Consider the following 72,089-nt stretch of genomic DNA (forward strand, 5'->3'; position numbering starts at 1 on the left):
ATCTGGCTTCGGGCCAGCCTGTAAAGCACTTTCTTAGTGATTGATATCGGTGGGTCCAGCACACTGTGGGTAGTACCACCTCTGAACTCATGGTCCTGGATTCCATAAGAAAGCAGGCTGAGCAAGCCAAGCCATATGGACAGTTTGTGTGAGATGCTCATACATATGCAGGTGCATACACGTGTGTAGAGTGCATGCACAAGTGTGTAAATGTGTGGGTAAGCCAGAGCATAACAAGTGTCCTTCCTCATACCTTTTTTGCCTTACATGGAGTTCTCCATAACCAGGAACTACCTGAGTAGTCTAGACTAGATGACAGGTTTCAGGGATGCAGCTGTCTATCCAAGATGGCTATGTACAGCTTTTTCCATGGAATCTGACAACTAAACTCAGGGTCTCATATTTGCCAGGTTAACACCTTAACATTTAATCAACTATTTTAAGTAAAATATTTTTAATTGAGTAATCCTTTTACTTAGGTAAGGTTCCCTGCTAGTTTCATTTGTCATTGATACATTTATTCTCTGTAAGAATATAAATATCTGTTATTTCAATCAGTAGAATTGCTTGCTGTCAGCAATTTAGTATTCAAAGAACATGAATAAATCCAGTGTCTGATCTATTATTAAATGGTTAGAACTGGTGGTCTTCAGTTCATTATAAAATTGCCGAGTATTCCAAATAGCTGAAAATTCACTGCCAGATAAATAAACATATTGTAATCCAGTATTATCAGCTGCCATTTGTTTAAACAGTTTCTAGGTCCTCAACATTCCTGTGTCAGAAATCAGACAGAACAATAAAATATAATTCATACTAAAACTATATTAGCTGGGGAAACAGAAGTCATCTCAAGGATGCGATCTTCTGTTCTAGAGAGTGGATTCCTCATCATGGTATTGCAAAAGTTTCAACAGTGAAAACACTAAAATATGTCGGAAAAGCTTGGTGAGTTTAATGAGCAAGAGTTGGCACTGTGCCCTGCAGTGCTTAGCTTAGCCAGGAGGTACATTCTGAGATGTGTGCTGGAAGCCATGGAAGATGATATCAGCACACACTGCCTCCGCCATGTTTTTTTTACTTTATTTTTCCTGTAAAAAGGACATCTTTCCTGGCAAAAGAAACCATTGTGTCAAAGTTGGCAAAATGACAATGTAATGACAATCAAAAGTGATAAAACCTATATGTTTTTATTCTTAAAAGAAGAGCACATAATTCCAGTTGAAGTATGTAAGATAATGTGTAGAACTATAAACTACTGTTATTGGCACATATGCTTTTGTTTTTCATTTAATTTTTCACCTATTACCTGACATAACCTAGAATCTCCTGAGAAGACAGGTTCAGTGAGGTGTTTCCTAGATTAGACTGGTCTCTGTGTATGTCTGTGACATGACAATCTCTCTCAATTGTAAATTAAAGTGGAAGGTTGCAGAATGCAAATATAACCATTTTAAGTAAAGTCCTTGAACAGTGCAATACTAGGAAAATCTGGCCAAAGCAGGCAGGATGGGCACTTTTTCCTGTTTTTGACTCTGAGCTTGATATCTCAAGCTCCCGTTTCTCTGATTTACCTTCAATGGTGACTGGAACCAAGAACTACAAGCTGAAATAAATTTTCTCCTAAAGTTGTATTTATTCAAAGTTTCATCGCAGCACCAAAAGCAAAACAGAAACAACACATCACATCTTTCTACAACATCATGAAGACTTTAAATATTGTTTGAATGGCTGTACTTATGGTTCCCACTATCTTGAATACATTAGATATGAAGGTACCACATTCCAACACTCTTGGTGGCACAGAGCTCCTTCTTTGAGCACTCAATAACCAATGCAGCAGGATCGGGAGTTCAAAGGTCAGCCTAGATGACAGAGAAAGACTCTCTATTGCTAAAAATATATATTTCAATTAAAATAGAATCCCCAGTGACCAAGTACATACAGTCTACTATGTCTTTGTTGTTTTGACTGAGTGAAAGCATAGATAAATAAATAAGACATGAGTTTAGAACATTATTCAGATCCATATAATTTTGCTGAAAATGAATGCATTTTTCTTTTCTTCTTCTCTTATATATACCCAATCCTAGTTTCTCCTACTTCTACTCACTCCTACCATTTCCTCCCTCCACTTCCCTATCCTCTAAATCCACTCCTCAGCTAGAGAGAGAAAGAGAGAGAGAGAGAGAGAGAGAGAGAGACAGAGAGACAGAGAGACAGAGAGACAGAGAGACAGAGAGACAGAGAGAGACCAATAAAATTACATACATCCTCATACTAACTAACTCTGGGCGAGGCAACCCAGATGGAGGAAAAGGATTTCATGAGTTTCCCATTCCCACTCTCAGGAGTCCCATACTAACACCAAGCTACACACTCATAGGCAGAGGATCTAACTCAGACGTATACAGGGTTGTTTCAGTCTTAAAACATATATTAAAGGTCCATCTGTCAATGGCAAATGTTTGCTGCTCTGACCTGGTGCTGATTGACTAAAGTAGTCAAGTTATACACAAAATATAATGGGGATCTGGAGAAGAACCATTCAATCTAAATAAAATATAAACTTTTGCAAAGACTGCAAGATTTACATAGGACTACTGCAGGTCTTGCCAAAGTAGAAGGTTTCCAAGAAAACACTTGTTTCACAGCATATTTGTGTCTGTGATGATTCCTTCCTGGTGCCTCCTCACCTGGTAAAATAAAAGTCAACTATTTTAAACAATGAATCATATTCAACAAAATTAGTAAAATTTCTTCTTCCCCAGTTCTGATTATATTTTCTACCTTTCTACTTCTCATTAACGATTCTCACTGCCTTAGAGTAGCTTAGAGTGCATCAAGTGTGGCTAAAGAGTGTCCAGTCTTCAACTCTATGACTCTATGACATCTTCCCCCAAAACCCACAAAATGTTTTGGGATTATAATTAGGTGTCACTTTCTCTCTGCTGTGTAAAACTATAAAGTTTCTTACATTTCTAATCTACTTGTTATGTAATCAGTTTACAATATGAATCAATTTATCATGTTTCATATTCATTTTAACTTTTTCAAATCTGTCTCTTTTGTATGTGTGAATGTTTGCGTGAGTGTTAGTAAGCATATGTGTGTGATGTGAGTGTGTGTGTATTTGTGTGTGTGAAAGTGTGTGTATGAGTATGTGTGTTTGTATGTATGTGAATTTTTTCTGAGTGTGTGTGTATAAATGTGATATGTGTGAGAATATGGGAGTGTGTGTGTGTATGTGTATGTGTGTGTATGAGTACATATGTATGTGTGTATGTGAGTGTGTTTTCATGTGTGTCTTTGGACTCACACACCATAGCACACCTGTTGACACCCAAAACAACATTGTGTCAGACCTCATCTTCCACCATGTGACCCAGTCTCTCCTGCTTTTGTTTGTTCCATATGTTTGGTCAGTTGGCTGGTGATTTTGGGAGTTTATCCTGTCTTCCCCTGCTATCTCACTAGAGAAATGCTGGAATTACAAAGCAAGTTATTGTGTCATGCTAGCTTTATGTGGTTCCTGATGTTCAAATTAAAGTCTTGATATTTACAAATCAAGGGCTTTTACCCAATAGACTATCTCCTGTCCCTTACAAATTTTCAATTTATGAGATTTTTAGAAAATGGATTTCATCTGTCAACTTAAATTATGTTAAAAGGGTAGATTTTATGTTAATTGCTTATACCATAAACAAACAAATTCAGTATTCAAAAAGTAAAGAATCATATGTGGTTAATTGCTAACAGTTTAGACAATTTAGATTTAGACAAATTACTTTAGACTCTTTGTCTTGTCATTTAGCTTTATTCTGTATATAATGAGTTATAAAACTGGTGGTTGGGGAGGAAGAACACACTTATATAAGAAGGGAAGGGGAATGGGATAGGGGGCTTATGGCCAGGAAACCAGGAAAGGGAATAACACTTGAAATGCAAATAAAAACATCCAATAAAAATATTTATTTTCAATGTTAACTTAAGGATTAGCTATTAGAATGTTAAATGGTCCCACTGCACTTAAAATACAATGAATACTCATTCAAGTGCTGCTGGTGTTTCTGACTCTGCTGATCATGAAATCTTTATTCAGTTTTAGAAGGCCTTTCCTATAGTTTTAGGCAATGAAGAATAGCAAGCTCTGTGATGTCATTAACCCACACTTTACAAAATTACTCCCTGCTCCAATTGGTTCAGCTAATGGTTCAACCCAATCCTTTAAGGAAAATATGCCATATTTCAAATATATATTTTACATTTGAAAAGAATGCTTTGATAAGAAAAGAAGGAAGCTAAGTATTGGGAAATTGATTTGAGTGACATTTGCATACTAAAAACAATTCAAAAACTAATTTCTGTGTTGACTGATTATTCATGACTCCATGGACAACATAGCTTTCTTAGTCTACTATATGCCTACAATAGGAAAGAATGTCCAGTTCTCATTCCCAAAGTATTAATTATAAAAATAACTCATATTTCTTACAAAATGACTCATGTCACCTAGAAATGCAAGTTTCTTCACAGAAAGAAGCATGTCCATCACTGCCATCCTCAAAGAGTCTTGAAGACTCAAATTAGTCCACAATTTATATCAAATAGCCTTCTGTGTGTACATGTGTGTATATACAAAGTATACATTATTACGTTACACATGTATGTACACCTCTATATTTTTTCATTTCATTTCTGTCATATTTTAATAGAATGAAACGGAAAATGCTTATTACAGTCATAATAAAAATGCCAAAAAGTAAATTCATTTGATAGAAATATAAAGAGATTTTGTCCTAAAAATATTAGTAAGTGTTGATCCTTGAATCCATTCCTCCTTTCTACTTGTTCATTTACACACAGAAACACAAGAAAATTCCCAGTTTTAGATTGTTTTTTAAATAGGTCTTTTTGCTGATAATCTCGAAATTAATAAGATAGTTAAGCACAAATGCAGCCCCCCTCTCTCCCTTCACTCCTTCCCTCCCTTTCCCTTTCTTCCCCACAACAATAATTTCTATTTAGTTGTACATTAGTGTCCTGTTCACAGTATGTACTTAATGTGAATTTGTTTAATGGTTTAATGAATTGACCCAAACTTCTGATCACAGCTGATAAGACCAATATACATAGATTTAACCCTTCAATGTTAAAAATCAAGCTTTAACTTGACAACTTTCACTGTAACCATCATTTGAGTTCATTGCTGGGTAGCCACTCGGTACTGATCATAATGAAAACAAAAGAGTAGAAAATGAAAGAATAATTCTGTGAACTATTCCTGATTCTTCACTTTGCTTTATGTTAACTGTTCTTGTTATTAAAAATACACTTAACAAAAACACATTGTCTGTCTTTGAAAACAAGACATATTCTCTAGCATCTCATTTCTCCTTTCTGTGGCAATTCACTGTTCCTCTGTGGAATCTGTTTTCTCTCACCTCTAAAGTCTAGGCCAGCTTGAAAGTTCATTCCTGGACCAGTTTCAGTCACCTGCTAAGCAAAGTAAGAGACATCCTAATTGAACTCAAAGAGAAATTATACTTTGAACAAACTGAAGTGTTTAATGCAATTTTCAACTGGTAAAGCAGACTGTTAACCAGATCATCAACCACCATTTCCTACCATTTAGAGCTTCATAGCTGGGCCACATTCCCCCTATCTGTATAGGAATAGATTTCAACCCATGATATGTAAGCAGAATTGTTGTGTTTGGTTATAGGATGAATGGCTTCAGACAACTTGTCTTAGGTGGTAGTTCATGCTTGTTTTCCTTTGGGATTACTGAGATGCAGGAACTGGAGCAGAAACAGACCAAAGTTGATATAGTCACATGTTATGAAGGTGGGTATCTTCCATGCTGGTTGAAGATCCTCTTGTAGTCAGGGTATCTTGTTTTGAACCTTTAATTGGAGAGAAATAAGGGGCTACTTTATTAAGCAATTGAAACTTTGGAGTGTGTCTTTCACTAGAATTGTGTTAAAATGTCTATGGACCATGACAACAGACTATTCTTTCTTTAGTGTGAATGTTGGCAAGGCAAAGGTAATCATGAAGGAGAAAAATCTGCTACAAAAAGCCAGGTGCCTTGTTGCTTCTTAGTCTAAAGAATACAGATGTTCTGGCATAAATAGGAGAATCAGGAGACTCAGCCAATTAACACTCACAAAGAGAAAACAGGAAGCAAGAGTGTGCACCTGACACTGAAAAGCTGGAGAAACACTCACTGCAGCTGTCACTGAACTGAAGGCAAAGCAATGTGATTCTGTGCAAGCGATATATAATTCTGTAGAACAGCAATTAGAATCATGAGTCCTTGAATAAGTGAATGAGGCTTGATGGTGTTTACTAGAGCTTAAATTGCTGGGGTAGTGATAGAAAAAGAAGCCCTGCAAAGCACTTTAGAATCATCACTCTGCAAACATTAATAGCAGACTAAGCCCAGGGAACTGGGTAAAATATAGGAGAAGTAAGAATGAAAATGCTAACAACCTGCATTTGTGGGGGTTCTCCTTTTAGGTTGCCCCATTACCTGTTTCCAAAGTAACCACAGCTTTACAGATAGAACCCATTTATTGTCAAAATGCTTAATGAATTTGGTATGTATATAGAGAGTGCACATTTCACTAGAGTATTTTATACTAAGTCAATTGTTCAAGAAGTACATCCTAACAACACTAATATGCAGAAGTAATTTACTGAGCATTTGTTACTACAAGAGAAAAACAGTTATAAGATACATCACAGAACTCCATTCTGTTGCCCATTAGTACCCAAAGCTCTCCCAAAAAAAGATCTGATGCACTCCAAGGTCATCGTATAGAATTTATCAAGTGCTTTTTTTTTTTAAATTTTCTCCTCCGTTTACATTGTAAACAAGGAAATGTGATTATAGCAGGAGCCATTCCTTGTACAGCTTCAGTTATTTCATCTCCATCAGCCAATCTCTACATTTAATTTTGCTCTCTGAAAATTATTTTAAATAGCTAACATGATATATTTACTCCTTTTACTACTATTGTGCAGCCCAATCTCAGCAGCATGTTTATTGACCATGCCAAACTCATTTGATAGCATATTTCGTTAAAATTCAGTAGTTGCTTTGTGTTATTACAGTGACAGGCTTAGTCTTTTGGTCAACAAATTTGAACTTAGAAAACTTGATGTGAATATTTTTAGCTTGCCCTACAGTGTACATGGGCAATTCTAAAGATTCTACTAAATATAATTAACTTAAATCTCATCAATTGTGAATAGATTTAGTCAGATATGTAAATCTGCCTATATGATAGAGATGGCAAGTGGAAATAGTACACCTCAGGTTAGCAAAAATGATCAATTCCACAGGAATACAAGTCAGAGTCTTTACGTAATCAGGTGTCAAGCTGTGTAATTAAGTGGCTGGTTTTAGCTGTCATTGATATATGAGGAGTGGACTCAAAATTATGCAGCTGGAAGTGTGAAGGGATATTCTTAATGAGAACATCCAGACTGACAAATTAAAGGCAGTTTGATGGAAGCTGGCTATTGTCTGTGAAATATTTTCTGTGATAATGTCATAAATCCTCATACACATTCTTTAAAGCAGGGGGCAGCCTGGAACGATGGAAATGGACAATGTAGGAAAGAAGGAGGGATTTCAAGGATCATGGTGGAACTCTTCTGCTGTGATTTGAAGGAACTTAGTGTCTAACTTAAATCACAACGCTCTGCATTCAGTTCTCTTTGATGGTCATTTCCTACTAAGTGTCTTCCCAGGCAAGGAAGGAAGCAGCTATTACTCTCTATGCTGGCACCAACAGATAAAGCAGCTGAATTTCGATGAATAATCTAGTGAGTAACATCATGTTGTCTCAGATATGGGACATAAAATAAATAATAAAAATAAGATAGAAAATATGCACTCATGGTAGGGGATTCAGAAGAAAGCACATCACACTATTAAAAGGAAACGTCTTGCTTGAGAATCTCTAGAATGCCAGAGCTTTGACCACACTCAATAAACCTGGGTGTGGTGGCACAAGCCTATAATCATGGTACTTGAGAGGCAAGAAGATCAAAGGTCACCTTTAACTATGTCATGAGCTTGAAACTAGCCTTGTTTTTATGAGGCTGTATCTCAAGAAAAGTATAAAACAAGACTGCAGTCATTGATACCATGAAGAAGACATACTATTTTAATGGTAGCAACATGAGTCTAATAAAAATGACTGATTATAATTTTTCTAGGAACTTCTACATTGCTGTGATGAACTCACTTGTCCATTTGACTATATTGGCACTATCTTTCTACCCAAAATTAAACTTCAGGCTGATTAGATGACAAGAAGAGGACCCTTCTTAGTTCTTGTGTTCTTAACTAAAGACAGGTATCTTGAGTTAGCCACTAAAAGAAAACATATAAATTTATAGGACTTAAAGTATAAAGAGCTAAATTGGCTCTTGTATCTCATAAAATTTTGATTGCTTTTTCATTTCTATATGTTATGTTGTTTTTATATGCTTTTAGATGTCAAGAAAGCAAATACTGTGCTTTGATGGCTATCTAAAACGGCAACCAGTTATATCTTAAATTGCTAACTGGTCAAAGTGAATTTGTGGCATTATTTAAAAAATATGCCATGGATAAATTGGTATTTATCCTACAAATGCAAGTTGCAGATATTTTGATAGAAAGTTTTAATGTTAAAATTAAAACTGTCAAGTGAGTCAGTGGTATGATCAAAAAACTAAGCTGCGTGAAGATAATCAGCAGAGTTCATTAGCTGAAATAAAACATGTTAGTTAAGAAGTTATAGTCCGAATCAGTGGTTCTGGTAGTAAGGGTTTGGGGACTATGTGTAAATTTCACAGGAAAATGAAAATATACAACTCTGAGAGCCAAATGTCACATTACAGTCTGTGAATGGATTTAAAATTATTGGCACACACTTTCTCAACAGTTCCTGTTCAGGGTCTCAAGCAGGATATCTCATACACAGGGATTTTGTCTAGATCTGATACTCATGGAACTACCTTGAAATGGTTATTAGACACCTGGGAGGCATATTAAATCTGATTAATATGAAGAAAATGTCAACATTCACTGTAAAAATATACTGTAGAATGGGAGCAAGAAAGAAAAGATTTTTTCAAGCAGAAGGCAGAGTAATGTGCTTGAGGAATTTAGTGAGAGTTTGTTTGTTGTGGGTGAGTGGTGTGATAATACAAATTCTATGTTTGGAGAATCACAGAACATAGGAATTTATTGAAACTACAAAAAAAGAATAGGAATGGTAAAAAGAGAAACCAAATGCAAAGTGCAAAATTAAATCCGTAGAGGAGCTGTGAGTTCAGCCATTAAATAAACAGTAAGAAATAAAGAATAGGAACAAAAACACAGAATGCAAGGGGTGGAGGGATGGCTCAGTGGATATGAGCATGACTGCTCTTCCAATAGATCCATGTTTGGTTTCCAGAACCTACATTGGCCAGCACTCAAGCTCCTGCAATTCCAGATCCAGGGAAGCTGAGTTATTCTTGTATACTAGGACACTTGAATACCTGTGGCTGACATTCACATAGACAAATACTCAGGTTAATAAAAATAAAATGAAATCTAAAAACTAGCAAACTCAGAAAGCAGAAAATTAAAAGTTTGCCACATGACAAATGGTGCCAGAGATGCCAAATTTTGGGTTATCTTAAAAAAGAAGAATTTTAATAAAGTAAATGAGAGAGCCTTACTTATCAGGAGTGTTCCCATCAAGATACTTATGGGTAAAACTATAAACAAATAAGTACAGATACTCTTTCAGCTTATTGACATAATGATGTTTTTAGTTAAAATATTTGTACAGATATAAACATACCAGTGAGAAACAGGAAACATTCTTCAAAAGAAGTGAAAAAAATTGAAATGGAGCAGAAAAAGTTGATGAAGCCAGATGTTCCAGAAGTGAGGAAAAAGGAGGGGCTTGCAGTCAATGGGACTTGGTTAAGTTAGAAGAGAATTGGTACCCTCCATGACTAGTATAAAAGAAATTAGAACTATACACTTAAAAACTTTATAACCAAATGTATAAGGAAAATCACATGCGTCAGATACCATTCAGACTTAAAAATAAAATATAAGATGACAGCTGCCAAAGCTGACGGCTTCACAGAAATGGAAGAAGACAGACTCTGAGCTCCCCTGGCACAGTATTCTGATTACCACAAAGAAAAGTGGGCACGATTCTGTTAAACAATTTTTCATTTGCTTCCAGGTCCTTGGCGCACAGAGACTTGGACAATAGGGATACATTCTGAATTCCATTTTGTTTTCCTTTTGCCTGAGAAGACACCATCTCTTTTTTCTCAGCAAGTGTCCATCTTTGTTGGTCTCCAGCTACATCTCCACTTCCATGACCCCTGTGCAAGAAAGGATTCATGGCTTATGTGTGCTATCTTTTAGGAAAAAAGTCTGCATAACAAAACTATATGCTTCATCTTATTGCCTCTTTAGATAATAATATCAGCAGTAACAATTGATAAAATGTCCAGAGAGTTTACTGTGTCCCAAGCATGTTTCAAAGTACGTGATTTCTAGTCAACATGCATACCTCAACATTCTGTGAGCTTTTGCTAACTGCTGTCAGTTACACGTTGACAGATCGAAGCACAGATTGTAGAAGATACCATAGAAATTAGTGGTGAAGGCAAGGTGTACACTTGCAGAGGAGGAGTTTTGAGTTCACAATTTTAGACATTCTCTTATCCCGTTATCCTCAATTTCTTGAAGAAAAGCATCTATTTTCACTGCTAAAATTAATTTTCTACAAAATACCTTAGTCACTATCTTTCAATGGATGTTCCTTGGAGGTGACTCCAAATGAAACATCTACAATGCTTATTAAAAGTGCAGAACTAAGAGCTGGGTAGATGGTGCAGTGATTAAAAATACTCTCTTTGCTCAGGTGGACCAGAATTCAGTTCCCAGCAACCACATCAAGCAGCTCATATCCACAGAGTGTGTGCCTCTGTGGGTATGTGCGTACATGGTGCATAAATATATACATACAGAGAGAAGGCAGGGTGAAATGAGGGAGAGAGAGTAGAAAAAAGAGAAACAGGAGAGAGGAGAGAGAGAGAGAGAGAGAGAGAGAGAGAGAGAGAGAGAGAGAGAGACACTCTGAACTTTTCTTATACAGATACAGACTGATGGATCTGCATGTTTCCAATGAACTGAGAATACTATTCAAGAAAAAAAAACCGTGCAAGTTTCTCCATTCAAGTCAAGCATTATTATTGCCTATGAAATAAAAGAGCAAATAATTAGACTGAATGATTACACTCCAAAGCAGCCATTGGTGTTCAGGTTATGTATTGAGAGTGCATGCATGTAGAAAACTTATTAACATTGTGATTATATTGTCATTTTCCACTCTAATCTTATAAAGAAGATTTAGTATCTTTATGCTATAAGATGTTGCAGAATCCTTATGAGTACATAGGTAATGCTAATCTCCCAAGCTGAATCAGGTGTTGATGTAGCCTAAGTGTCAGATTCTTGAATATATATAAAATATGCCTTATTATTACTCTACAAAAACATTTTAGCTTTTAGTTTTAGCCACTCAGAATCCTTACAATCCTTTGATTCCATTACAGCTTCAACTTCTATTTTTATCACACAATTATTTGAATTCTTATTCTTGTATCTTGGTCAAAGTAGAATGTGTGAGTTTAAAATCCCCAGTTCTGTTACAAATACCTTAGATGATTAAATAAAAAGTGGGTATTTTGGTTTCTGCATTCATCTATTAACCAGATTAATTAATCTGCTTTCATTAATTAATAAATGACTTGTGACTTTGGGCATCTGAAATCAGTCACTCAATGGCAGGATTTGCACGGCAGAGAAAAATTTTCTGCTTGTGGCCAAAGATCAGAGGGATTTGAAGCTAAGAAATAATAGGTTTATGCTTTATCAAAACGATCTTCCTTGCTGTTGGTCTTGTCTTAGATGCCTATGCTGACATTTGAATAATCCCAAATTGATATCTCCATCCTAAACTTATCCTATTCCATTAGCCTGATGAGCTATATTGCCCTTCCTAATTCTCCATACTAACTATTCTTCCTTAGCTCCCTCTGCTGGGTTCCACTTTAATAATAAGTAGCAGTTAACGTCCCTCTCTTCTACCCAGCATCATACTCACTGTTCCTGGGAAGAGCTTTCCTGCCAAGTTCTCTTCTCCTCAGACCTTTATGATTGCTAACATTGATTGGGTAGGTACTCTGGTATTAGTTGGTTTAGCCCATTAATGAGTTTATGGTTATGTTTGATAAACAACAAAGATGGTAAATCATAGTGAAGAATGCAAAGTCTGATGACAATGTTTGAGTTTATATATATAGGTTTAGTTCTGTATCTGCTGTGCACACACAAGGCATTCATTGGTCCCTTGTTATGTCATTTTCTACTTTTGTACAGTGAGAAATGTGGGAATTTTTTTCAAAGTAGTCATAGGATTACCAACAAGTTTATATAACACACTATCCACACTTAGAATAGGTTATCTGTTTCTTCAAATATGCTTGCTATCTGCAGGATGAGGCACTAGGTTATGACAATGAAGGGAATGACATTACTGCTGATAACTTGGGGGAATCAAGAACATGGAGATACATAAATAACATAAAATACCAATCAGTGGAAGAAACGTGTAAGCTAAAGTTAAAATGCAGACAAACAGTGACTGGGATGCAGAGGTGCTGAGGCAGAAAGCTGGAGGATAATTCAGTCATTCAGAAGAGGAAGAAACTACGAACAGTGGGGAGCAGCAAGGAGGCTATCCTGCACGATTCAGGATGTTTTATCTTTCTTTCTTCTGTGGTTTCTTTTTCCCAAAACAGAAACCACTCCCCATGCAAGGGGAAATGCATACATGAATATCCTATTAAAGATGCAACTTCAATGCTTGTAAGTAACATGCTAACAACAATAAGCACATACGAGAGAACAGAATTTAATTTTTGTTGAAAACATTATTTTTATAGACTGATCAAATAGTTATCAAAAAGAGCCCCACAGCTATTTAATAAGCATGCTGATGCAGTAAAGTCCTTGAGTGAGAAGAGAATGCTTGCTCACATTTTCCATGGAAAGTGATTCAATTTTTAATGCCGCTTTTTGTACTGCAGAGATTCTGCTTGCTGCATCACACAAGCACAGGATCACTGCAATTACCATCGCAAGGACTCACTCCAGTCTCTAATACTGGACTCTGTTGAGAGAATAGAATTTTGTGTGTCTACAGATAATTTTCCAGGATGGGAAATATACTAAGAACTTTCAAAGAAAACTATCTATAAAGACTACATTTTAAAATGAGCCAGATAAGAAATATTGTAATTATCTTCCTTGTTTCTAAAGATATGAGCAGACTTTTCCTCACCTGAAGCATTGAATGGATGAGGTAGCAAACTTACGTCAATGCAGACTGGTGGAGAGCGGCAGGATTCAAGTTCTCTTTCTCAGAGGTTGCATGGGTTTGTTTGGAGTCCCATCTAAAAAAGAAAAAAAATGTCCTTTGATTATAGTGAAAATTTGCAGGAAGGCAGGGAAGAAAGAAACATTGTAATTCAATCACAATCTCAAAAATAAGCAGACCACCACCATCACCACCACTGTCAACATCACCACTACCATCACCACCACCACTAATAACAACCAGGATACTAATGTGTGACTTCTGGATCCTAAACACTTAGTTCTGGGATCATCCTTCACTCACATCATTTTCCAGTGACAGAAATCATGTTTCTGATTATCTAGGAGGCAAAAATCGGACTCCTATTCAGTAACACCCTGTAGAAAACCAGAACAAAATGGTCAGAGGGGCATTCATTAAAACTGATCCCTTGAGAGTGCCTTATTCAGAGCTAAGAAAGGATCTTTTCTTTATATTATAAAAATTGAAAATCAGTGAGAACAAGGAAATGCTTTCAGGACAAGGAACAAATATGAAGTAAATTTGTGGTTGTAGCTGATTCATTAAAATTTTTTTTTCTGGAATTCTTAAGTTCCTTGTAAAGACCTTGATTCTGGATTTCCTCTGTGCCATGTTTTTTCCTCTGTTTAAGTGACAAACCTTCTGTCTGTTGCATGTTGATTTAAAGATGCAACTTACCAAATAAAATCACATTGCAATGCTTATTGAAATCAAAGTGTGTCTGCTTATCACCCAAGTAAAATAAAGAATAGAACTACAGACTTGAAAAAAAGGATTTTACACAATGCCAACAGAACTTCAATTGCAAAACCTTTACATAAAACAAGCCACTTAGAAAACAATTACATAATCTGCAACTTATCCACAGTGCTCCAAATGCAGATGCCTGCATTTTTATTTCAATAAACATTGCATTGTGGTTTTATTTGGTAAATGGCATCAGAAAGCAATACCTAGGAAGACTTGTGAGAAGGAACTAAACCTGCTCAGACCTGTCTGCTCTCAGGCATTCTTTCCCATTGGTTAGAAAACAGCCCACTGTGACAAGTAACATTTTCTGTAGAAATGTGTATAGCATTTTGTGCAATTCAGTTTTGCTGGAATGTGAAAGCAATAAATTTAAAGCAGCTGCCACGGGTCCTGTGATTATGTAAAATTGTACTTTTAAAACTGTTCTTTTGCAGGATTGCCGCACTATCCTCACAATGCCTTCTAAGCACTAGTTTGAGTTATAGTACAAGGAGTCACACTAATGAGAAGTTTAAAAAGTTAACAACGCATGGGATACACTCACGTGAACATACACATTCATGTATTTGTACATAGTGTGCATGTTTACAGTAGGAGGGGATCTTATCCTTTAAAAATTTAAGAACGTAGGAGCTAGGGAGAGAGCTCAGTGACTACAGCACCTGTTATGGGGTCTGCCAGCAATTCCAGCATTCTGTCAGATGGAGACAAGAGGACCCCAGAGCAGGCTGGGAGCCGCTCTAGCTTTATCCACACATTCTGGGTTTTAGGGGTGAGACATTACCTCAATGTGATGGGATTAAGGAAAATTCCCTACACTGATATTATTTCTCAGTCACCCGAACACATCTGCATCCACATATGTGCAAACATGCATATACACACAAATACACCATATATACATATGTTTGAAAATTAAAAAATAGTAAAATATTTTATTTAAAAAGTTTCACAATTTCTGTTAAACTTCCCTTCAAATCGACATTATCAAATCATTTTATGAGATTGTGATTTGAGATAAAGACACATTTAGTAACATGAAGAACTGTCGACAGTGTATAGGAGAAAGCCATGATTATGTTGCTGTGAGGATAATGTCTTGTATGATTTCCTCTTTCATAAATACTTGAATTTATTTTAGATCAAAATTTTTTCTATGCTAAGGCCTTTTTTGATTATCTAGTCTCTTTTTCTTAAAGACCAAAAGGTAAGGTGGCTTATATATACATGATGACTAATTATCATGAGATGCCAGTGTTTTGGGTCTACATGTAGTATTTCCTGTAAAAGTAGCAAAGCCACTTTTAGGTCACGTTGCTAGTTCTGAATTTTACTTTTAATTATCTGTATATATGCAAGTGGGCATGCATGAATGTGAGCAGATGCCTGCCCAGCTCAGAAAATGGCTGTGGACTTCCTGGAGCTGGAGGTAAAGATGTTTGTAAATGGATTTGTGGGTGCTGAGAACCACAAAATGCCCTCTAGGAGAACAGAGAGTGCTCTTGAGTACTGTGCCAGCTTCTACACCTCAAACTTTAACTTCGTTCAAACACTCTACTATGCCACCATGATCTACCTGGGTATATGGCATAAGTAATTAATTTTAAAATCAGGTACTTTTTAATAAATAATGCTAACAAAGGCCTAATAATAACTGTAAAATTTCTCCACTCTCTTTCTTTTATGTAATCAAATTCTATCAGAAAACAAACTAAGAAAAATAAAAAATTGAAAGGTAAAAAATAATCTCTATATCTCTATTGAATGTTTTTCCTGAGTGACCGCAAAGAATCTTTTATAGGGGGCATACCCGTATAAGGGAGGGGAAGGGGAGGGAACGAGGGCTTATGGACAGGAAAACTGGAAGGGGAATAATGTTAGAAATGTAAGTAAAGAAGTATATCTATTAAAAAATAGTAAAGTAAAAAAAGATAAACAAAGTAGAAAAAAACAAAAACAAAAACAAAAAACAAAAAAATGAGAGTCTAGTCGAGTCCTGAAGTGAGCCTTGGGAATTCACATATATTACGAGATTCTAGTAATAGCCTGATATTGAGAAGTCGAGCTTGGGATAATTGTGGGCTAAAATTACAGATATGAATGCTTTGTGAAAATAAGTACTGATATTTATGAAACTACTGTTATGCTGGACATCCATTATTATGATGCATGAAACCTGAAAAGAGAAAATGTCATTGTTCTTTTTTACCCACAGTGAAAATTAAGGCTCACAAGTGAGATAGAGTACACCAAGAAAGCAAAACTTACAAACGCACAGAGATCGAATGTACACTGAGGTTTGTCTAACTAAGAGCCTGTGAATAGTGTACCCAGTAATCCCATTCTGGAAAGAATACTTTCTTCTGCATGACCTTGACCTAAGGCCTATAATTCATGAAGTTCAAGTTTAAGCAAAAGAGAACAAATTAAGCAATTAATTTTGCAAGTAATTGTATAATTACCATACTCCACTTCCTGAGACCATTACTTAGATCAAGATGTTCTACAATATTATAAAAAATAGAAGTATTGGATTAATCCTTAGAAAAGAAAGAGATGAAAAGAGGTGAAGAGAAAGGAAGGAAATGCAACAGGATAAGAGAGGAGAGTAGAAAAAAAGAAATAAAGCCTCTGAAACTCCACGGCTTTGAGCTGAGTTCATAATAGTCAGCAAGAATTGACCAGTCTATAGGCAGTGAAAGGGCAGCCAGAGAGACCTATCTAGGTGAATGAATATCTACAAAGAAACAGAAAAAGGGCAAAAATGTCCTTCAGTTCGAGACTCTAAGTAGAGTTAGCAGGAAGATACTAACCAGGTCATAGGAAGTTATAAAGGCCATACAAACAGCTAACTTCATACAGCTGTGCCCAATGAAGGTTTAAGTAGAAATAAAGTAAGCACAAGTTTATATTTTCAAAGAAAGCTTTTCATTTTCACCATAATAGAGAGGAGGATAAGAAGAGACAGTTTATAAAAACCCATTAGGATGTAACTGAAGCAGATGGTACCAGTGATTTTTGAGATGAAATAATAACATCCAATTGCTTTGGTGATAATCCAGATAGCTCCATAGTGCTTTTCACAGCCATGCTTAATGACAACTGAAATTGTCTCATAATTTACAATGGGAAGGGGTTCTTTGGTATCTGTACTATGGTGTTGGACATAACTCATTACTATCACTTTTGTTTTGTGTGTGTTTTTATTATTATTTACATTTCAAGTGATGTCCCCTTTCCCAGGTACCTCCCCATTAAACCCTTACCCCATCCTCCCAACTCCCCTCTGCTTTGCCTCTATGAAGGTGCTCCTTCACCCTGTCACCCACTCCTGCCTTACTGTACTATTTAAGAAAATATAACTTGAATCTGATACTGCTATGTCAATGAGTATAAATTATCTGATTTCTGTAATTCAAAGACCTGAAAGTACATTAACATTTGCATTCTTTTCTTAATACTGAGGAAGAATAGAATAAAAACCTATTATAGTATGACTGATGAGTATACATTTCTTGAGGTAAGAAATCTAAAAGAGATTATGGAACTTTGTTCTTCTAATACTCAGTGTAGATTTGATTCCTCCAACCTTTCTTGCCTCTAGAAAACCTACATCGCACAGCTCTTGGCCCATTCCTCCTAATACTCTGTTCCCTCATTACATCATCATAAGCATTTCTGTCTGACTTTCCTTTTCATTCTTCTCTTCTAGTGATGTTGTTATTACCATAGGTTTGAACCACATTATCCAGGAAAAACTATATTTCCTAAAACCTTGAGTGCAATCACAGTTACAATGCTATTTTCCCTTCCAGTGCAATATATTTCCAGGGGTTAAAATTTCCTCCTCTCTGTGGGAGCAGAAACATATGTATGATATTTAAGCATTATGGAAAATATATTTTCTATAAATCTTAAAATATAAAACATGTATCTATAGACAACCAGAGTTATTCCGATTACATTAGCACATGACATTGAATTAAAATGATATATGCCAAACTCATATTTTATAAGGCTAAAATGAATTTTAAAATATCCACAATTAAGTTCAATAAAGAACGTGTTGACACAACAAGGTATGCAGAAGCTATAATGGGCCATGAGTACCTCAGATGCTTTGTTCAGTTTCATTTTGACTTTTGAATTGAGAGAAAAGTTTCTTTCCTTTCCCTTGGTGTTATTAAAAAGTAATTAAAGTAAATAATCTTTATAAATTTTAATTTATAAAAAGAATGGTTGTTTAAAATTTTTAGCTGTTTTCAGAAATGGATTTCTGCCCTGGTTAAGAGAACAGTGCCACCAGGTTTTATGTCTGATTTTACTTTGTACAAGCTTAAAAATTAGTGAACATGGTTTTTTTAAATATACAACATTTTTCTTTACTCATGATAATATCACATATGTATTCCATAAAGTATGATTTTATGCATACAATTGTTTTATACCTTTCACACCACCACATCACCCTCCCAAATTCAAGTCTTCTAAGTCCTCATACATGTGACTTGTAGGAGAACAGGAATATTCTAGTGATATTGTTGCCATGAGATGTTGTGTGAATTTAATGAATATAGCCACAATTTAAGAGCATCAATGTTTCTATTTTTCTTAACATAATTGCCTCTTTCTAGCTTTTGTAGTAAAATCCCAAACCCTCAAAAGCCATTGTAATTTAAAAAGCAACCTCTGCAAATCAAATCAAATAAAGCATGCAAACAAGGTGTGAATAAATACAAGGAAAAGCTTAATTAACTATGACAAGTAAAATGTAATCCTGTCTCAGTACCCATGTGATGAGGTCAGTTATGACTGGCATCCAGAGACCTCACCTATCTGTAACAAATGAGGCTTGTGTCAAAGTGTTCTTGCATTTCTGACTTCAATCGTTGTTGTTTCACACACCTATTGTGATATTACTGGCCAATTTCCTATTATATAACCATAACTCAGTGTATTTGCTTGCTAAATTTTCAATACCTCTCAAATATTTTTGTTGTAAATTAAGATGAAGGATCTTTTCAATTCATGAATTGTAATATACAGGATAATATCCAGAATAGCTAAACTTCAATCTGCTGAAGGAGAGATAGCAGTCAAGTATGCTTGATATTGCCAAAAAAAAATTCACAAGGGATATTCAGATTATAACTATTTAGTGATTTATGAGAATATCTACAACTTTATGTGTTTGCTGACATAATTTTACACAGTTTCAACATTTTCTCTGGGACAATAAATGATACCAACAATTTTTATTTTCATTTCTTTAAAACCAATCATGATAAAAGCATTTTTATTTGTTGATCTATTGCATATAACAGGTCTGTATTTACCTTTGAGACCAAGATGTAGGTCAGCTTTTCCTCTTCATGGTAATTGAAGAATTAAGCTATATCCACAATATTACCCAAATGACATTGAAAAAAACTTTAAACTCCATCAAGTCTACATTCTATATAAAGTAGCAGTTACGAAACCAGGAAGAGTAGGCTGTGTGAGGAGTGTAAAGTGGCAGACGAGTGCTAAGAAGAGGTGATTGTTCTCCTCTCATGTTAGAGCATCCCCTTTCTGTTTCTTATGCACTATGGCTTTGGGTACCACACAAAGAGACTTTTCCTTCTGAGAGGGGGCTCTTGCTACAGCATCATCTTGTCATTTAATCCTGTGGGAACTCTTTGATTTTGTTTGTGTTTTTGGAACAAGGAGGGTTTATTATAATCAGGGTAGATTATAAGACAAAATAATCTGTATAATAAAAATAAGAGAATGAACAAACAACAGAAATGTTCCTTTGATTTAGTTGGAGGATATCTTTATTTGCTCCTAATTTTTATCTTCTCCATCTGTTCTAAGTAGTTTATCCTGTTTGATCTTTTTTATTTTTATTTTTTATTTATTTATTTTTTTGGTTAGAAAACACAATGTTTTTATGGTAATTTGTACATGACATTATTGGACATTTAGTTATGTAACTTTTAGTATTACCATATTTTACTTTTAAATAATATTTCAACACATTTCAGCAGGACTGATTGACCTATCAGTACTCTCTAAATTAGCATGCCATTGCCGAAACTGTGACAGCCCCAGGATGCTTTATTCTCCTTTAACCACCTCATTTCTTCTGTGCTACTATTTTCTCAGACTTTAATTATGAAATCATTCTAAATTAGTAACACAATGCATTTAGAATGTTCAAAAAAGATAAAGAGGGTGGTTTATAATCATGACCATATACTTGTAGTGCACATTCTTAGTGGTAACCACATGCATTCTAGTGGAGGAATGATGGCTACTTACCACATCCTCACAAGATGGAAAGGGATGATAAGCTCTGAATATTTAAATGACTACCAGTTCAAGCCATAAAGCCTTTCCTGTCACCAAACAATAACCTTATCACCTCCCTTCCTCTCAGTTTTGAAGACATTTTATTTGACGCCAATGTGTTTTCTGTCATTTCTTCAATAATGCACATAAAGTTTTAAATGTTTTTGAAAGTAATATTTCACTCTTCCATTTCATGAGTTCTTGTATTTTTCTCTGTCTTTTGCTTTTGGGACATTGATTTTTGCGAGTTCCACCATTTTAAAATCTGTCAGTTCCAAAACACTGGATAGCAGACTATGCAGCCATGCTGAGTTTAGAAATTTTAATTATCTTTCTTTTAAAAAAAAAAAGAAACCACACTCCATTCCTGTCTCCATCTGAGCTAAAAACTGGGGCTCTCCCATATCCCTCTGACCCAAAACCTGCCTGCAGAGAACTGGTCTGCCAGAAGTGCTCACACTCCCAAGTCCACAGGTGGAAGCCCACATTCACTCCACTAATTGTCTAAGGAAAGACCTGCCAGGAGCGCATGGGACATGCGAGCTGCAGGGCAGAGGCCTAGGATAGGACCCTTCAGGTCTCCATCTGTGTCCAGACCTACAGGCTTACCCGCTCACAGGCTCACAGAACCACAAAAGGGACAAGCTCTAGTCAGCAACAGCAAGAGCAACTAAGATCAGAGATAATCAGATAGTGGGATGCCAGCAGAAAAACGTAAGCAACAGAAATCAATACAACTTGTCATCTTCAGAACCCAGTTTTCCCACCACAGCAAATACTGGATATGCTAATATACGAGAAAAGCAAGATTTGGATTTAAAACCACATCTCATGATGATGATAGAGGGATTTAAAAAGGATATAAATAACTCTCTTAAAGAAATACAGGTCAACAGAGGTAAACAAGTAGAAGCTCTTAAAGAGGAAGCACAAAAAATTCTTTAAAGAGTTACAGGAAAACACAACCAAACAGATGAAAAAAATTGAAAAAAAAATCCAGGACCTAAAAATGGAATTAGAAACAATAAAAAATCACGAGAGCAGACAACCCTGGAGATAGAAAACCTAGGAAAGAGATCAGGAGTCATAGATAAAAGTATCACCAATAAAATACAAGAGATTGAAGGGAGAATCTCAGGGGTAAAAAATACCATAAAAAACATTGACAAAATAATGAAAGAAAATGAAAAAAGAAAAAAGCTCCTAACACAAAAGATCCAGGAAATCCAGAACACAATAAAAAGACCCAACCTAAAGATAATAGGTATATAAGAGAATGACGACTCCCAACTTAAAGGACCCGTAAATATCTTCAACAAAATTATAGAAGAAAACTTCCCTTACCTAAAGAAGGAGATGTCCATAAACATACAAGAAGCCTACAAAACTCTAAACAGATTGGACCAGAAAAGAAATTCCTCCCATGACATAATACTCAAAACACCAAATGCACAAAGCAAATAAAGAATATTAAAACCAGTAAGGAAAAAAAATGTCAAGTAACATATAAAGGCAGAACTATCAGAATTACACCAGACCCAGGCTACTATATCCAGCAAAACTCTCAATTACCATAGATGGAGAAACCAAGATATTCCATGACAGAAGCAAATTTACACAATATTTTGTACAAATCCAGCCCTATGAAAAAAAAAGATAGAAAACTCTATCTACTTTTATATCCACAAGAATGAAAACTACATGCTAGAAAAAACAGGAAACTAATCTTCTTGTAACAAACCCAAAAGAAGATAGCCACACACACATAATTAAACCTCTAACAACAAAAATAACAGAATACAACAATCACTATTCCTTAATACCATCAATTGCATCAATGGATTCAATCCCCCAATAAAAAGACATAGACTAACAGACTAGATATGTAAACAGATCCCAGCATTTTGCTGCATAGAGAAAACACACTTCAGTGACAAACACAGAAGTATCTAAAGTAAAAGTCTGGAAAATTTTTCCAACTAAATAGTCCCAAGAAACAGCTGGTATAACCATTCTCATATCAAATAAAATCAACTTTCAACTGAAAGTTACCAAAAAAAGATAAGGAAGGATACTTCATACACATCAAAGGAAAAATATACCAAGATGAACTATGCTCCAAATGAAAGGACACCTACATTTATTAAAAAAAGCTTTCCTAAAGCTCAAAACACACATTGGACCTCACATAATAATAGTGGGAGACTTCAATACCTCACTCTCATCAATGGACAGATCATGGAAACAGAAACTAAACAGAGACACAATGAAACTGACAAAAGTTATGAACCAAATGGATTTCAAAGATATCTGTAGAACATTTCTTCTTAAAATAAAAGACTGTATCTCCTTCTCAGCCCCTTATGGAACCATCTCCAAAATTGAGCTTATAATTGGTCACAAAACACGTCTCAACAGATTCAAGAAGATAGAAATAATCTCATGCATCCTATCAGATCACTATGGACTAAGGTTGGTCTTCAATAACAACGAAAACAAAAAGCCCACATACAGATGGAAGTTGAACAGCGATCTACTCAATGACAACTTGATCAAGGAAGAAATAAAAGAATTAAGGACGTTTTAGAATTTAATGAAAATGAAGGTACAACAAACAGACTTTTGGGATACAATGAAAACAGTGCTAAGAGGAAAACTCATAGCTCTGAATTCTACCAAAAATAATCTGAGGAGAGGATACACAAAGAGTTTGACACCGCACCTGAAAACTTTAGAACAAAAAGAAACAAATACAACCAAGAGGAGTAAACAGTAGGAAATAATAAAACTCAGGGCTGAAATCAACCAATTAGAAACAAAATGAAGTATACAAAGAATCATCAAAATCGGGAGCTGATTCTTTGAGAAAATCAACAAGATAGGTAAACCTTGAGCCAGACTAACCCAAGGGCACTGAGTAAGTATTCAAATGAACAAAATCACAAATGAAAAGGGAGACATAACAATAGAAATTGAGGAAATTCAAAAAATCATAAGATCCTACTATGAAAGCCTGTATTCAACGAGTAAATATGGAGGAAATAGATAATTTTCTAGACAGGTACCATGTACCGAAGTTAAATCAGAATCAGATAAACTATCAGTCCAAAACTCCTAAAAACATAGAAGCAGTCATTAAAAGTCTCCCAATGAAAAAATGCCCAGGACCAGATGGGTCTAGTGCAGAATTCTATAATACCTTCAAAGAAGACATAATACCAATGTTCTGCAAACTATTCTACAAAATAGAAACAGAAGCAACACTACCCAATCATTCATTGAAGCCAAAATTATGCCTATAGCTAAACCACACAAAGATTCTACAAAGAAAGAGAATTTAAGACTAATCTTGCTTATGAATTTCAATGCAAAAATACTCAATAAAATTCTTGCAAACTGAATCCAACAACACAACAAAGTGATCTTTCACACTGAACAAGTAGGCTTCATCCCAAGGATGCAATGATGGTTCAACATGCAGAAATCCATCAATGTAATCCACTATATAAACAAACTGAAAGAAAAATCTGCATGATCATCTCATTAGATGCTGAGAAAGCATTTGACAAAATTCAAGATGTTAAACATCTTGAAAAGTCAAGGAATTCAAGGCCTATATATAAATATAGTAAAAGCAATATATACAGCAAACCAGTATCCAACATAAAACAAAATGGAAAGAAACGTTGAAGCAATCCCACTGAAATCTGGGACAAGGATGCTCACTCATTCCCTTCCTGTTCACTATATTCCTAGCCACAGCAATTAGACAACCAAACGAGGTCAAAGGGATACGAATCAGAAAATAAGAAGTAAAAATATCAGTATTTTCAGATGATATGATAGTGTTCTTAAATGACCACACAAATTTCACTAAAGAACTCCTATACCTAATGAATAACTTCAGCAAAGTGATTGGATATGAAATTAACACAAATAATTTAGTAGTCTTCCTCTACTCAAAGAATACACAGGCTGAGAAAGAAATTATGGAAATGAAACCCTTCACAATAACCACAAATAATTAAAAAAAAAGAATTCTGTGATTCTAACCAAGCAAGTGAAAGATCCGTATGACAAGAACTTCAAGTCTCTGAAGCACTCGAGGAAGATTTCAGAAAATGGAAAGATCTCCCATGTCCATGGATTGGCAGGATTAATGTTGTAAGAAATGACCATCTTGCCAAAAGCAATTTACATATTCAATTTAATTCAATCCCCATAAAAATTCTAACTCAATTCTTCATTGACTTAGAAAGAGCAAATTGCAAAATAATTTGGAATAATTATAATAATAAGAAACAGAATAACTAAACCACTCTCAACAACAAAAGAACTTCTGGGGGAGTCACCATCCCTGACCTCAAGCTGTATTACAGAGCAATTGTGATAAAAACTACATGGTATTGGTACAGAGGCAGGCAGGTAGATCAATGGAATACAATTGAATACAAAGAAATAAACCATGCATCTATGATCACTTAATCTTTAACAAAGGAGCTAAAACTATCCAATGGAAAAAAGACAACAAATATTCTCAACAAATATTGCTGGTTCAATTGTAGATCAGCATGTGGAAGAATGCAAATTGACCCATTCTTTTCTACTTGTACAAAGCTAAAGTCCAAATGCATCAAAGAGCTCCACATAAAATAAGATACACTCAAACTAATAGAAGAGAAAGTGGGAAAGAGCCTCGAACACATAGGCACAGGGGAACATTTCCTAAACATAACACCAATGGCTTATGCTCTAAGAACACACATGATATGCACTCACTGATCAGTGGATATTTGCTCAAAACCTGGGAATACCTATGAAAAAATTTGTGGGTCATATGAAGTTCAAGAAGAAAGAAGACGAAAATGTGCATACTTCCTTCCTACTTAGAAGGGAGAACAAAATGCTCCCTGAGGAAATACAAGGACAAAGAGTAGAGCAAGAACTGAAGAAAAGGTAATGCAGAGACTGTCCCTACCTGGGGATCCATCCCATACATAGCCAACAAACTTAGTCACTCTTGCTGATGCCAAGAAGTGCTTGCTGGCAAGAGCCAGATATGGATGTCTTCTGAGAGGCTTTTCCAGAGCCTTATTGATACAGATGAGGATGCTTGCAGGTAACCATTGGAATGCACACAGGGACCCCTGTGGAGGAGTTAGAGGAAGGACTGAAGGAGCTGAAGGGGTTTGCAACCCCTTAGAAAGATCTATCATATCAATCAACCAAACCCCACAAGAACTCCCAGGGACTAAACTACCAACCACTGAGTACACATTAGGGACCAATTTCTCCAAATGCATATGTAGATGCATTGTCCAGCATCAAGAGGAGAAAAATGCCTTGGTTCAGTGAAGGCTCCTTTCCCCAATATAGAAAAATTCTAGGGCTTTGAGGAGTGAGTGAATGGGTGGAATTGGGAGCATCCTCATAGGAGCAGGGGAAAAGGGGTTTGGGATATGGGAGATTGGGGAAAGCGGATAACATTTGACATGTAAATACATAAAACATCCAAGAAAAATAAAATTTAAAAAGGTTATAAATAAAAGCATATAGAAACATACTTGCTTATTTTATGTAGAATATATACAAATGAAGGTCAGAGGGTAGCTTGCTGGAATTGATTCTCAGGTTGTCCTGCTTTGTGGCAAGCACCTTTATCTTTGAACCAACTCTCCTTACCTGCCACCAGCTTACTTTTAAAGAAATATACAAGCTAATGCTTTGCCTTAAATACTACAAGTGATTTACAGACTTAAAATTTTTTTCTCTTATCAACAAGTACACAAAATGTTGTCAAAAATCATAAAACCATAAAAATGAAATTCCTTGTGTAAATATAGAAATATCAACTGGGCCATAACAATCTGAGTTTATAATTACTGTGGTATTAGTTCCTTAAAATTATATTTAATACTTTATTTCTTTATTAATGTTGGCAGTTGGCAATCTTTATCTTTACATTCAGGATGAATTTTTAGTTTGTAACTAATAACTACAAGCATTAAATAACATTTAAATAACCAGTCTCTGAGAGCTGAGACATTCAACCAAACTGCATATATTTTCCTAAGTTGCATTTTCAAAAGATTTGTCTAGCAGATAGAAACTTCTTTGATTACTGTAGTGTATGCAAAATGAATAGACACATAGATGTGTGGAGAGCCGCAATAACATTCGCCACCACAAGATGGCTCTGGCTTCCACTGCGCCCCACGTGGAAAGCCGGGATAGCTTTCGCCATTGAAAGATGGCACTGGCCTCCGCCGCGCCAGCCGACTTCCTTTCAGGAAGTTAACTGTGTGTGCATGTGCAAGAGTGCCTTCGTGCCAGGTCTTTGCCCACTCCTGGGCATGCCTAATGAGATCATGGGTAAGCGACCAATCAGGTGTGGATGTACCGCGCTAGGGTGTATATAAGCCGCGCCATGCTGGCACCCTGGCACCCTCTCTTTAAGATTCAATAAACATTTTGGCTACAGAAGGATTCCTGTGTCCCCGCGTGTTCTTGCTGGCGAGACGATAGCGCGGGACATAGATGGACTAATTACACTTACTACTTATTCAGTGGGATTTCCTCTCTTAACTCTGGTAAGTGAACAATAATTTGAAGACCTTTCAAAACTTTGTAACATAGTTCCTAGAAAGAGTAAAGAGTAGTTATCTGGATAATGATGGTGCCTGACAATTTTCAGACAAAAACTTCTAAAGATTTTATAGAAATAAGAAAAATAAATTTGTAAGATCATCTTTAATGGAATTTATTTCTTTTACTGGAGAAATACTTAATAGTTTATTAAATATCAGACATTGGCAATCCATATGAATGAATAGAGAAGGCCATTTTCCTTGTGGAAATAATAAACTTAAGGCAAATACAGATGTAAGTAATCAAAATCAAGTAAGATTAACCCATGATGATGAAATTATTCAGTAACAATCACAGAGAAGCCTTACTTTGTTGTAGCTGACAGTTGGACTGAAGGGTTGGGGAAGGGGCTAAAGTCACTCAGGACCATAGAAAGCTCAATGCAGTGCTATGAAAAACAGCCTAAGCCAGTCAGCCCTGTGACACACTTAGAAGAAATTCTATGTTTTACAAACCGCTCAAAATGTAATATTTCCCTGATAGCAATTTTCTTGAAATGGGACTCCAAGCATAAGATTAGGATGTATAAGGTGTAATTGTTGTTGAGATGAGGTTTGATTGTTTATTTTAACACAATATAAAATTGGCTGCAAAGGGAGCCTAATACTTCAATGTGCTTAGTGAATTTCATACCTGCTGAGTTTAGTACCTGGTATGTTCAGACGCGGTGGACTTTTGACATTTCCTTTATGCTGGAAAGAACTTTATCCCTACAATGCTGCAGAGGAAAAAAATAGCCCTACATCATTCTGCGTTTTTTTTTTGTATTACAGCAAAAGTACAAACTTTATCTTATAAAAAAAAATAAAATTAGGGGGGCTGGAGAGATGGCTCAGCAGTTAAAAGCACCGACTGCTCTTCCAGAGGTCCTGAGTTCAATTCCCAGCAACCACATGGTGGCTCACAACCATCTGAAAAGAGATCCGATGCCCTCTTCTGGTGTATCTGAAGATAGGTACAGTGTACTTATATATAATAAGTGAATAAATCTTTTTAAAAAATAAAATTAGTGGTGAGGCCTTGCTCTCCAGTTTCTGAATTAAATCTGATTGCAACCATAAAATATGAGAGTATTATATCAACTTAGTTTTATCCACTTGAGATTCACTGGTTGGTCAGATTCAGAAAATAACAGTGAAGAAAACCTCAGAGTAAATTTAAACATCCTGTAGTTTGAGTGTGAAATGTGCTTATATGCTTATGTATTTGAACATGGCCACAGTTGGTCTGGAGATTATGGAACTTTTACAAGATAGCACCATTTTGTAGGGGGCAGCTTTGCAGTTTTAAAGCCTGACCCTACTTGTTGTTCTCTCTTGGCCTATTGCTTATAGATGAAGCTTAAGGTAGCTTCAGCTCCTACCTCTATACCTACCTCACCATGTTGAACTATGGTCTTCTGGAACTTCAAATCAGAGTAAACTATTTCTCCCTTAGGTGGCTGTTATCTGGTGGTGTTTTTTTTTTCCCAGAGCACCAGAAAAGAAACTACTAGTATGGGTACAATCTTATCTAAGAATAGATTATTTATATGTAATATAAATAGCACAGTCTACTCATGTGAAAATAATTACTGCCCAGCTGTCCTGAGGTGCTTGCGTCTCCCAAGCTCTATTTTCCAGCCAATACTCTGCTGGCTTCGACCAGGTCTAGTGTACCAGGAACAGTCCGACACCTTCCCTTCCCTGCTGCCCTGAACTATGTGCGGTCTCCCAAGCTGCATTGTGTGACTCCCAGTCTGCCAACCTTCACCAGGCCTGCTACATCAGGAACGTCCAGATTTAACCTGTTCTTGTTCCCAGTCCTCTTTCTGTCCTGCCCTCTGGGATACAGCCTGCTGCTCTGATATATGGACAGCATTCTGATTCCCATTGTCCATCCCAAGGCTCCCTACTGGAGGACTGTTACACTAGGAAGATCAAAGTTATCCAGCTTCATCCCAATACCTGCTTTAACAAAATCATCCAGGGACAACCAGATGCCTCAAGTTCATTAAACAATTCAGTCATCAAGAGCCAGGGAAAGCTGCCACCTTCAGAGCAAAGCTATCCTACTACAGAAAGCCCTGGATATTCTAACAAAATCAAAGCATAAAAAATGAGTTTAAAACCAATCTTATAAAAATGATAGATGCCTTATAAAGGATAGGAATGAATTTTTCAAACAAATATAGGAAAATACAATTAAACAAGTGAAGGAAATGAATAAAGCTGTACAAGACCTGAAAATGGAGGTAGAAGCAATAAAGAAAACAGATATAGTGAATCCTAGAGATAGAATACCTAGGGAAGAGAACAAGAACAACAGATGTAAGCATTGACAACACAATACAAGAGACACAAGAAAGAATCTCAGGCATAGAAGATATGGTAGAAGAAGTTGAAATATAAATCAAATACAATGTTACATCTAAAATATTCCTCACACAAAACATACAGAAAGTAAGGGATACTATGAAAAGACCCAATACAAAATTATAGAAATAAAAGAATGTGAAGTGTCCCAGCTCTGAAGACCAGAAGATATTTTCAACAAATCACAGAAGAAACTGTTTCCAACCTAAAAACAGAGATACCTATAAACAAACGAATGAACAAAAGCTTACAGAACCCCAATTAGATTAGACGAGTAAAGAAAATTCTCCTGTCATATAATAATCAAAACTCTAAATCTATGAAACAAAGAAAGAAGATTAAAACTTGCAAGAGAAAAACCCAAGTAATATACAAAGGCAGACCTATCAGAACTATACCAACTTCTCACCAGAGACTCTATAAGCCATAAGGGCCTGGACAAATACCTTGCAGCTTCTAAGAAAACCACAAATGCCAACAGACTACTATGTGCAGTAAAACCTGTATAAAAATACATGGAAAATTAAGGTATTTCAATACAAAGCTAAATTTAAACATCTATGGACAAATACAACCATATGGAAAATACTAAAAGGAAAACTCCAAAGCAAAGAGTGTAGATATACCGGAGAAAACACTGGAAATAAGTAATTCCTCCCAGCTAAAACAAAACAAGGGACACATACAAACACACACACATGCACACACACACACACACACACATGCACACACACACACACACACACACACACAAATCAGCAACCTCAAAATTACAAGAATTAACAACTGGTCATTAAGATCTCTCAATATCAATAGACTCAAATCACATTAAAAAAGATGAAGGCTAACAGGATCCATCATTTTATTGCACCTCAGTAATAAAGGCAGATATTACCTCAGAGAAAAGGACTATAAAAATGTTTTTCAACAAATAACCCAAGAATCTACATTGAGTAGCCATTCTAATATTTAATAAAAAGACTTTCAACAAAATTAATCAAAAGTGATGGAGAAATTATCTTCCTACTCATCAAAGAAAAATGCCACCAAGATGTTTAATTCTGAACAACTATTCATTAAATACAGAGGCATACACATTCATAAATTATATACTATTAAAGCTTAAATCTCGCATCAAAGTCTACACATTAATAGCAGGATACTTCAACACCTCACTTTTACCAATGGACAGGTCATCAAGACAAAAAAACAAAAGAGAGAAATAATGAAACCTGCAGATTTTATGAATCAAAAGGACCTAATAGATAACTACAGAAAATTGCACCCCAATCCAAAAGAGTATACCTTCTCGGCACTTCATAGAACCTTCTCCAAAATTGACCATATAGTCAGAATATAGTCAGTCACAAAGCAAGCATCAACAGATTGAAGAAAATAGAAATAACCCCTTGTACCTTAACCAACTACCATGGATTAAAGCTGAACTTCAATAACAATGGAAACAACAGAAAGCCTACATACTCGGGGAAACTGAACAAATCTCTACTCAATGATCACTTGGTAAGGGATGAAATAAAGAATGAGAGTATAGACTACATAGAATTCAATATAAATGAAGACACAACGTACCCAAATATCTGGAACATAAAGAAAGCAGTGCTAAGTGGAAAGGTCATAGAGTTATGTGCCTTCATAAAGATTTTGGAGTGTTCTCATACTAGCAATATAAAAGTACACCTAAAGGATCTATTTTAAAAAAGAAGAGAAGCAAATACACCCAGGAGGAATGAACAGTGGGAAATAATCAAACTCAGGGTTGAAATCAATAACTTAGAAACAAGGAGAACAATACAAAAAATCGATGAAAGCAAGAACTGATTCTTTGAGGAAAAAACAAGGTAAACAAATCCTTAGCCAAATTAACAAAAAGGCTATATACAATATCCCAATTAACAAAAATCAGAAACAAAAAGTCACAAACCAACAGACACTGAGAAAGTCCAAAATCAAAAACCTGTACTTTACAAAACTGTCAAATCTAACTGATATGAATAGTTTTCTAGATAGGTACAACTTAGCATTGTTAAATAAAGATCCAATAAGCAGTTTAAACAATCCTATAACCCCTAAGGAAGTAGAGGTAGCCATTGAAAGGGTCTCAACCGCCCCCCCAAAAAAAATCTGAGAACACATAATCATACCAAACTTTCAAGGAAGAGGTAATACCATCACTCCTCAAATTATTCTACAAAACAGAAACAGAAAGAACATTGTGGAATTCAATACATCAGGCCACAGTCACTCTGATACCTAAAAAACACAAAGTCTCAACAGAGAAAGAGAATTTCAGGTCAACTTCGCTTAAGAACATAGATACAAAATTAGCCAATAAAATCCTGACAAAAATGAATCCAAGAACACATCAATAACATCATCCCCAATGATCAAGTAGGTTTCATCCCAAGGATGCAGGAATAGTTCAATATATAAAAATAAATCAATATAACTCACCATATAAACAAACTGAAAGAAAAAAAGTGTGATCATCTTATTAGATGCTGAAAAAGGCTTGGAAAAATCCAATACTCCTTCATGTTAAAAGTCTTGGAGAGATCAGAGAAAAAAGTGTATACCTAAACATAAAATGACATACAACAAGTCAATAGCCAACATCAAATTAAATGGAGAGAAACTTAAACAATTCCACTAAAATCAGGGACCAGGCAAGGTTACCCAACTTAAATTTTCTCTTTATAATGTAAAGGTCAATATAATATATATTCATTTTCCTTCTTGATTTGTAATATACTGAAATCATAAGACATGTGTTAGTGAGGATATTGAACAAAGGGAACATACTCCATTGCTGGTAGGATGTGAACTAGTAAAATCACTTTGGAAATCAATTTGGAAATCTCTCAGAGAATTGGTAATTGTTTTAACCTAACACCAAACTGCATCACTTCTGGGCACAAACCCAAATGACGTCCCACTGTACCACAAGGACACTCACTCAATCATGTTCAGAGCAGCTTTATTTATAAGAGCCAGAAACTGGAAACAACCTAGATGTCCCTCAACCAAAGAATGAATTGTAGTATGAATATTTTAAATAAATCCTGTCACTGGGTTCCTTCCTGCCTTAGACCATTTATGTTCCCAGAGGAATGACACATATATACAGCCTGTATATTTTGATATGCCTTAAACAGCACAATAGTTGTACAACTGCCTAGCCTCCATGCTGCTAGAATCTACCTCCAACCAATAACTCTGAGTTACTACTAACCAATTTCTATTTTCCTTCTTGTCAGCTTTTAACTTCAATTAGTCAGCCCTTTGGGCCATGTTTTCTTGGTCCAAAGCCCAAGGTGCTCTCTACCCCATAATGGTCTGCCCTTCACAATCCTAAGGCATGGCATTTCTCCTGCTTCCTTGTGGTCCCAAGCTCAAAACCTTAAATCCTGCTTCTCTTTTTCTTCTCCCCAGCTATTGGCCAGCATCTTTATTTAGCAATCAGAATTAACTGGGTTTAGGGTCCCAGAATCTACATGGAGACCCTCTAGTGCAAACAATTATTGGGGATCAAAATTGACATTAGAACACAAACAGCTATACTTCCCCCTTTTGTTCAATTAAAAAGACTCTTTACTCTTAGATATATATTGAACCATTATAATAATTATGTAAATTGTGAACTGATGATATCCAATCCATCATTTTGACTATTTAGATAAAATATTCTATCATCTATCCTAACTTACAGAGTTTTCAATTATGTCCATCAATTATGTTTGATTTTAAGTTGCATTACCATCTGAAAACCATCCTTTCAAATCTAGAACATCTTCAATGCTAAACAACTTACGTCAAATTATGAGACTATCCCTATTCTTCAACCCCATCAGAGACTTGAGAAGAAATAAAATATTACCTGAATATCCAAAAAGAATAAAAGTGTAGTGTCCAAAACTTATACAATTTGCAGACAGCTGATAGTGTGGACAGTCCTCAACATTCCTTATAACACTGAAATATCTGTCTTCAGCATTCTGGCCCAGAAACATCTGACAGACCTTAAGTGAATCAGGAATTATGAAGGAGTAGCTCACTCTGTCTTGGCAGAACTTAGCCAATGACTATCCTGCATCTGTTTGTCCCTTCCAGAAAGCATTTTGTCTTCAATAAAATCAGGGAATTTCTTGCCCACTTGCTAGTTTGTCAAAACTGGAGCAACTCCACGTGCTGGTGGTATGTATATGGATTAGATCACCAGATGGGACAGGTTCTGAATGGCCATTCCTTCAGTATCTGCTCCAAACTTTGTCTCCATATCTACTTCTATGAATATTTTTGTTCCCAATTTTAAGAAGGACTGAAGCATCTGCACTTTGGTTGCACTTCTTCTTGGGCTTCATGTTGGATTGCATCTTGGGTAATTTGAGCTTCTGGGCTAATATCCACTTATCAGTGAGTGCATACCATGTGTGTTTTGTGTGTGTGTGTGTGTGTGTGTGTGTGTGTGTGTGTGTGTGTGTGAAATAGAGAGAGAGAGAGAGAGAGAGAGAGAGAGAGAGAGAGAGAGAGATTGAGTTACCTCATTACCTCATGCAGGATATTTTCTAGTTCAATCCATTTGCCTATGAATTTCACAAACTCATTCTTTTTAATAGCTGAGTAGTACTCCGTTGTGTAGATATACCATGTTTTCTCTATCCATTCCTGTGCTGAGGGCATATGGGTTCTTTTCACCTTCTGACTATTATAAATAAGGCTGTTATGAACATAGTGGAGCATGTGTCTATATTGGATGTTGAAGCAACTTTTGAGTATATCCTGAGGAGTGGTACAGCGAGCTCCTCAGGTAGGGCAATATCCAAATTTTCTGAGGAACCTCCAGACTGATTTCCAGAGTGGTTGTACCAGTCTGAAATCCCACCAACAATGGAGGAGTATTCCTCTTTCTCCAGATTCTCCCCAGCATCTGTTGTCATCTGGCTTTTTGATCTTAGCCATTCTGACTGCTGTGAGGTGGAAGCTCAGGGTTGTTTTTATTTGCATTTCCCTGATGACTAAGGATGTTGAACATTGCTTTAGGTGCTTCTCAGCCATTTGAGATTCCTCAGCTGAGAATTCTTTGTATAGCTCTTAACCCCATTTTAATAGCGTTATTTGGACCTTCGGAGTCCAACTTCTTGAGTTCTTTGTATACACTGGATACTAGTTCTCTATTGGATGGAGAATTGGTAAACATCGTTCCAAATTTATTGCCATTTTGTCCTAACAACAGTGTCCTTTCCCTTACAGAAGTTTTGCAGTTTTATGAGGTCCTATTTGTCGATTCTTGATCTTAGAGCATCAGCCATTGGTGTTCTGTTTAAGAAATTTTCCCCAGTGCCTATGTGTTCAAGGCTCTTTCACAATTTTCCTTCTATTAGTTTAAGTGTATCTGGCTTGATGTGAAGGGTCTTGATCCACTTTAAGCTTTGTACAGGGTGAAGAAAATAGGTTGATTTGCATTTTTGTACATACTGACCTCCAGTTGAACCAGCAGCATTTGTTTAAAATGCTATCTTTTTTCCAATGGGTGGTTTTAGATCCTTTGTCAAAGATCAAGTGACCATAAGTGTGTGGGTTCATTTCTGAGTCTTCAATTCTACTCCTCTGACCTCTCAGCCTACCTCTACACCAATACCAAACTGTCTTTACCACTATTGATCTGTAATACAGCTTGAGGTCAGGGATAGTGATAACCCCAGAAGAATTTTTATTTTCGAGAATGTGAATTTAACAAAGCAAGTGAAAGATCTGTATGATAAGAACTTCAAGTGTCGAAAAAAAGAAATTGAGGAAGATCTCAGATGATGGAAAGATCTCCCATGCTCATGGAATGGCAGGATTATTATAGTAAAAATGGCTATTTTTCCAAAAATGATCTACAGATTAAATGCAATCCACATCAAAATTCCAAGCCAATTCTTCATAGAGTTAGACAGAACAATTTGCAAATTCATCTGGAATAACAAAAAACCCAAGAGAGCTAAAACTATCCTCAACAATAAAAGGACTTCGAGGGAATCACTATCCCTGAACTCAAGCAGTATTACAGAGAAATAGTGATAAAAACTGCATGGTATTGGTACAGAGACAGACAGATAGACCAATGGAACAGAATTGAAGACCCAGAAATGAATCCACACACCCATGGTCACTTGATTTTTGACAAAGGAGCCAAAACCATCCAATGGAAAAAAGATAGCATTTTCAGCAAATGGTGCTGGTTCAACTGGAGGTCAGCATGTACAAGAATGCAGATCGATCCATGCTTATCATCCTGTACAAAGCTTAAGTCCAAGTGGATCAAGGACCTCCACATCAAACAAGATACACACAAACTAATAGAAGAAAAAGTGGGGAAGAATCTCAAACACATGGGCACTGGAGAAAATTTCCTGAACAAAACACCAATGGCTTATGCTCTAAGATCAAGAATCGACAAAAGGGATCTCATAAAACTATAAAGCTTCTGTAAGGCAAAGGACACTGTGGTTAGGACAAAACGGCAACCAACAGATTGGGAAAAGATCTTTACCAATCCTACAACAGATAGAGGCCTTATATCCAAAATATACAAAGAACTCAAGAAGTTAGACCACAGGGAGACAAATAACCCTATTAAAAATGGGGTTCAATGCAAAACAAAGAATTCACAGCTCAGGTATGTTTAATGGCTGAGAAGCACCTAAAGAAATGTTCAACATCTTTAGTCATAAGGGAAATGCAAATCAAAACACCCCTGAGATTCCACCTCACACCAGTCAGAATGGCTAAAATCAAAAACTTCGGAGATAGCAGATGCTCGCGAGGATGTGGAGAAAGAATCCTCCACTGTTGGTTGGATTGCAGACTGGTACAACCATTCTGGAAATCATTCTGGAAGTTCCTCAGAAAATTGGGCATTGAACTACCTGAAGACCCAGCTATACCCAAAACATGCCCCAACATACAACAAAGACACATGCTCCACTATGTTCATAGCAGCCTTATTTACAGAAGCTCAAAAGAACCCAAATGCCCTTCAAAAAAGGAATGGATACAGAAAATGTGTTTCATCTACACAATGGAATATTACTCAGCTATCAAAAACAATGACTTTATGAAATTCATAGGCAAATGGATGGAACTGGAAAATATCATCCTGAGTAAGGACCCAATCACAGAAAAACACACATGATATGCCTTCACTGATAAGTGGCTATTAGCCCAAATGCTTGAATTACCCTAGATGCCCAGAACACATGAAACTCAAGAAGGATGACCAAAATGTGGATGCTTCACTTCTTCTGCTTTACTTCTTCTTTAAAAAGGAACAAGAATACCCTCAGGAGGGGATAGTGAGGCAAGGTTTAGAAGAGAGACTGAAGGAACACCCATTCAGAGCCTGCCCCACATGGGGCCCATACATATACAGCCACCTAACTAGATAAGATGGATGAAGCAAAGAAGTGCACGTTGACAGGAACCGGATGTAGGTCTCTCCTGAGAGACACAGCTAGAATACAGCAAATATATAGGCGAAAGCCAGCAGAAAACCACTGAACTGGGAATGGGACCCTCGTTGCAGGAATCAGAAAAGGACTGAAAGAACTGAAGGGACTTGAGACCCCATATGAACAACAATGCCAACCAACCAGAGCTTCCAGGGACTAAGCCACTACCCAAAGACGATACATGGACTGACCCTGGGCTCCAAATTCATAGGTAACAATGAATAGCATAGTAAGAGCACCAGTGGAAGGGGAAGCCCTTGGTCCTGCCAAGGCTGGACCCCCAATGAACTTGGGGGGAGGGCAGTAATGGGGGAAGGATGGGGAGGGGAACCCCCATATAGAAGGGGAGTGGGAGGGTTAGGGGGGTTTTGGCCTGGAAACTGGTAAGGGGAATAACATTTGAAATGTAAATAAGAAATACCCAATTTAATAAAAATGGAAAAAAACTATTCTCAACAATTAGTCTTTTATTATTTAATAGATTGTGAAGGCACATTTCTATGTAAAAATAACAAAATTCAGTTTAAATTTTGTATCAATATGTAAAAGTTTATATCAAGGAAAACCTTAAACCTCTATCAATATATAAATTCTGCACCACTGTAAGAAAATATAATTTAAATTCTTCATCAAAATATAAATAAGTTTACTAATGCTAGACAGTACCTATAATATGCTTTAAGAGTAAGTTTAATAATCCATTCCCATATATCTAATTTTTCATATTACTCTATAAGCATTTTTCCTTTCAACTCTTTTCCTGTTACCTAAGAGAAAAGGGTAGAAAAGCAGAAAGAAAAGAGAAATATGAGAGTCTATGCTCTTATTTAATTTCCAACTTACCATTCCTGAAACTAGTTCAGACTTAAAAATTCTAGCCAAAACTTCAGCTAAATATAGCCAATAAATCTTGCAGATTACGAAATCCTTAAAATTCAATAGGTAAAGAAAATGTGGTTCATTTATGCAATTGAATGTACACATAGTGTTTCAGCTATAAAAAAAATCAAAGACATCATGAAATTTTTAGGCAAACTGATGAAACTAGAAAATATCCTAAGTAAGGTAATCCAGGAAGGAGTCCAGTCGTAGACATCAACCTACACACAAACCCTTCAACATAAAATTTGTCTTGTCTGCCTGGTACAGAGATACAGATGGAGCAGAGACTGAGTGACCAGTCAACCAATGACTGACCCAAGTTTTGACCTATCCCATGTAAGAGAGCCAACCCTTAACAATATTAATGATACTCTGTTATGCTTGCAGACAGAAGCCTAACATAACTGTCACCTGAGAAGTTTCATCCAGCTGCAAATGGAAACAGATGCAGATACCCAGAATCAAATATCAGTTTAAGCTCTAGGAATCTTATGGAGGAGTAGAGGATAGAATTTAGTAAACCAGAGGTGTCAAAGATAGCACAGGAAGACACCATGAGTCAACTAACCCTGGCCCAAGAGCGCAGAGTCTGAACCAATAACCTAGTAGCATGCAGGGGCATGACCTGGACTCCTTACACATTTGGAGTGGATATGTAGTTTGGTATTTATGTGCATCCCGTAACTATTGGAGTGGAGGTTGTCTCTGACTCTGTTACCTGCCATCAGGTCCTCTTCCCTTAGCTGGACTGTCTGGTTGGGCCTCAGTGGGAAGACGTATTTAGTTCTTCTGAGACTTTATGTCCCAGGGCAGGGTGTTGCCCAAGGCGGGCTTCCATCTTTGAGGAAATGGGAAGGGTTTGTTAGGATAGGACTGGCAGAACAAGGGGAGCATGATCTGGATGTAAATTGCATAAACAAATTGATTTGAAAAATAATTATGAATAAAAATGTTACTGCCTACTCTTTTCCCTACAAGTCCATATCTGTCCAAGTTGTCTATCCCTTTGTCTCTCAGGTGTAAACTTGTTTTCCTGAATAATGTCTTTACACTTGAAAAACACTTAAGTCCAGAGGTAACATTCCCTCTACAGTCATATTCTCCATGTTGAACAGGTATATTATGATACACACCTGAGTGTGCTTTCATCGTTCTGGCTCTCGCATGCATTCATTCTTTCTCTCTTACTTTTAGTAGTCTCTAGCATCCACTCAATTTTATGTTTTGTTTAATTTTTCATTTTAATAAATTTTGTTTGGTGAGAATACAGTGTATAACTGATTTCACTTGTCTTCTTTCACTCTGTACTATCCAGTTAAAATTGCTTTGTTGTTTTGCTTTAACTTGATTATTTATTTCCTTGTATGATGATAATAGTACCCAATTTACTTATGCTCTTATTAAAGTTCTTTGCAAGTCAGTAATTATAAAGTAATGTGCCTTTGGTAGTTAAGTGCAGGTGTTTTCATGGGCATCCATCTTTAATTTTTTTAATCAAATGTCACTAGGAATGAATGCTATTTCATAGCACAATATATGCTTACCTTTTATAAACTGGGTAATGACTTGTTACCTGCTTCCAAAAGATGGGTAGATGACAAGTGCAGCTTTCTCCATATCATGAGAAAAAGTTAACATTTAATTCAATTAAGGGTGTACTGTACATCTGTTAGAATGCACAGCATGTGAACTCTGACTGCCTACAACAATGCTAACACTAAATCCTAAACACTAAACTCTACTCTGACATGAAGACCAAGGGCTCTCTTACATTATTAGTATAACCACTTTGAAAGAGTTTGATGACATCTTACAGAATTGAAACACTTTATGTTAACTACTTCTGCCCTCAATAAACAGAAGAGACAGAAAGATGTATCATTATTCAAAAACTTTAGATTTTGTTTCAATATACTTATTTTTCCCTAATTTGTTCAATACTTTCAAATTCTGTTTAAAGTGAAATGTCACCCCCATTTTTGGAAACATTCCATAGAAGAAAGGAGATATCAGATATATGGTGAAGTTTTACTACATTTCAGTGTAATGTTCAAAGAATATACAGTTTATTTATTTTCACTAGAAAATACTAAAAGTATGGTTCATAGAATTACAAACCATGATGCAGTACATGTTTGGGGTACTTGAATTTGTACAGTGTCAGCTACTGGACATTTATTAAAAATGTTCTCCCATTAAAATGAATTTACTGTAACCATTATTTCCATTTATTAATGTTTGGCCATTTTTAGGATAGAGAAGTTGAGAATATGTCTGATCTTGGCGTTTAATATGAATTTCCCTACATTGTAGGTGTTACTAGTAATATCAAGACTAGTGCTTTACATATTGAACCTAATTGCTTACCAAATCTCACCAGAGGTGCAGAATATAAATTTGCATTAACAGTTTTATATGCTATAGTTTTCTGTAAAACTCAACGTATTTAATAACCACCTTGCCTCTGCCTCTTTCTGGACTCACAATCTTTTATTCCTTTGTCTCAGCTTCCCGGAGACCCTATTACAGTTATATCAGTGGCCTAAACACAGAAACATTGATCTTCCACTCTCTTCTCTTCCCCCTTTCCTGAATAACATCTCTTCAAACATAATGCCATCTTCTATTTCATTTTCAGAACTACTCACTTGTTTATGTGTGCTCTGATGAATAAAGTCATCTAAAACCGGTGAGAGGTACAGTCCATCACATCTGGGAAGGCATGGCGTCAGGCGCATGCGTACGTTGTGTCGCACTGCATTTGGAGTCAGGAGGCAGAGAGGGATGGATGCCTGGTGGTGCCTCCATCATTTTTATTAAGCCCGAGAACCCAGCTGGCTCTTGGAGTGGTGCTGCCTAGAGGGAAGGTGCTTTTCCCACCTCACTTAACCACTTCTGGATAATCCCTCCCAGACATGCCCAGAGGCTGGTCTCCTAGGTGATTCTGTGTTTCCCACTGGGCATTATGAGGGGGACATTTGAATTAGTTTAGCTCACAAAAAAGGAGCTCTCACAGCTGCTAGAGCAGTGGAATCCTGTCTTGTGGTAAGGAAAGGGCAGGATTCTCTGGAGACAATACCCTACTAGGCAAGTCAAATACAGGTAACCTTGAATGGTCCCTGGTTCCTACGAACCTATGGAGACCGTCCCTCTTTACGTCCGTCTGGATAACTGATCCAGGATAACTTTACACCTGTCAGACCTCTTTTAACATTGCTGTCCCAGAGACATTGTGTCTATTGTTACCACTTGCTAATTATTTGGGTTTTATGATTCTGTGTTTCTCTTTACCAACTGGAGTGTAGGATAGACTCCACTCAGGGGCAAGAAACAGCAGGAGCTGGGGGAGGATGTTTTTTTAAATCCTTGGACAACCAGGTGCTCACTGAAAACCACTAGGAGTTGAGAGGGGTGTTGTCTGAGATGATCATGGGTTGGGGAAATCCAGCTTAGTTCAGGGTGAGAGTCAAGATTGTGAAGAAGTCTTCTGTTGGAAACTTAGGGATGGATTGCTATGACAAAGGCTTGTGGTCCTTGGTGAAGGAGACAGTCCTTGCTTATCCAAACTGTTTATTCATGGTGGAAAAGGAAGCATATGAGATTAAATATTGAGAGATTAAATACCTTTCACAGAAAGGGAAGCTTATTCGCTAAACCCTGGGGTCCATCTAGATATCTCATTAGCATGGAGAACTCTGTTTCTCTGCTACATGACCATCTATCTTGGGCCTCTCAGTGGGGTGTCATGGTCACATGTTCCAGGACAGGAATCTGGTCAGGAGCAGATTTAAATACTTTCTGTTCTCAATTACGAGAATTGCTGGGGTTCCTTAATCTGTTTGACCTTACCAATTCTTCTGTCTAATGACACAGTTCCACACTGTCTTTTCTTTCTTCTATCTGACAGCAATATAGTGGGTTTAACCAATAGGCTACTAGTTATGTCTCATATATGACAGAACCATGCCATCTTTCTGAAAGCATGCCATCTTTTTGTAAGCTGGTCCTGTGTACTGTTTGTTTGATTGGTTATTTATCTCATTTTTCTAGCTCTTTCAGTATGAATACTACATCTCTCACCTTTATATATTGAGGAAATACCTGATTTGTTCATGATCTTTAACTAGAAATTGTCCTTAGAGCCTGTGGCTTAAACAGAGTCACAAACTACAATGGTGTAATGTTTATCTCCCTCTTGTGATTTAGCAGTTCACTTCTGGTAGTTTATTATCTTCTCTTTACTATTATCTTGACTTACGCTGCTTTGCACCCTGGATTGCGCACCACCCAACTGTACTCACACTTGGGTGTTGGGGATGAGGTAACATGTAATGAATGAGTCAGACATAAGGAGCAGGCAAGAATGCTGTAGCAAGCTCTTGAGCTCATTTACTAATTCTTGGGGAGCACCTTTTATATCCTTCACTCATGTTCCATTGGTCCGAAGCATGTGTGTCTTCCTAGGAGTAGTTCTAGTTGTCTTCAATACTAATCTTTAGGCTCTCAGGCAGTTTTCAATTAGATTCTCATGTGGAAGTTGCCTCTGTGGCTGCTTTACCCCTGACATTTATGTAGAGATGGCCACTGCTTTTTCAGTCTGTCCGGTCATTCCTCCTACAGTTTTCAATTACCATTTCTGCATACTCACCCTCAAGTCATCCTTTATTCTGCTGTAATATGGCTTTACCTTTCTACTCCACTGAAATTAGCAGTAAAAATTCTAAGCAAATGTTTATCTTGTTAAACATCCCTTTTGCTCAATATCAGGTTTTTTGTTGTTGGTTTTTTTTGTTTGTTTGTTTTTTGGGATTTTTTGTTTTTTTGTTTTTTGTTTTGTTTTGTTTTGTCAGTACTTGGATCTATGTAAGCACTATAACACTGACTTACACCCAGACCTTTGCTTTTAAAAATAGAACTTTACTATTATTGTTCATAGTGACCTGAAATATGCTATGTAACATTAGATGTTCTCAAGCTCAAGACTATTCTGATTTTATCTCCAGATTGCTAAGCACAGTTACCACTATGCTTACGGAATCTCCTTTAAGACACTTAACTACCAATATTTTTGCAGATATTACAGATATAACATGGTTCAAGTCACCATGACATTTTCCTCAACTACTTTAGCACCTACTGACATATTCATTTCCAATGAAACCTTTTTTCATCAGCCTTTAATTCAACAGATTAATCTAGGGTGATATGAAAAATATAGATCACATAATTATTATGCATTAAGTCCTTCTCCTCTTTAGGTTGCCCTTCTTGGTTTCCCACCAGCTTCTGTTTCAGATATTAGTTTAGCTGTTCCTCTGTTATAAATGCTTATAGCTACTATTCATTCCATTGACTTTTGTAATCTTATTTTTACTGGCTTTTATATATTTGCATTTGTTCTATTTGCCAATCATTTCATTTTCTTCTTATCTTCTGTCATTTCTTATACTTAAGGTCTCAAGCATTACCAGCCAGCATCTCCTTTTGATTTCTGTATAGATTATTTTCTTAACTTAATAATTTTTGTGTCCTACTTGTCTGTCTCTCCCCTCTGTATCATTAGAGCATAGATTAAATGTTTGTGCTGAAAGTACTCAGAACATACTTGCTGACATAGTAAATAAATGGAAGTTGCTACAGAGGTAAATACAATTTATGATCCTCCATTTGTATTAAAAGAAAGGAATTGGAATTCATTGTCTGAGAAGTTCTTCCCAGTTCTGTGAGGTGAGAATTATGAATTCTTTAAAAGCCCAGGTATATGAATTTGGTTTTGTTTTAATCCTAGGTTTTCAATCAGAGGCTGCTACACAGAAGGTGATTAGGATTTGCCTGGTATACTAGCAGTGGCATGATTTTTGCCAACTGCTAATAGTGTAATTTTGGGCACTCTGGATGGAATGTAAATGGAAGAGCCCAGAGAGGACTTGTGTCAGCTTCTGTTCCCTCTGCTTGTGTCCTGGCTTGCCTGATTATTCCTGGTTGCTGTGGTTTGTCAAGGTATTATGAGCAAAGAGACCAGAAGAAAATTAGATATTCTGACGATGAAGTTCTGACCTGCCCCTTGGAACCCTAATCATCAGGAAGTAGCCTAAAGAGGTCTATACCCCATATCCTCTCTAACTGTCTTACTCTCATACCTAGTGTTGGAATGTTGGAAGAGACTGGACTGAAACAAAGGTTGGGGTTGGGGGTAGAGGTTTAAGAACCTGATATACCTAATGTGTGGGTTCAGATACCAACTTAGAGAACCTAACCTAATTCTGAACTCAAGGCTGGTATCTAGAGGTAGGGTTACATGTTACTACCCCAACAATACCTGAGGAATGCTCCAGTTTCTAGGCTAGCCCCACCAAGTCCTGTGTCTTCAAGATAATCTCCCTCTAACAAATCTAGTGTTTCCAGGTTAACCCCTAATGAGCCCCTCTCTACCTAAAATCCACCAATTAGGAAGAAGTCAGAAGTTTAGAGTTTGGCTTCCAGCACCAGCCAGTTATTCTAAAGGCCACAATAGGGTATAAATTAGATGCTTGCCAGGCTATAAACAATCACCCCTTGCTTGCTTCTTTCTATAAAACACTGCTTTGGTAAATATTGAGGGCTTTTCCTCCATCAGGCACTGTCCTGTAGGGTGGTGGTGAGGTAAACCTGAGCTACCTCAAATGAAGACCCTGGTGTGATTGCATCGATCAGTTCCTGACTGGTCTTTTAGAGTTCACAAACACTTCTTTCATACTACAAACCCAATGAAATAGCTAAAAAATATCCTAACACATCTGTACCTTGCTGTTCTGATCAAATTCATCCTTGATCTTGTGCATTTTTATACAATATAGCATGTAAAACTCAAATCAAACTGTTCTGGCTTAAATTTAACTATTTAAATAACATTGAGACTGATTTAATGAAGCACTAGCTCTCTAAAAAATATATCACTACACAGAAAATAAGAAGAAGAAATAGGGATTTGAAAGTGTTTGCATTTATTTTAGTTACATTTGTATCTTTATATATTAAACCAAATATTTTCTAAATGCTCATAAATAATATTTAAGTACATGACTTAAAAATTACTCCAACATATTCGTAGATGAATAAGTTTGATAAAAACAAAATATTGAGAACAGTGGAAAAGTATACTTCATTAAAAAGTAAAATGTGGAGCTTTCTATTTCAAGAAATTTGTGAAATTAATTTATCTGATGAATGATATTCTGAATTTAAAATTAAAAGGTTTTATTGGGAAAAATGTTTTAATTTTAAAAATGAATTGTAGTTCACCCAACATTCAACCTCAACCAACTCTACCTCCATTTTCTTATCAGAACTCTGATTTCTTATTTATCTTTCCTCCTCCATGAACCTGGTTGCTTCCCAGTAGGTGGGTTGCATTCTTTGACAGCATGACTTCACATTTTAAGCTATTCCTGGGATAGTCCAGCACCAGGAAAAGAGCAATGGATAGTGTCAGTAGTTTTCTTTTCTTTTTTTTTTTATTAACTTGAGTATTTCTTATATACATTTCGAATGTTATTCCCTTTCCCGGTTTCCGGGCAAACATCCCCCTCCCCCCTCCCCTTCCTTATGGGTGTTCCCCTCCCAACCCTCCCCCCATTGCCGCCCTCCCCCCATAGACTAGTTCACTGGGGGTTCAGTCTTAGCAGGACCCAGGGCTTCCCCTTCCACTGGTGCTCTTACTAGGATATTCATTGCTACCTATGGGGTCAGAGTCCAGGGTCAGTCCATGTATAGTCTTTAGGTAGTGGCTTAGTCCCGGGAAGCTCTGGTTGCTTGGCATTGTTGTACTTTTGGGGTCTCGAGCCCCTTAAAGCTCTTCCAGTTCTTTCTCTGATTCCTTCAATAGGAGACCTATTCTCAGTTCAGTGGTTTGCTGCTGGCATTCGCCTCTGTATTTGCTGTATTCTGGCTGTGTCTCTCAGGAGCGATCTACATCCGGCTCCTGTCGGTCTGCACTTCTTTGCTTCATCCATCTTGTCTAATTGGGTGGCTGTATATGTATGGGCCAAATGTGGGGCAGGCTCTGAATGGGTGTTCCTTCAGTCTCTGTTTTAATCTTTGCCTCTCCCTTCCCTGCCAAGGGTATTCTTTTTCCTCATTTAAAGAAGGAGTGAAGCATTCACATTTTGATCATCCGTCTTGAGTTTCGTTTGTTCTAGGGATCTAGGGTAATTCAAGCATTTGGGCTAATAGCCACTTATCAATGAGTGCATACCATGTATGTCTTTCTGTGATTGGGTTAGCTCACTCAGGATGGTATTTTCCAGTTCCAACCATTTGCCTACGAATTTCATAAAGTCGTTGTTTTTGATAGCTGAGTAATATTCCATTGTGTAGATGTACCACATTTTCTGTATCCATTCCTCTGTTGAAGGGCATCTGGGTTCTTTCCATTTTCTGGATATTATAAATAAGGCTGCGATGAACATAGTGGAGCACGTGTCTCTTTTATATGTTGAGGCATCTTTTGGGTATATGCCCAAGAGAGGTATAGCTGGATCCTCAGGCAGTTCAATGTCCAATTTTCTGAGGAACCTCCAGACTGATTTCCAGAATGGTTTTACCAGTCTGCAATCCCACCAACAATGGAGGAGTGTTCCTCTTTCTCCACGTCCTCGCCAGCATCTGCTGTCACCTGAGTTTTTGATCTTAGCCAATCGCACTGGTGTGAGGTGAAATCTCAGGGTTGTTTTGATTTGCATTTCCCTTATGACTAAAGATGTTGAACATTTCTTTAGGTGTTTCTCAGCCATTCGGCATTCCTCAGCTGTGAATTCTTTGTTTAGCTCTGAACCCCATTTTTTAATAGGGTTATTTGTTTCCCTGCAGTCTAACTTATTGAGTTCTTTGTATATTTTGGATATAAGGCCTCTATCTGTTGTAGGATTGGTAAAGATCTTGTCCCAATCTGTTGGTTGCCGTTTTGTCCTAACCACAGTGTCCTTTGCCTTACAGAAGCTTTGCAGTTTTATGAGATCCCATTTGTCGATTCTTGATCTTAGAGCATAAGCCATTGGTGTTTTGTTCAGGAAATTTTTTCCAGTGCCCATGTGTTCCAGATGCTTCCCTAGTTTTTCTTCTATTAGTTTGAGTGTGTCTGGTTGGATGTGGAGGTCCTTGATCCACTTGGACTTAAGCTTTGTACAGGGTGATAAGCATGGATCGATCTGCATTCTTCTACATGTTGCCCTCCAGTTGAACCAGCACCATTTGCTGGAAATGCTATCTTTTTTCCATTGGATGGTTTTGGCTCCTTTGTCAAAAATCAAGTGACCATAGGTGTGTGGGTTCATTTCTGGGTCTTCAATTCTATTCCATTGGTCTATCTGTCTGTCTCTGTACCAATACCATGCAGTTTTTATCACTATTGCTCTGTAATACTGCTTGAGGTCAGGGATAGTGATTCCCCCTGAAGTCCTTTTATTGTTGAGGATAGCTTTAGCTATCCTGAGTTTTTTGTTATTCCAGATGAATTTGCAAATTGTTCTGTCTAACTCTTTGAAGAATTGGATTGGTATTTTGATGGGGATTGCATTGAATCTGTAGATTGCTTTTGGTAAAATGGCCATTTTTACTATATTAATCCTGCCAATCCATGAGCATGGGAGATCTTTCCATCTTCTGAGGTCTTCTTCAATTTCTTTCCTCAGTGTCTTGAAGTTCTTATTGTACAGATCTTTTACTTGCTTGGTTAAAGTCACACCGAGGTACTTTATATTATTTGGGTCTATTATGAAGGGTGTCGTTTCCCTAATTTCTCTCTCGGCTTGTTTCTCTTTTGTATAGAGGAAGGCAACTGATTTATTTGAGTTAATTTTATACCCAGCCACTTTGCTGAAGTTGTTTATCAGCTTTAGTAGTTCACTGGTGGAACTTTTGGGATCACTTAAATATACCCTCATGTCATCTGCAAATAGTGATATTTTGACCACTTCTTTTCCGATCTGTATCCCTTTGATCTCCTTTTGTTGTCTGATTGCTCTGGCTAGAACTTCAAGAACTATATTGAATAAGTAGGGAGAGAGTGGGCAGCCTTGTCTAGTCCCTGATCTTATGGGGATTGCTTCAAGTTTCTCTCCATTTAGTTTAATGTTAGCAACTGGTTTGCTGTATATGGCTTTTACTATGTTTAGGTATGGGCCTTGAATTCCTATTCTTTCCAGGACTTTTATCATGAAGGGGTGTTGAATTTTGTCAAATGCTTTCTCAGCATCTAATGAAATGATCATGTGGTTCTGTTCTTTCAGTTTGTTTATATAATGGATCACGTTGATGGTTTTCCATATATTAAACCGTCCCTGCATGCCTGGGATGAAGCCTACTTGATCATGATGGATGATTGTTTTGATGTGCTCTTGAATTTGGTTTGCCAGAATTTTATTGAGTATTTTTGCGTCGATATTCATAAGGGAAATTGGTCTGAAGTTCTCTTTCTTTGTTGTGTCTTTGTGTGGTTTAGGTATAAGAGTAATTGTGGCTTCGAAGAAGGAATTCGGTAGGGCTCCATCTGTTTCAATTTTGTGGAATAGTTTGGATAATATTGGTATGAGGTCTTCTATGAAGGTTTGATAGAATTCTGCACTAAACCCGTCTGGACCTGGGCTCTTTTTGGTTGGGAGACCTTCAATGACTGCTTCTATTTCCTTAGGAGTTATGGGGTTTTTTAACTGGTTTATCTGTTCCTGATTTAACTTCGATACCTGGTATCTGTCTAGGAAAAGGTCCATTTCCTGAAGATTTTCAAATTTTGTTGAATATAGGTTTTTATAGTAAGATCTGATGATTTTTTGAATTTCCTCTGAATCTGTAGTTATGTCTCCCTTTTCATTTCTGATTTTGTTAATTTGGACGCACTCTCTGTGTCCTCTCGTTAGTCTGGCTAAGGGTTTATCTATCTTGTTGATTTTCTCAAAGAACCAACTTTTGTTTCTGTTGATTCTTTCTATGGTCCTTTTTGTTTCTACTTGGTTGATTTCAGCTCTGAGTTTGATTATTTCCTGCCTTCTACTCCTCCTGGGTGTATTTGCTTCTTTTGCTTCTAGAGCTTTTAGGTGTGCTGTCAAGCTGCTGACATATGTTCTTTCCTGTTTCTTTCTGCAGGCACTCAGCGCTATGAATTTTCCTCTTAGCACAGCTTTCATTGTGTCCCATAAGTTTGGGTATGTTGTACCTTCATTTTCATTAAATTCTAAAAGGTCTTTAATTTCTTTCTTTATTTCTTCCTTGACCAGGTTATCATTGAGTAGAGCATTGTTCAATTTCCACGTATATGTGGGCATTCTTCCCTTATTGTTATTGAAGACACGTTTTAGGCCGTGGTGGTCCGATAGCACGCATGGGATTATTTCTATCTTTCTGTACCTGTTGAGGCCCGTTTTTTGACCAATTATATGGTCAATTTTGGAGAAAGTACCATGAGGAGCTGAGAAGAAGGTATATCCTTTTGCTTTAGGATAGAATGTTCTATAAATATCCGTTAAGTCCATTTGGCTCATGACTTCTCTTAGTCTGTCGACATCACTGTTTAATTTCTGTTTCCATGATCTGTCCATTGATGAGAGTGGGGTGTTGAAATCTCCCACTATTATTGTGTGAGGTGCAATGTGTGTTTTGAGCTTTAGTAAGGTTTCTTTTACGTATGTAGGTGCCCTTGTATTTGGGGAATAGATATTTAGGATTGAGAGTTCATCTTGGTGGATTTTTCCTTTGATGAATATGAAGTGTCCTTCCTTATCTTTTTTGATGACTTTTAGTTGAAAATTGATTTTATTTGATATTAGAATGGCTACTCCAGCTTGTTTCTTCTGACCATTTGCTTGGAAAGTTGTTTTCCAGCCTTTCACTCTGAGGTAGTGTCTGTCTTTGTCTCTGAGGTGTGTTTCCTGTAGGCAGCAGAATGCAGGGTCCTCGTTGCGTATCCAGTTTGTTAATCTATGTCTTTTTATTGGGGAGTTGAGGCCATTGATATTGAGAGATATTAAGGAATAGTGATTATTGCTTCCCGTTATATTCATATTTGGATGTGAGGTTATGTTTGTGTGCTTTCATTCTCTTTGTTTTGTTGCCAAGACGATTAGTTTCTTGCTTCTTCTAGGGTATAGCTTGCCTCCTTATGTTGGGCTTTACCATTTATTATCCTTTGTAGTGCTGGATTTGTAGAAAGATATTGTGTAAATTTGGTTTTGTCATGGAATATCTTGGTTTCTCCATCAATGTTAATTGAGAGTTTTGCTGGATACAGTAACCTGGGCTGGCATTTGTGTTCTCTTGGGGTCTGTATGACATCAGTCCAGGATCTTCCTGCCTTCATAGTTTCTGGCGAGAAGTCTGGTGTGATTCTGATAGGTCTGCCTTTATATGTTACTTGACCTTTTTCCCTTACTGCTTTTAATATTCTTTCTTTATTTTGTGCGTTTGGTGTTTTGACAATTATGTGACGGGAGGTGTTTCTTTTCTGGTCCAATCTATTTGGAGTTCTGTAGGCTTCTTGTATGTCTATGGGTATCTCTTTTTTTAGGTTAGGGAAGTTTTCTTCTATGATTTTGTTGAAGATATTTACTGGTCCTTTGAGCTGGGAGTCTTCAATCTCTTCTATACCTATTATCCTTAGGTTTGATCTTCTCATTGAGTCCTGGATTTCCTGTATGTTTTGGACCAGTAGCTTTTTCCGCTTTACATTATCTTTGACAGTTGAGTCAATGATTTCTATGGAATCTTCTGCTCCTGAGATTCTCTCTTCCATCTCTTGTATTCTGTTGGTGAAGCTTGTATCTACAGCTCCTTGTCTCTTCTTTTGGTTTTCTATATCCAGGGTTGTTTCCATGTGTTCTTTCTTGATTGCTTCTATTTCCATTTTTAATTCCTTCAACTGTTTGATTGTGTTTTCCTGGAATTCTTTCATGGATTTTTGCGATTCCTCTCTCTAGGCTTCTACTTGTTTATTAATGTTTTCCTGTGTTTCCCTAAGTGTGTTCATGTCTTTCTTGAAGTCCTCCAGCATCATGATCAAATATGATTTTGAAACTAGATCTTGCTTTTCTGGTGTGTTTGGATATTCCGTGTTTGTTTTGGTGGGAGAATTGGGCTCCGATTATGGCATGTAGTCTTGGTTTCTGTTGCTTGGGTTCCTGCGCTTGACTCTCGCCATCAGATTATCCCTAGTGTTACTTTGTTCTGCTATTTCTGACAGTGGCTAGACTGTCCTATAAGCCTGTGTGTCAGGAGTGCTGTAGACCTGTTTTCCTCTCTTTCAGTCAGTTATGGGGACAGTGTGTTCTGCTTTCGGGCGGGTAGTTTTTCCTCTCTACAGGTCTTCAGCTGTTCCTGTGGGCCTGTGTCTTGAGTTCACCAGGCAGCTTTCTTGCAGCAGAAAATTTGGTCTTACCTGTGGTCCCGAGGCTCAGGTTCGCTCGTGGGGTGCTGCCCAGGGGCTCTCTGCAGCGGCAGCAACCAGGAAGACCTTTGCCGCCCCTTCCGGGAGCTTCAGTGCACCAGGGTTCCAGATGGTCTTTGGCTTTTTCCTCTGGCGTCTGAGATGTGTGTGCAGGGAGCAGTCTCTTCTGGTTTCCCAGGCTTGTCTGCCTCTCTGAAGGTTTAGCTCTCCCTCCCATGGGATTTGGGTGCAGAGAACTGTTTATCCGGTCTGTTTCTTTCAGGTTCTGGAGGTGTCTCAGGCAGGTGTCCTGCCGCTCCTGGGCACTCCCCCACGGGAGCCCAGAGGCCTTATACAGTTTCCTCTTGGGCCAGGGATGTGGGCAGGGGTGAGCAGTGTTGGTGGTCTCTTCTGCTCTGCAGCCTCAGGAGTGCCCACCTGACCAGGCGGTTGGGTCTCTCTCTCATCGGGTCTGGGAGCAGAGAGCTGCTGCGGGCCGGGATCCGCGGGTGTCGTGTCAGTAGTTTTCAAGGGCACAACTTGGTTTTGTGAAGGCAAAAGTTGCTGATTTTTAGTAATGTTTACCTTCTTATACTGTTTGATATTCTAAAACCAAAAGGCACTAGCTTTTGGTAATTAATTCCTACTGTCCAGCAACAGAAAATAATGTAGAGGAACTAGCTTACTGGGTTTTTCTTTAGTGCATTTGAGTACACTGTAGCTGTCTTCAGATATAACAGAGGAAGCCTTTGAAATCTATTACATATGGTTGTGAGCCATGTAGTTGTTGGTAAGTGAGTTCAAAACCTCTGGAAGAGCAGTCAGTGCTCTTATCTGGTGAGCCACCTCTCTATCCCCCTCGTATGTATGTTTATAGGTGTGTATGTATGCATGTATGTATGTATGTATGTATGTATGTATGTATATCCCAAATGTTGACCCTTCCTCTCTGTTCTCCCTCTCAGAGTTCCTTTGCCCCTCCTCCCTCCCTAATATCTTCCTTTTCCTTTTACTCAAGAGCCACTCACTGATCAACAAGAGCCTCAGGCAATTCACACACACACACACACACACACACACACACACACACACACACACTGGGCAGGTCTGACTACCTGTCTCATCATCAACTTCTCAAATGTCCATGTATACTTACGTGTAAACAGCTATACTTACATATGCATATATGCATTTGGTAGATGGAGCTTCCACAAGTAAGCGCCAATGAGCAAGGTGCAACACATGAAAAATTCACTCATTCTAGATGAAAAAGAAGCTCCAACCTTTTTGCTCAGAAAAAGAGAAGCCTTCTACCTTTTTATTGCTTGAAGTGAGAAAAGGCCCCATCTTATTTTCTCATGCTTTCATAGCTCTCATACTTTCTCGGGAGAATTGATCACATGCTCTTCCAAGCATGTTTACATTCTATGGTTCATAGAAAACTAAAAGACTAATTCAAGTCACAACTTGATGAGAAATTACAGCAGAAATGTTTACATGTGTTTCCATTAAGACTAATACCTGACTAACCTGTTATTAGCTCCATACATTTATTGAAACTTTAAAACAATAGTTTTATGTAATAGATTAGCATTGTTCTACCAAGAGACAAGTCAACTGCTTTGTGTCTCATCAATTTTGAAGTTCTGTAAATACATAAACCAGCCAATATTCTAATTTCTGTCCATGTGTTACAACAAACTACCTATTCCCAGTTTATGACCTTTAGTTAGCAGGTAGTGGTCTCATAGCTAACTTAGAAGGAATGATTTCTCTGATCATTAATTTGTTCAAAGACTGCTTTCTTATCACTAGTGAAATTAGCCTGTGATTCATGAAGGTTTATAGAGCCCTATTTGCAGCTTTTTAGAAAGCTGGAAATTAAGTGTATAAATTTAGGAATTTTATAAAATGATTATCAGGAATTATGAAATCATCAAATTCTCTACACAGCATTGTTAAATGAGAATATATATATTCATTGGTGTACAGAAAATCTGCCCAGTAGGATGGGCTAATACCAAGTAATGATTAGACTATGCAATAGTGACAGGAAGGGAAACCAGTAGCAAGAAGCCATCTTGGTTAAAAATCCCTTCAATTCAGAGCTTACCCTTCATACACATGTAAATGGTTGGCCATCTCTAGAAAACGTATTTGCATGCCTTTAGCCTTTCTTAGATGGCTCCTGAGAAGCTGTCAGTGACTGTTCCCTAGCACTTGGTAGTGATTGGTTCAGTCATGAAATCTTTACATAATTCTACAAATAAAATGTGAAAATCTATTGCATGTCTTCTATTAAGTATTTACTTGCTTTTGGATGAAAATTCAAATTAGCTATGATTTTTGTTCCTCAGCTTCCTCTTTAAGTTCATGAGTGCATAGGATTTGGAAATAAAAGGTAGCCATCCAAGAAACAGAACATAGAGTCTTGCTTCTTATGGAATCTGAGTGTGCATTATTGATATGAAATTATGTTTGAAAGCTTTCTTATCATAAGTTTGAAAAATCTTCTCTAAACAGGCTATTACATATCATGTATAATAAGTCTTACCTCTGTGAACATGAATTAAAAAGGAGGAAGATACCTTACGTGTGAAGAAGAACAAGAAAGCAGAAGGGTTGAGATAGGTAGAGAAGGAAAAATAGCCAGAAATTGCTAATCTCTTGGCATAAGCAGAAAGCATAAGAGAATTAGAACAAAGTATACATCATATATGGATGATAATGTCACTAGGATATCTCTGACTGTGTGTGCTAATGGAACAAAATCATCCAAAGGTCAAATTTGAGCTACTTGCTATGCTATCTATATTTTGTTCTCTATGATCCATATCATCTTACGCTCATCTGCTTATTTCTACAAACATGTACAAGGCAGCTGTGCAAGAAGCACAGGCAGATCACGAGTATCCTGCATGAAAATAATAATCCATGGTCCATACACAAGTGGAAGAAATGTCATCATTTGGTAAAAATATGTCAAAATCATAAGTCAGTGTACACTTAATATAAAAGTTATTAGTACTTTGGAATGTTTATTTTTACAGTGTCTTCTTTATACAGTTGGGCACAATACAACCTCAAGGCTCCTCAGCTCCGATAACAACCCAACAAGTGTACAGTATTTACCTCTGCTAGTAATTCCACTGTTATAGAATTTAACTTTATAATAATGCAATAGGAAAATTATAAGTGAATGATGAATGGAATTTGTGATAGAGTACTAATAAGTGAATTAATGTTTTGCTTTATATGAAACTAATTTAAATCCTTTGTGGCTTTATTGGTGTATTTATATATTCATGTAATGTGCTTTGCAGTTTTTATCCTTTGAGAACCTAGTTTTCTCGTCATATTAAATATCACTGCCTCCCCTGTATATTAGTGGCATGTATCCCTCTGATAAACCTCTTTTCCTCTACACAGGATAGAATTCAGTTTGCTTATGAAAAACTATAAAGCAAAGCTCACAATCTGCATCATTTATATTCAGTTATGAAATTCTTCCTAGAATGCAGTGAGCTAACCATAGAGGTCTTTTGAAGGCTCAAGATTGTTTGTGCCTAAGGAAACACAAAAACTGCCAAATAAGTGTTAAAGAACCAGTACCTGCCATGTTTAAATATATGGAACTTTGTGGCTTATTCTGGCCTTTAAAAAATTATCTCTCTGGTACATTTTCCCCTGTCCCTTGCCCAGAAGTTAAAGCCTGAGCACTTAACTACAATCACAAAGTCTACACCAAAAAATTATGTTTGAAATGTGAATGTCCTTAATTGCAGTTTTTTCACTTAGGATAATATTCAACAACCAATGGGATTCACTAATCAATACAAAATCAGCAAAGAGTTTCTGTGCTTCAAGTTGACTGTTTAAAGTGGATTGCCAAAAACTTGCCCCAACCATTAAAGAGATATACAAGAATATATTGTTTTTACATACTTCATCTTTTCTAAGACTATTTACAAGAAGGAAAGATTGAAAAATTTTAATGAGAGATATAATAATAGAAAGCCAGTAATATTGGAAGAGGATGAAAAAAGGGAAGGCAAAGACTAGTAGCCTAAAGAAATGGGGGGAGGGATAGAGGAAGACAAGGTGGGGAAGTGAAGGTGGGCACCACACCTGAGCGTTTTCTCTTTCACTTTGTGCATTCCTGAACAGGAAGCAACACAGTGTACATACGATTTTAAGTTTGAGCACTAGACTAGTCAAATCGACCATCCCTCATCTTTCATGTTCCTTCATGCTAGAGAGTCTACTAGACCTGTCTGTGCCCCTGCTTCTCTTTCCATGCATTGTGGGGATTTCAATGTTTCAAACAAATACTCTGTTATTAGTTCTTATTGTTAACGCAAGGAAATGTTTTACAAAATCATGTCCAAGTATTGCAGGACTCTGGATGCTGACTACACATTGAGTAATGATATTAGCAAGTACTGTTTCCACTTGCACAAACATGGTCATTGTTTTTGATAGTTGAATAGTTCTCCATTGAGTATATGTACCACATTATCTGTGTTCATTCTTCTGTTGAAGGGCATCTAGGTTCTTTGCAGATTCTCGCTATTATAAATAAGGCGGCTATGAACATAGTGGAGCATGTGTCCTTGTTGTAAGTTGGAGCATCATCTGGGTATATGCCAAGGGGTGGTAAAGATGGATACACAGATAGTACAAGGGCCAATTTTCTGAGGAACCTCCAGAATGATTTCCTGAGTGGTTGTACCAGCTTGCAATCCTACCAACAATGGAGAAATGTTTCTCTTTCTCTACATCCTCACCTCTATATGTTGTCACCAGAGTTCAAAAACTCAGGTGTAGCCTTTCTGACTGGTGTGAGGTCGAATCTCAGAGTTGTTTTGATTTGAATTTCCCCAGATGAATAAGGATGCTGAACACTTCTTTAAGTACTTATCAGCCATTCCATACTCGTCAGCTGAAAAGTTTTTGTTTAGCTCTGTACCCCATTTTTAATAGGGTTTATTTAATAGGGTCTCTATGGAGTCGAATTTTTTGAGTTCTTTGTATGTAATGGATATTAGCCTTTTTTGGATATGTGCTGGTTGTCATTTTGTCCTAATGACAGTGACCTTCGCCCTGCAGTTTTATGAGGTCCCATTTGTTTTTTTTTTTTTTTGTTTTTTTTGTTTTTGTTTTTTTTTATTAACTTGAGTATTTCTTATATACATTTCGAGTGTTATTCCCTTTCCCGGTATCCGGGCAAACATCCCCCTCCCCCCACCCCTTCCTTATGGGTGTTCCCCTCCCAACCCTCCCCCCATTGCCGCCCTCCCCCCACCAGTCTAGTTCACTGGGGGTTCAGTCTTAGCAGGACCCAGGGCTTCCCCTTCCACTGGTGCTCTTACTAGGATATTCATTGCTACCTATGAGGTCAGAGTCCAGGGTCAGTCCATGTATAGTCTTTAGGTAGTGGCTTAGTCCCTGGATGCTCTGGTTGCTTGGCATTGTTGTACATATGGGGTCTCGAGCCCCTTCAAGCTCTTCCAGTTCTTTCTCTGATTCCTTCAACGGGGGTCCTATTCTCAGTTCAGTGGTTTGCTGCTAGCATTCGCCTCTGTATTTGCTGTATTCTGGCTGTGTCTCTCAGGAGCGATCTACATCCGGTTCCTGTCGGTCTGCACTTCTTTGCTTCATCCATCTTGTCTAATTGGGTGGCTGTATATGTATGGGCCACATGTGGGGCAGGCTCTGAATGGGTGTTCCTTCAGTCTCTGTTTTAATCTTTGCCTCTCTCTTCCCAGCCAAGGGTATTCTTGTTCCCCTTTTAAAGAAGGAGTGAAGCATTCACATTTTGATCATCCGTCTTGAGTTTCATTTGTTCTAGGCATCTAGGGTAATTCAAGCATTTGGGCTAATAGCCACTTATCAATGAGTGCATACCATGTATGTCTTTCTGTGATTGGGTTAGCTCACTCAGGATGATATTTTCCAGGTCCAACCATTTGCCTACGAATTTCATAAAGTCCCATTTTTTAATTCTTGATCTTAGAACATAAGCCATTGAATCAGGAAATTTTCCCCAGGGCCCATGTGTTTGAGGTTCTTCCCCACTTTTTCTTCTAATAGGTTGAGTGTATCTGGTTTTATGTGGAGGCCCTTGATTCACCTGGACTTAAGCTTTGTATAGGACTATAAAAATAGGTCAATTTGCATTCTTCTACATGCTGAACTCCAGCTGAACCAGCACCATTAGTTGAAAATGCTATCTTTTTTCCACTGGATAGTTTTAGCTCTTTTGCCAAAGATCAGATGACCATAGGTGTGTGAGTTCATTTCTGGGTCTTAAATTCTATTCCATTGACCTACCTGCCTGTCTCTATAACAATACCATATAGGTTTTTTGTTTGTTTGTTTGTTTGTTTGTTTGTTTTTTATCACTGTTGCTCTGTAATACTGCTTGAAGTCAGGAATGGTGATTCCCCCAGGAGTTCTTTTATTGTTGAGGATAGTTTTCACTATCCTAGGTTTTTTGCTGTACCAAATGAATTTGCAGATAGCTCTTTCTAACTCTATGAAGAATCGAGTTGGAATTTTTGTTGGGGATTGCACTTACTCTGTAGATTGCTTTCAGCAAGATGGCCATTTTTACTATATTAATCCTGCCAATTGATGAGCATTGGAGATCTTTGCATCTTTTGAGATATTCTTCAATTTCTTTCTTCAGAGAATTTAAATTCTTGTTATATAGATCATTTCCTTGCTTGGTTAGAATCACATCAAGGTATTTTATGTTATTTGTGACTATTGTGAAGGGTGTTATCTCCCTAATTTCTTTCTCAGCCTGTTTATCCTTTGAGTAGACGAAGGCTACTGATTTGCTTCAGTTAACTTTATATCCAGCCACATCGCTGAAGTTGTCCATCGGGCTTAGTAGTTCTCTGGTGAAGCTTTGGGGGGGGGATCATTTAGTATACTGTCATATCATCTGCAAATAGTGATTTTTGAATTCTTCCTTTCCAATATGTATCCTTTTGACATCCTTTTGCTGTCTGATTGCTCTGGCTAGGACTTCGAGTTTCTCTCCATTTAGTTTGATCTTGGCTACTGGTTTGCTTTACATTGCTTTTACTATGTTTAGTTATGGGCCTCGAATTCCTCATCTTTCCAAGACATTTAACTTGAATATTTGCTTAATTTTGTCAAATGCTTTCTGAGTATCTCATGAGATTATCAAGTTGTTTTTTTTTTCTTTGAATTTGTTTACATAGTGTATTAGGTTGATGGATTTCCATTTGTTGGACCATCCTTGCTTCCCTGGGATGAAGCCCATTTGACCATGACAGATGATCATTTTGATGTGTTCTTGGATTCTGTTTGTAGGAAAATGTTTGAGTATTTTTGTGTCGATTTTCATATGTGAAATTGGTCTGAAGTTCTCTTCGTTTGTTGGGTCTTTGTGTGGTTAAGGTATAAGAGTAATTGTGGATTCACAGAAGAAATTGGGTGCTCCTGTTTCTATTTTGTGGAATAGTTTGGACAGTATTAATATCAGGTCTGCTATGCAATTCTGATAGAATTCTTCATTAAACACTACTGATCTTGGGCTTTTTTTGTTTCTGAGACTTTTAATAACTGCCTATATTTATTTATGAGTTTGGGTCTGTTTAGATGTTAATTGAGGTTTTTTGCATATATTAGCCTGGGTTGGCATTTTGTTTCTCTAAGTGTCTGTATGACATCTGCCCAGGATCTTCTGGATTTCATAGTCTCTGTTGAGAAGTCTTGTACAATTCTGATAGGTCTGCCTTTATATGTTACTTGACCCTTTTCCGTTACTGGTTTTAATACTCTTTCTTTGTTTTGTGCATTTGGTGTTTTGACTATTATTTGAAGGGAGGAATTTCTTTTCTGGTACAATATGTTTGGATTTTTGTATGCTTCTAGTATGTTTATGGACATTTCTTTCTTTAAGTAATAGAAGTTTTCTTCTATAATTTTGTTGAATATATTTATTTGGCCTTTAAGTTGGGAGTCTTCTCTCTCTTTTATACCTGTTATTTCTAGGTTTGATCTTCTCATTGAGTCCTGGATTTCCTGGATGTTTTGGGTTAGGAGCTTTTCGCATTTTTCATTATTTTTGAAGTTTGTGTTATTGTTTTCTATGATACCATCTGCCTTTGAGATTCTCTCTCAATCTCTTATATTCTGCTTGTAATGCTTGCATCTATGACTCCTGATCTCTTTCCTAGGTTTTCTATCTTAATGCTTATCTCCCTTTGTGATTTCTTTATTTTTTCTATTTCCACTTTTATATCCGGGATGGTTTTGTTCAATTCCTTCACCTGTTTGGTTGTGTTTTCCTGTCATGCTTTAATGAATTTTTGTGTTTCCTCTTTAAGGCCTCTACTTGTTTGCCTGTGTTGTCCTATATTTCTTTAAGGGAATTATTTATGTCCTTCTTAAAGTCCTCTATCATCGTCATGTTATGTGATTTTAAATCCAAATATTTTTTTCTGGTGTGTTTGGATGTCCAGTGTCTGCTTTAAGTAGTCTTGTTTCTGTTGCTTAGATTCCTGTGCTTGCCTCTCACCATCAGGTAGTCTCTGGTGTTAGCTTGTTTTGCTGTCTCTGACAGTGGATGGACCCTCCTGTAAGCCTGTGTGTCAGCACTCTTGTAGACCAGTTTTCTTTCAGCTGTATCTGGGAACAGAGAGCTGCTTCTCAGTTTGTGTGTCCTGTAGCCTCCCTGTGGGTCGCTTGGAGCAGATTTGGTCTGACATCTGCTCTCAGGCATGCTAGTGTTCCTGATTACTGGGTTTCAGTTCTGGGCACAGGCAGAAACTGGAATGTCCTTGTTTCTGCTCCTATATTCCTGTATCTAGAGGTTACTATGCAGGTTCCTCTTGGTCCAGGAATGTGAGCAGAAGTGGTGGTCTCCCCTGAGCTCTCAGGATTGTCAGCACTTCTAAAGAGTCCAGCTTTCTCCCCCATGAGCTCATATTCTTATTATAGGAACTTATTCATAGATAGAAAAATGGGTTAAACACACACACACACACACACACACACACACACAGTGGGGGACAGGGACTGAGATGGGTTGGTTTTGTTTCTATTCTGGTACAATAGTTGGGTCTGAATTATCACATACTGCCTTGACAGATGAGTCACCTTAGCCACTTAGGCTGTTTCCCCTGAATCAATTCCTCCTGAAACTTTAAACCAATTGCTTAAAGCTGGGAAAATAAAAGAGCAGAGACAAGAGAGATGTGTCCAAAAGAGCCCAAAAAGTTAACTTTGACCTAGAAATCTGTTTTCCACTTTTGAGTTGGCAGGATGTTATAACTCAGACCGAACTGTGGTCTTTTATGAAGAACAGCATGTGTACATGTGCATACTTGTGCATACATTAAAGAATCTTAAAGAATGTCATAAAGTTTTAAAACTAAAATGTTCCCAAAGGGAATAGAATGAAAACAGATCATTAAAACACAGGCTCCATGTTTTTCATTTCTGCCTTGTCAAGGGCCCTAACTTTCCAAACACTGAGCTCTGGGCACCCTGCAGATCCCAATGCTATGTGTCATCTCAAGAACGACAAGCTTTGACAACTGGAATGAATGCTTCCTTTTGAGGTACATTATACTCAAACTACAGTGACTATCTAAGCAATGAGGAAGTCGAGATCACTAGAGGTTATTCCTTGATATACTCCCAAAGCTTTTTGAGAGGAAAAAGAATGTGGTAATCAAATATAGTACAATAACACGGCAAAGGGGAAAACAATTTTTAAAGACAAGTAATTATCATGATCTTTTAAAATACATCATCAGACTATCTGGAGGAAAGTTAAACTTTCTCATTACAGCAAATCATTTTATACTTAAAATTATTACTAAAGTACTAAATCCAAAACATGATCATAGACTCCCAGATGGTAAGTAGTTATAGTCAATAGACTGCTAGAGAACAGAATATGGGAAAGTTCATGAACTACTAAATTATATGTTTCTAGATTAATCATAGAAGCCCAGATATTTCTTCTATGTTTTCTGACTTCTGAAAACTGTCATTCATAATTACAGAGTAGCCATGAGGTAATATGATATCAGTTATTTCCCACCTTGTCCTAGGATTTATTACTCTTCTTTAATAATTTTAATTTCATACTTTATTGTAGGAAATAATCATAAATCACGTATATAAATTCACACTCAACAACTATGCAGCTCAATGAACTTCTATACAGGTACAGTGGTCATGCGAACCATCTGTGAAGTTTCACATTGCATCGTATCCCTTCACCATCATATGTACTTATCGACCTGCCAAAATGAAAAACCCAGGACAGAGTTAGAATTAGAAAAGCAATTAGCTTTATGCCTTCTTTTATAATTCATGCTCACTATCTACATGAAGTACTCCCTTGTCCCCTTATATTTAGCCTTTCTTTTTCTCTTTACTTCATGTTATATAGTACCCTCATGTACATATGTTTACAAAAAAATATTGACTAGGTTTTATATATGATTGAGAACATATTATATTTTTCCTTTCTTTCTGAAATTGTATAACTTGATTTAAAATTAGATAGCCTAAGCTCATCCATTTCCCTGTAAATTCTGTGATTCCATTAGAGGTAAATAGTATTTAGGTTTGTATTAACCATTCATATGTTTATGCATAATTAGGTTGGTCTGGTTATTTTTAATAGTTAATAAAGCACCAATAAGCATGTGGTTGCAAATATATTACTGTAGCTTGTACCAGCCTGCCTCTTTTTCAACACTTACATAATGCATGCTGCCTGATGTGTCTGTTTTGAGGATGGTAACACGACGAACTCCATACCCTGTGAGATCATGGTCCTGTCCTGTCGGTTTGGAGAGCTTTTCCAGTCTTGGCTTATTTCTATTATGCCTTAGCTCATGGGTTCTTGAGCCACAACACAGTCTTTTTCTGGTTTTTGTTACATTTCTTTCTTCATGTCTATATGTAGTTATCAAGCATTAATATATTTAATCTGCGAATGCAAACCTTTAGAGTTGAGATTTCCTTGTGCTTAGAACATTGGTATGCTAACACACACACACACACACACACACACACACACACACACACACACATACACACTCGTAAGGAAGGAATATCAGACAGCAGCTTGGAACATTGATTACCACTGGCAGTGACAAATGTCAGGTTCATTTTCTGTTGTCCCTGTTTCCCAAGACTTCCTTATTTAATTCATTTTATTTTTGTTTCTATTTAGATGACATTTTTGCAATCAATTTATTTACCAATAAAATTATTCAGAATGTCCTCACAAGAACTTTATACTCAATTGAATATATATGATATATATATATATATATATATATATATATATATATATGATTTTTTTTAATTTGATGGTACTTCAACTCACAAATAGAGCACAGGTACTCCATTTGGCATAAATGCAGCCATTTTGATTATTACTTCCACGCTGCTCACTAAATGATCCTGTCATAAATTCCAAAGTCAGCATAGTAAACTCTGGTTAAGGGAGTTAGGTACCATATCAAGCTGGATGCCCATGCTTGGATTTTCTCAACTGACACTCAGCATACTGATAATTTTTGAGAATAAACAGATACACTGCAGTTTGGGATAAGTCACATTAGTCTAAATTAGCAAAGAATCTCCTTGCTTCATTCTACTCACCTTCCCATCTGGTCTTTCTATAGCCACCTAAGTGGAAAGTCCATCTTGACTTAAAATACAGCTTTTTCCTTATGATTCAGTATAAATAAGGACCAATTTAATTATAAATGAGGTCTTCGGCACTTACCCAATTTTTATCTCTATCCTAAGTTTCATTATTCATACATACTTGTCTCTTCTTCTTTTGTGGGCAAACCTGGCTAATGAAGGTTGCAGTCTGCAATGACCAAATATCTCAGCTGAGTTCAGAACAAAGTGGAGGTCTCCCTTCACCAGCATGGCTTCCTCTTCTCTGACCTCATCTGGATATAACAACTTTTCACACCCTCTACCTTGGCAAACCAACAACTCCCCCCTCCCGACCCCATTTAAGAACCTGCCTAGCAAGCATCTGGAATTCCTCAAAAGCCTCTCCATACAAATGAGGTATTCATAGAACTCTATCCAATTATTTCCATTTACACTAAAAACTCCCTTCCCACTCTCCAGGGTCCATATACCTGTGGTTCACCCACAATAAAGTTTATGCTTAAAAGCCTACCCCAAACAAAGATATGCCCACAAGCTAAGGTCAGCTAAGAGAGCTATTTTATTAAAGACCTCTGGAGAAGGCCTTTGACTCAGGAGCTGCAACTCTAAGATCATTGGAGAAGACCTTCTCCCTACTCCCAGTCCCACATCCATTCCCAGCTAGACTGGGATCCTGCAGATTGCACCTGTTCTGACTCGCTTCATCTTCCATGCTGCTTGTCAGGGTATCTGGACACTCTGGGAGGGAAGAAGCAGAAGATCTGGAGTCACAGCTGGATCTCAAAAGGAATAAAAAATTTTACAATTGTTTATTTATTAGTGGGTTGTTACTATTTTCTATAGTGTCAGAAGACAACTGGAAAGAAGTCAGTTTCTGCTTCTATAAAGTGAGTCTGAAATCAGTTTGAGTTTAGCAGAAAGTGCATTTATAAGCTGAGCCATCTCTCTGGCTCCTAGACAAGTGTAATTTATCAGCAAATGAGTCATTCAATATTTCACCTATATCAGGATCAGTAAGAAAAGAGCATGAGACAGGATCAGTCAAGTACCTCAACCACACAAAATACCTACAGACCTTTCTCTAATAATAATCTCTAGTAATGCTTATCCCTAGGAAATTATGAACATTGATTCTATCAAATGTAATATTAAATCATGTTTGTACACAGTATGTGTCATATAATTATTTAGATAACAAGAACTTTATTCTGCTTTAATTTGAGTAATCAAAGGAACTGGTAAACTTTGCAGTAGACATATGTCTTTGGGGAAATCATGTAGATTTCTTATATCAAAATTCAAGATTTGTAATTTCCACTATGTCTGTGTGTAAAGGACAATCTTTTGTTTCTATCAGCCAGTCTCACTGCCTTCCTCTACAGTAGAATTCATGAAGGCCACACCTTACCTCCTAGGCTCATCTGACCTCGGGAATTGGAGGGCGTTTCAGTCATTAGCAGTGAGGTCTACATGTAAATCTACTTCAAAGTCCAGAGAAAGATTGACATAGCCAACATGCTTTGTTTCCCCTTTCATTTCTTCATCATGCTGCAGAAACATAGATGTAAAGACTGTAGATCGCTTCATTGGAATATTTCACAAAGAGACAGGAACAGAGCACTGTCTCGAAGTCAGCCCTGCGATGCTCAACACCTTCATCTTCGTGATTGTAACGTGCTCTGCCGGAATATTGTGCTAAAGTTATACAAAGACAAGCGTGCTCTTAAAACATAGATCTCTGCCATAATATTGTGCTAAAGTTATACAAAAACAAGCGTGCTCTTAAAACATTGATCTCTCTAGTAACTTAATGAAAGATATCTACAATAAAAATTTATGACAGCAAAAATAAAAGTGTTGGAAAAAAAACTAGGAAATGAAAAGATTGCCCGTGCTTGTGGGTCATATATCTGACAAAATCCCAATCATATTCTTTGTTTAATTAATAAAAATCCTAAAGTTCATGTAGAGTTACAATACCCAAACTAATTCTGAACAAAAGGAACAACACTGGGTATATTACCATATCTGATTTAAAGATTTACAACAAATCCACAGCAACAACATCGTGTTTATACATAAACAGATGCATAAATCTATGGAATAGAAGAGAATACTCAGAATTAAATAGAACATATGCAACCACATAATATTTGACACAATACAAAAGTGTACACTTGGGGGAAAAGATAATATCTTCAACAAATTATTTTGGGAAAAAATCAGTATATACACACAGGCAAATGAAGCTAGATCCCAATCTCTTTCTTGCTATAAAACTCAACATAAAATAGACCAAAGACTTTAACTTAACACTGGAGGCTATGATACTGTTAAAAGAAAACATCTCAAGATACAGATATCAGCAGGAAATTTCTGCAAAGGCTTTAGGAATACAATATTCCAAGAAAAGTTACATTGGGTTACATGGCATTAGAAAGATTATGAACAGCAAGGAAAAGAATAGAGTGACACACACACAATATTTTTGATATAAATATGACAGAATTTATGTTCATAAAGAACTAAAATGTTAATATAAAAATCTAACAATCCAACGTATAAAAAGCTCACAAAATAAACAAGTACTTCTGAAGATACAGATACATGGCAAAGGAAAGAATAGTTTAACAGTCTTGACTATCAGAAAATTGCAAATTAAACTATCTCAACATTCCATCTCACTTTGTCAGAACAGAGTCCAAGAACGCAGTGCTGTGAGAATTCTGAGTACTTGTGAGAAGACTCCAAGAAAACAAAACAAGAGACTTGTAACCTAAATTTCTTCAAAACACAGAATTGTTCTCAGAATGTGTTTTTGTGTACCTATGAGGTAGAGAAGATAGAAGGGAGTTTACTTTAGCTGTTGTTATTCATATGCCTGTATGAAAAACAAAACAAAACAAAATGTTCTACCACCTGTGGCTTGTCCTTGTGATTGAGCACCTCACTCATGATTCTTCATAACTCTCAGAGCATAAATTGTCTGATGCTCTGAATAAAGTTGGCTATTGCATAGGACTTTTGTCTGCCTCATTTTTAGGTCCTGTGCTCCCAACTAGAGCTGGAAACCACCCTGATTAATATGTATATCATAAAATAAACAAATACAAGTGCTGCTGAGTATGTAGGGGAAGGAACTGCCAAAACATTATGAAAACTAGCATGGATGTTGGTCAAAAAATATAAAACAGAATCATTATATGGGCCATCTACACTGCATCTCAGTATACATATGAAGAGCTTTTGCTTGTAATAGGATAAACACAGCAACTCTTTCATGTTTCTTACAGCAATCTTCACATTAGGCAAATTATGGAATCATTCTCAGTGCCTATCAACAGATGACTGGAAAAAGAAGGGATGAAATATAAACAATGTCCCAGGGTGCTTTCTGCTACTGTGATAAACATTGACCAAAACATGCTGGGCAAAAAAAAAAAAGTTCAATTGGCTAACAGAGTACAGTGCTGAAATAAGTTAAGAGAGGAACTTAAGCAGAAACCATGAAGGAATGCTGCATAATAGCTTGTTCCATAAGTTTCTTCAGTTCCCTTTCTTATTCAGCCCAGGTTCACGGGCCCAAGAATAGACCCTGCCCACAGTTATTTGTGATCTCTGCATCAATCAGCAGTCAAAGAAGTTATGTCCATAGGGCAACATTATAGAAGCAATTTTTCATTGATAGCCTCCTTCTCATCTAGGTTTATGTCAAATCCACAAACAAGATTGTAATATAATAAAATTTTATTTTCCCATAGAGTAGAATAAACCCATGGTTTTGCTGTAAAACATGTGGAAATGGAGATTATCATACTAAGTGAATTAAACTGAACTTAGAAAAAAGAACACATTTTCTCTCATTGGTGTATCCTAGGTTTGGTATATATATATACAAACACACACACACACACACATATATATATATATATATATATATATATGCTGCATTATAAACATTCTAAGCACTCTCATCTCTAATGTCTAGGTTCCGACTCTGTCACAATTTCTTTCTCCCTGTAGACCCCTTTCCAGTGCCCTTTAGCTTTATAATTCATAGAACTAGCCCAACGTTGAGCCACTGTGGGTATTGTGTTATGTAATAGAGACTGCCAGACCAACAGCTCAGCAGTGAACACAGGACCCCATGATCCCCTCCTCCGTAGGTGCATGGCTATTGGCAAGTTTAGTATTGTGCAGGCCTAGTGTAGAAAACTCTATCAGCATTTTTTTTCATCATTGTAAAGGGCTATAACACTCTCAGAGAAAAGCATTTCATTTCATTGCCTTTCTCCCTAACCACAGAAACTTACATTTCTTTTGCCTTTCTTCCAAATCATTTCCCCAGCCTTAGGTGTAGTGGTAAAAAGTACTGTTTAGGGTTGAGGAGCCAAGGTCTTCTTTGTAGTTGCTAATGCGAATCTGTAAACTGCTTTGGATATGGTGTATATTTTAACAGTATTCTTCTAATCCCTGATCAGGAATGTCTTTCCATCTTCTGGTATCTTCCTTGCTTTCTTTCTTCAGAGTTTTAAAGGTTTTAGTTCTCATTTTACCTTCTCAGTTTCATTTCTCTAAAGAAGTGACTCTCATTCATCCTTAGTGCTATGGTACTTTAACACAGGGCCTCATGCTGTAGTAACACAAAAACGTAAAAGTATTTTCAATACTATTTCATAACTAACTTTTATTCTAAATCATTGTGGAAAAGTAGGATATTTAAAGTGTGACCTTTGGGAACCTCTGCTGTAAGGTATTTTATGATTTTTATATTCTTCGGAATGGTATTATATCCCTGAATGATCTCCGTGTGTTTGTTATTGGCATGTGAAAATGCTACTGATTTTGTATGTAAATTATATAACATGCAAAATTGCTTAGAGTGCTTTTCATGCTAGAAGTTTTCAAGTGGAATGTTTAACATCTCCTACATACAGAATAATATTTTATTGAAAAAAGGATGATCTGAATTCTTCTTTTACTATTTGTGTATGTCTTAGTCACTATTCTATTGTTGTGAAAAGTCACCATGACCATGGCGACTTTAATGAGTGAAAACAGCTAACTGGTTGTAGTTTAAGAAGGTTGATCCATTATTATCATGAGAGAGAGAGAGAGAGAGAGAGAGAGAGAGAGAGAGGATCTGACATGGGCTCTTGAAATTTCAAAGCCAACTCTTAGTGAGGACACTTTCTTGAACAAAGCCACACTTACTAAAACATAGCAACATCTCTTAATCAGTATAATTCCATAAACAGTTCCATTTTATGGTGACTAAGCACATACAAGCAGACTGGCCCATTCTTATTCAAACCACCACATTTCACTCCCTGTCCCCCATAAATCTGTAGTCCTAACAATGCAAACATTCATTAAGTCCAAGTTCATTTTCTATCACAGTCCACGTAGTCTTTCACAGTCCCAACACTTTTTAAAAATAAAAGATCAAAAGTCTCTTTTGATACTCTAGGCAATCTCTTAACTTTAACATCTTATAAAATCTAAATTAAAAAGTTTTCTAAGATATAATGGCACAGAATAAACATTAGCATTCCAAAAGGGAGGAAAGGGAATATAGTAAAGAAATACAGGACCAAAGCGTGAACAAAAACCAGCAGGGCAAACTTGAAACTCTCCATTTCCATGTCCAATTTTAAAGCACTCTTCAGAACTTTAACTCCTTTTGGCTTTATTGACTGCAAAATGACTAGTCCCACAATTGGTCTTTAGTTTGTTTCAGCAGGTGACCTATGACACCTACATCTCTAACATTGTGAGGTCTCCAAGGCAATTCAGTCTTCACCTTCACAGCTTCACTCAATTGCCCCTCCTAACCTCCCTGTAACAGTCCCCTGAGACATGCCTAGCAGTAGCAGCTTTTCTTAGCAGCAAAGGGAAAATCCATAATCCCTTTCTTGTATCCTTGATCCTAAAGCCACGTGGCCAAAGCTGCCAAAATCTCCATCTTGATGGGGCTAGAACTTGCCTAATCCTTAAATTATACCAGCAGTAGCTTTCTGTTGTTTTCCTTTACTGTTTAAGCTCTCCTTTGATTCCTTTTCACAAGCTGAAATCTTAACTGGAAAGAGACGTGCCTTAAAGCAATCGCTTCCTTTATCCATCTAGCACCAGGCATTTGTTTTTAGCTTATTATATTCTAGTCCTATATCCATTAGCATTGCCTTGTGCTACTCTCCCTAAACTGTCCGTTTTATATTTATCTTTCTACCATTTTCACCTTTTCATTGCAGATCTGCATAAGAGTGATTATTAATAACCAGGTAACACAGTCAATTCCAGGTTACCTTGAAATCTCCTCTGCCAATTCCATTAATCTAAAACCATTCTACTTAGCCTCAGGGAGATGATTAGGACAAGGTCAAAAAGCAGCTACATTCTTTGTCAAAATAGTACATGAATGGTTTCTGGTCCACTACCAATATTCTCCTCTGAAACTACTTGAGATGAGTCCACAGAGTTCATATCACCCTCAGCACTGATTTCATGCTTCTACTAAGACTGACCCTTAAGCCCTGCTTAAAGTGTCCAACTGATTTTTTTTTACTCCAAAATAACAGTAATCTTCAATATGCCTCCAACAAACAGAATGCCCAGGCCTGTCATAGCAGCACCCTGATCCCTGGTACCAACTTCTTTCTTAGTCACTGTTCTATTGTTCTGAAGAGATACCATCACTAAGACAACTCTTTCTTCTTTCTCAGCATGTGGCAAATATGTAAGAGTTAATGCTTAAGAAATTCTCTAATCCATGTATCATTTAAATGCTTGTTCTCAGTTTTTGGCATAAAACGGAGATGATGCTACTTTACAAGGCTTTCAGAAAAATATTAAGAGGTTATTACTAGAGTCAGGAGCATCCAAATTCTTCAGAATAAAGACAAAGGTAAACCCTATATCAGACAAAAGCTTTTGAATAAAAGGCAGTTATACATAAGAAAACAGGAAAATACTACCATAATAGCAGAGAACGGAAAATTAAAATGAATAAAAAGGAAGGACTGGTATTCTGGATGAGTTGACTATAATCACGGAAAGACAATAGCAGATAGGTTTTTTTTTTTTCTTTCCACGGGCTTATAATTTTTTATTAACTTGAGTATTTCTTATATACATTTCGAGTGTTATTCCCTTTCCCGGTTTCCGGGCAAACATCCCCCTCCCCCCTCCCCTTCCTTATGGGTGTTCCCCTCCCAACCCTCCCCCCATTGCCGCCCTCCCCCCATAGACTAGTTCACTGGGGGTTCAGTCTTAGCAGGACCCAGGGCTTCCCCTTCCACTGGTGCTCTTACTAGGATATTCATTGCTACCTATGGGGTCAGAGTCCAGGGTCAGTCCATGTATAGTCTTTAGGTAGTGGCTTAGTCCCTGGAAGCTCTGGTTGCTTGGCATTGTTGTACTTTTGGGGTCTCGAGCCCCTTCAAGCTCTTCCGGTTCTTTCTCTGATTCCTTCAATAGGGGACCTATTCTCAGTTCAGTGGTTTGCTGCTGGCATTCGCCTCTATATTTGCTGTATTCTGGCTGTGTCTCTCAGGAGCGATCTACATCCGGCTCCTGTCGGTCTGCACTTCTTTGCTTCATCCATCTTGTCTAATTGGGTGGCTGTATATGTATGGGCCACATGTGGGGCAGGCTCTGAATGGGTGTTCCTTCAGTCTCTGTTTTAATCTTTGCCTCTCCCTTCCCTGCCAAGAGTATTCTTTTTCCTCATTTAAAGAAGGAGTGAAGCATTCACATTTTGATCATCCGTCTTGAGTTTCGTTTGTTCTAGGGATCTAGGGTAATTCAAGCATTTGGGCTAATAGCCACTTATCAATGAGTGCATACCATGTATGTCTTTCTGTGATTGGGTTAGCTCACTCAGGATGATATTTTCCAGTTCCAACCATTTGCCTACGAATTTCATAAACTCGTTGTTTTTGATAGCTGAGTAATATTCCATTGTGTAGATGTACCACATTTTCTGTATCCATTCCTCTGTTGAAGGGCATCTGGGTTCTTTCCATTTTCTGGCTATTATAAATAAGGCTGCGATGAACATAGTGGAGCACGTGTCTCTTTTATATGTTGAGGCATCTTTTGGGTAATGCCCAAGAGAGGTATAGCTGGATCCTCAGGCAGTTCAATGTCCAATTTTCTGAGGAACCTCCAGACTGATTTCCAGAATGGTTTTACCAGTCTGCAATCCCACCAACAATGGAGGAGTGTTCCTCTTTCTCCACATCCTCGCCAGCATCTGCTGTCACCTGAGTTTTTGATCTTAGCCAATCGCACTGGTGTGAGGTGAAATCTCAGGGTTGTTTTGATTTGCATTTCCCTTATGACTAAAGATGTTGAACATTTCTTTAGGTGTTTCTCAGCCATTCGGCATTCCTCAGCTGTGAATTCTTTGTTTAGCTCTGAACCCCATTTTTTAATAGGGTTATATGTTTCCCTGCGGTCTAACTTCTTGAGTTCTTTGTATATTTTGGAAATAAGGCCTCTATCTGTTGTAGGATTGGTAAAGATCTTTTCCCAATCTGTTGGTTGCCGTTTTGTCCTAACCACAGTGTCCTTTGCCTTACAGAAGCTTTGCAGTTTTATGAGATCCCATTTGTCGATTCTTGATCTTAGAGCATAAGCCATTGGTGTTTTGTTCAGGAAATTTTTTCCAGTGCCCATGTGTTCCAGATGCTTCCCTAGTTTTTCTTCTATTAGTTTGAGTGTGTCTGGTTTGATGTGGAGGTCCTTGATCCACTTGGACTTAAGCTTTGTACAGGGTGATAAGGATGGATCGATCTGCATTCTTCTACATGTTGCCCTCCAGTTGAACCAGCACCATTTGCTGAAAATGCTATCTTTTTTCCATTGGATGGTTTTGGCTCCTTTGTCAAAAATCAAGTGACCATAGGTGTGTGTGTTCATTTCTGGGTCTTCAATTCTATTCCATTGGTCTATCTGTCTGTCTCTGTACCAATACCATGCAGTTTTTATCACTATTGCTCTGTAATACTGCTTGAGTTCAGGGATAGTGATTCCCCCT

General features: G+C 37.1%; 1 long non-coding RNA gene across 4 annotated transcripts; it reads right to left on the minus strand.

Moving 5' to 3' along the window:
* Positions 1-5,547: 5,547 nt before the first annotated feature.
* LOC120094075 (uncharacterized) lies at positions 5,548-40,884 on the minus strand. Of its 4 annotated transcripts, XR_005487945.2 has the most exons (5): positions 40,608-40,878; positions 38,678-38,797; positions 13,425-13,536; positions 10,199-10,395; positions 5,548-5,906 (listed from the first exon to the last, which is right to left on the minus strand). It is a non-coding gene; the product is annotated as an uncharacterized LOC120094075 (long non-coding RNA). The 4 variants fall into 4 exon arrangements; XR_005487943.2 differs by lacking the exon at positions 38,678-38,797; XR_005487944.2 differs by lacking the exon at positions 10,199-10,395.
* Positions 40,885-72,089: the final 31,205 nt, after the last annotated feature.

The sequence above is a fragment of the Rattus norvegicus genome, chromosome 8 (assembly GCF_036323735.1).
Source record: "Rattus norvegicus strain BN/NHsdMcwi chromosome 8, GRCr8, whole genome shotgun sequence".
NCBI lineage: Eukaryota > Metazoa > Chordata > Mammalia > Rodentia > Muridae > Rattus > Rattus norvegicus.